Source organism: Chenopodium album, chromosome 2, assembly GCF_948465745.1.
Source record: "Chenopodium album chromosome 2, dcCheAlbu1.1, whole genome shotgun sequence".
In the NCBI taxonomy this organism is placed as follows: domain Eukaryota; kingdom Viridiplantae; phylum Streptophyta; class Magnoliopsida; order Caryophyllales; family Amaranthaceae; genus Chenopodium; species Chenopodium album.
The window spans coordinates 20,491,260-20,563,348 of record NC_137835.1 but is presented as its reverse complement, the minus strand read 5'-3'; the positions used below and the strand labels follow the sequence as shown (position 1 = coordinate 20,563,348).

The following is a 72,089-nucleotide window of genomic DNA, read 5'->3' as shown; positions in this document are numbered from 1 at the left end:
TATTGGACCCATATCATGGACCAACCAAACTGGATTGGCTGTTTTCTTAAAATAAATTTTTCAAAAACAGAGAGAAGAGAAAAAGAAATAAAACTTTCCGCAACACTAGACCTTTCCACACTTTCGTTTCATTCGATTATGATTCGACGTGAAAGACACTCATCACCGGGTTTGGTTTTGGGGAGACACAAATGGGTGTCTACAGTACGTTAATTAAGTTCTCTCCAAAAAGTTATAATGTGCTTCGAAATCATCTTGGTGGAGTAGTTTAGCAAGATGATGATCTAGAATATCCATAAGATTTCTTATGCAGATTTTGAATTGTACTAGGTACTATTTCCTCCGTTCTTTTTTACTTGACCCGCTTTGACTTTTACACTATTCACCACCCCTCCTTTGACCGTGTTTTGTGAATAATATGTAAGGAAAAACATATTTATGTTGGATCATTTTGAATTCGTCTCAATAAGTACTATCATAATATATAACTTTTATATTTTTTTAATTATGGAGAATTAAAGTCATTGGTCGTTAAAGTTTTTCATTGGCAAGCGTGATAAAAGAAACAGGTCAAGTAAAAAAAACAGAGGAAGTATGTATTTAGGATGGATGGACCATTGTAAAGCATGTAAAATGTACTAGGAGATAATTACAAAAGATGATTTGAGAGGGTGGAGATCCCTTACCCTCATCCCTCACTTTCAATGTGTCTAACCTTCAAATACAAGATAAAAAAATGAAAAAAATAAAAACTAAAGGGGGTTGAGGGCTAGTCTAGGTACTTCTCTTTTAACTCAAATAAAAAATTGAAGTAGTAATATAGAATTTGAGTTGTCAAAACTGACTAACTGATTACCTAACTTGAATTACTCGGCTCGAGACCTAATTCAAACCCAAAATAATGACCAAAAACCAAAAGTGACCTACACAGAAACGGATTCAGCTTGAAGTGGAGTATGTTGACCTGTTTTTGACCTAATACCTGAAGTGACCTGACCCAAAGGCTGAGTATTAGACAAATATTTTATAAATCAAAGACCATTCCTAAGCTTATAAACCCAAATTCTTCCGTATCCATGAATGAATTACACACTTATATTATATCAAATTCTACTAATGGACAATATTGAATCTTTAAAAATAAAGGTTCTTAAAAGTCTATTGAAAGTATAAACAAATACAAATATGAAGACACATGCTTTCAAACTCAAATGCCCGTGAGTCTTTTAATGCAGAATTTTATAACGTTATTGATTACTTCAAATCAAGCTATACTGGAAGGTATGTGTGCTCCGTACGATGAGAACTCGAACGCTGAGTCCTTTTTTATTGGATGTGCCGGCGAAATGGAAAAACCATGTGCCATCCTTGGTCATTAACAAGTCTTCATTTGGGATGTCATGTGTTTACGTAATGTCTTCCTAAGTTGGGTGCTCAGAAAGGAAATCCGACGACAACGCTCGTCCCTTAGTTGCCTTTTGAGGTATGAATTGTAAATCGAATTTGCCAAGTATGACTAGCGATCTTGTAGTCGACCATTCAAGGTGAGCTTGACAAATATAAATTTTTAAGGTTTGGGAGTTAACATGAACAATGTAAACTATTATGTAGTGTCTTAATTTTTGCGATACCCAAATTAAAGCGACACATGTCTTTTCTTTTTGTTTTTGTTTTTTTTTTTTTTGGTGAAAGATAGGGGCAACCCCCTAAACAAAACAAGCAAACTAGAAAATAAACAAACAGAAAACAAATAAACGAAAAAACAAAACAGCTAAAGAAAAGCTAACATGATGCCATAAGGGCACAGCTAGACATTATTTTGTTACGGCACCATACAACCCAAAGTCATCCCTTCTAAGTTCTCCAATAAAACGGTTTGAAGATCCCTCGGGACCACTTCAAAATGGATAAAGGATGGAGTTGCATTCACACCGTAATTCGCAAGCCAATCGGACGCCCGATTAGCCTCACGATAGCAATGTGAGATATCAACATCCTAATCTCTCTTGGACATCAGGGCCTTGCACCTGCGCAAGGTGTGAATGAATGGAGTGTTGGCAGGGACCTCATCTACCAACATACGAGTAATGACCTCAGAATCGACTGAAACCTAGATTTTGCGATGTCCAGCATCCCAGGCCACCTGTAATCCTTTCATAATAGCCATGAGTTCGACCTTTGTGTAGGAACAAATGCCACAGTTCAAGGCAAAACACTCATATAACTCACCACCGCAACCTCTGATTATTCCACTAGCCCTCGCTACTCCAAGATTACCTTTTGAAGCACCATCGGTGTTTAATTTTACCCATCCTACACTCGGAGTCATCCATCTAATATAGACCAATTCCCTTTTGCGCTTTCCTCCTTGTTGAGCCATATAAGTTCTACTCTCCATGGCTTGTTTAATTAAGCCAACTCTAGCAAAAATAAACAGAATTTGATCCAAGGGGATGTTCGGTTCCACATTGAAATAACTCTCGTTCCTCCATCGTCACAACCACCAGCAAGTCACCGCAAATACTCTTGGCCATTCTTCACCCTTAGTTGAGTCCCCACTCGCAATATTCTCTAGCAGCCAATTAGCAAAATGAAGCTCTTCATTGTTGCCACTGTCATGAGCCCCTAACTTCCACCAAATGTTTCTGGCTACAGGGCATACACGCAATATATACTCTGTATTTTCCTCTGTAGCTCCGCACGCAAGGCATCTAGGATCCTCAGTCAAGTTTTGAACAAACTTGTTTTTATTTGTCATTAATCTATCTTGTGTGGCCAACCACAAGAAGAAACGAATTCTTTGAGGGACTGGGAGTCTCCAGATTAATTTCCACCCTTTAAAATCATGCAAATCGACTTCCACCTCTTCTCGAATTATAGCTATAACAGATTTAATTGGAAAACCTCCCGACGGAGTGCCTTTGCAATAAATTTCATCAACAATATCCTCATCATCAATGACACAGTGAGGAGCAATCTCACCTAAGGTTTGCTCCGAGAAGTAATCAGCAAATTGTTCTAGTTTCCACCCTGTATTCGAGTCCCCATCTCTTTCACAGTCATATCTTGGACAGTTATGGGGGGTTCTTGGTTTGCCAACTCAAGAAGAGGTCGATTTGTCGCCCATATATGGTGCCAAAAGAAGGTTCGCAAACCATTTCCAACCGCCATATTCACTCCTTTTCTCACAAAATCAAAGATGCTCAAAATCCCTTTCTAAGTACTTGAGGAATTGGACTTCGATTGGAACATATTAAGGTCGCACCTGTTGTCACAATACTTCGCTCTCAAAATATGCAACCACAGAGCATTCGGTTCAGCCAGGATACGGCAGCCAAGCTTGGCTAAAAAAGCTTTGTTTGCATCCCTCATACAGTTAAAACCTAGGCCGCCCAAGTCCTTTGGTTTCGTGATGTTCTCCCATGATACAAGATGAACTTTTCTTTTACCATCTAACTCACCCCATAGAAAACTTCTATTTTTCCTATTAATCTCATCACAAGTTGATCAAGGGAGCTTCACGGATTGCATAGCATAGGACGGGATTGTGCTCAGAGTCGATTGCACTAAAGTGGCTCGGCCAACTATTGAAAGGGTTTTAGTCTTCCACCCTGCTAATTTGCCATTCACCTTATCGACAAGATATTGATACTCCCGTTTAGATGTCCTACCATTGACTGTTGGGACACCTAAATATTTTCCAAAGTCCTCCGTGGAATCCATACCGAGGCAATCATACACTTTATCCCTAATATTAAGATTAGTATTGTTTGAAAAATAAATTTTCGATTTATCAATACTCACCTTACTTCCAGATGCTTCGCAAAACTGATTGAGGCAATACTTCATAATTTAGCCTGTTCTTCCGAAGCTTCATAGAATAAAATTAAATCGTCAGCAAAAGTAAGGTTCGAGATAGCTGGCCCATTACGGCTTGCTTTCACAGGCTTTTAACTCCCTAATTTGACTTCCCTGTCAATTAAATGAGACGAACGCTCCATGAAAATCACATAAATATAGGGCGAAAGGGGATCTCCTTGCTGTATGCCACGAGTAGGAGAAAAGGCTTCCATTGGCTCTAGGGGTGAGCAAAAAATCAGGGTACCCTGAATAGGAACCGGAACCTGTTAGGAACCGCAGGTTCCGGAACCGGAACTTGTACAAGAGGTTCCGGTACCGGTTCCGGGTAGCAAATTGGAGAACCTGTTGCAACAGATTCAGGTTCGCAATTTTTAGGAACCGGAACCTGTAGGGTACCTGTAGGTAATATTTCAAGCATTACCCCAAACTTGAACCCCACTGTGATCATACACTAAAGTACGGTGGCGTCCAAAGGGAAAGAAGCTAGAGCAAAAGAGTCGCCAACAAGTTTTAGGAACTTGTAAACCGTTCACGAGGTGAAGGTTACACCCCTTAACGATCCAGGAGATCGTTAACTCCAATAGGTGTGGAACCATGACTGGTAGTTCGGGGATGAAGGTACAAATCCAACCTAAAAGAGATTGAACCTGCTCTAATAATAGACCTCTACTTTATTCTGATCGTATTCATGTGCGCTTTCTGACTAACATGCAATCATTAGGTTTAACCCTAAACCTGTTTATCTATGTTAGTTGAATATTAATGCACAAATAAATCTATTATTGGCGATCACTTGAATTATAATCATATTAACCCTAAACAAGATTATTAATTATCTTATTAAGCGTGATTACAAGTACCAATTCCCTTTAAACATGCGTAAAAGGTGTGATCAAGCAATAACAATAAATATAATCAAGCAACATATTAATAATAATCATAAATTATAATCATAATCATAATTATAATAATCATGTTAAAGCATAATATTAATAGCAAGATCCTAGGCATGATACTAACAAGATTAATAATAAACCCTAGCATGTCACTAAACATCAAAGATCAAAGTTTTAACCCTAACATGATACTAACATGAATATTAGGAAAGAAAATAGGAAGCATCATGGAAATCATAATTGATATTATATTCTTTACCCTAAACATGATACTAGGAATCATAAAACATTCTAACATGATACTAGGAATCAAAATAACAAACTAAACATGATTTCTATATCATAATATCAATAAATCAATTAAAGCACTTACTTGGATGCCTCGTATCTCTTTCTAATAACAAAATACACACGTTAGTAACTTCAAGGAAAATAATAATCAAACAATGAAATTAAATAATTGAAATAGAGATTTGGGACCAAACCCTCAGAAATTAAAATCTTTCACGTCTAGGGCGAAGGCAACTTCGAATTATGCTAGGTGTGTCTAGTGCTAATGTATGAGGAATTGTGTTTGTAAAAAGCTAGGCTTAGAAAGAGAGAGAGAATCAAGAAATTCTTGATGAGAGTTGGTGAGAATAAAGAATTAGAAAAATAAGAATTGGTGATTGTTGAGAATTGATGATTGAAAACAGAATTTTAAGAGGCTATTTATAGAGAAAATCAGTCGGATGGATAAAAAACGAATCAGAGCTTCGATGAGAATCAAACACGATTAGCGCCAGACGCTGGTCATTAGCGCCAAGCGCTGAAGGTTAGCGCCAGGCGCTAATGCTTGTCGTCAGGCGCTAATAATCAGTTTCACGCGTTTTTGTTTTTATCATATTTTTTGATCCAGAAGTCCAAATAAGGCATATAATATGTCGTTGGAAAGCTCTTGAAGTTTAATTTTTAACCCTATTGGAATAAGATTAAAATCTTTTGTATATAAAAAATATATGGCCGAAATAGTGGAAGGATGTCAGTTTTGGATAGAGTTTTGTATTCCATTCATATCTTTTTCGTTATAACTCGGATTTAATATTATAATATATCATTGGAAAGATAATTTCAAGAACTATCCAACTATATAAAATTTGGATAAAGATTATGAGGCACGAAAATAATATCTAACTGTCTTTGAACATCTTTAAATTCGAATAGAAATAGGATTTAAGAAAAAGGAAAGTTTTTATAAAAGGAAAGTTTTTATTTAACTCAAATTCTTTAATCTTATCTTTTCAAAAAGGATAATTAAGATCTTTTAGAAACTTATAGAAGCTTCTAATTAATCCTAATTAGTTTAGGAATAGGATTAAACCTTTGGACCCTCCACATGATCATTGGGTCGTAGGTAAAATCCGGTTTGGGCCTAGTTTAGTATTTTAGCCATAACTTCCTCATTATTCATTGGAATTGGGCTTATAATATATCGTTGGAAAGGTATTTTCAAGTCCCATCCAACTACACCATTATTGGACCCATATCATGGACCAAACTAAACTGAAATGCACGTTTTTCATAAATAAGGTAAGAAAAGAAATTTTTTCAAAAACAGAAAGAAGAGATATTTTAATAAAAACATCATCATCACTAGACTTTTCACACTTTCGCTTTATTCGATAATCAAATGACATGAAAGGTATTCATCACTGGGTTTGATTTTGGGGAGACACATTTGGGTGTCTACAGCACCTTGTACCTGATAAAAGTATCACTTAATTCAAATTATACACTAATTCTTACTCAATTTTTAAATAATAAATTTCAAAATTACAATTATAAAAATATATATGTTAAATTTGTTATACAACTACTATTAATTTGTCTTATTTGCAAGTTGCAAACATTATAAATTAGTGACCAATTAGTTATTTATTAAAAAATCTGCAAAAAAGTTAGTGAGTTTATTATAATACAGGGTACCCTAAATCGGAACTAGAACCTGTAGGTTCCGGTTCCGGTTCCCAATTTCCAGGAACCTGTTCAACAGGTTTCGATTCCGGTTCCCATTTTGAGGAACCTGTTGCAACATATTCCGGTTCCTAGAATTTTTACAAGGTACCCTGTTATGCTCACTCCTAATTGGCTCTCCATTCCACAATATTTTCAATTCAGCCGAAGTAATACAATGCATTGTGAGTTCCACCATAGCCTGAGGGAGACGGAGTTCCATAAGTGACTTTCTAATAAACTTCCAACGGAATCTATCATATGCTTTCTCAAAATCTATCTTCACTGCCATGTAGCCTATCTTGCCTTGCTTTCCTCTTATACTTTATAACATTTCTTGGACAATAATCACATTATATGTGATCTGACGTTTAGGAACAAAGCTACATTGCGTTGGGGATATGAGAGTTGGGAGAACCGGTTTAAGCCGATTAACAATCACCTTCGTCATAATTTTGTAGGTTATTTTACATAATCCAATAGGCCGAAATTTCTTGGCTTTTTCCGGGGTTTCAACTTTAGGAATTAACACTAGAAAAGCATCATTTAAACCCTTCGGAAAATTCCTTCCTTCTAGCACATCCTTCACCATTCGAATAAGACTCGGGCTAACAATCTCCCAAAATTTTTGGTAAAAGATAGGCTGGAAACCGTCGGGGCCAGGGGCTTTGTACGACTTCATACTCTTTAGATCCAACTGCACCTCGTCGCCACTAAAGGGGCGAGACAAAGTCTTTATGTCAGAGCTCGAAATTTCTGGAAAGTAGTCCCATAAAAGCTGAGTATTAACATGACCTTCGACTTCTTCTTGAAACAAATTTTTCCAGTAAGACAAAACCATCTGTTGAACCTGGTTTGAGTCAATCACCCACTCCCCTAATCCATCCTTGAGAGTCTCAATTCTATTCCTCCTTCTTCTAATTACTGTCGATAGGTGAAAGTATCTCGTATTACGATCACCATCACAAATAGCATCAACTCTCGATTTTTGAAACCAAAGAAGTTCTTCAGCATTCAACACATCTTCCATTTGTTTCTTAAGCTCTGCTTCAAGGGTAATAGGATGAGTTTGTCTACCCTTCGAAAAATCAATTTGAATCCATTCAAGCCTTGCCCACAATTCTGATTTTTTGCAGAAAATGTTGTAAAATACTTATTTATTCCACCTATCTAACTTTTCCGCAAACACCCCCAAGAAAGGAACAACTAGAACGTCATTCTACTAGTTATCATGCACAAAATCACTGAATTTTTGGTGAGTTAACCACGCGACCTAAAATCGAAAGGGCTTTAAGCTCTTTGGGATTGGGGCAAATCTCGAGGTGCTTATCAAGATTGGACAGTGATCCAAGGTCCCTTCAATAAATTTCGAACTGCACCCTCCTCAAACCTCAGTTGATCTCCACACATCATTGACAAGACCCCTATCAAGTCTCGCACTTTTAAAAGTATCTGGGTCAAGCCTCGAAACCATGTATGTGCTGGTCCAGAGCATCCAAGATCGATGAAATCATTGTTCTCCACCCAGTTCGCAAACTCTCGACACTTTCTTTGCATTTCAGAACCTCCTGAGTCGTTCCTTTCATCCATACTCATAGTCTCGTTGAAATCGCCCGCCAAAATCCAATGACTATTATACTCATCTTTGATTCTTTCCAATTCTCTCCACAAATCACCTCCCAAGTTACTTCCCGGACTCGTATAGATAGCCGAGAATAGCCAAGGGTCTTCACCAGCCTTCTTGAGTTCGACATTCAAGTGTTGGGTGTGTTCTCTATACACCGAAACTTCGATTTTATCCATCCTCCAAAATAGCTAAATTCCACAACTAAAGCCTTAGGCCTCTACTCGACGTAGACCAAAAAATCCAATCTTATTGCAAATTTGCTGAGCATTCTCACCACTCATGTGAGTTTCAACTAAAACTAGGATTGTCGGATCATTAATTCGCACAAGTTCCTTAATGACTGACAATTTATTTCCAACCCCCTGAACATTCCAACTTGTAGGGAATATTTCAAGCATTACCCCTAGCTTGAACTCAACTGTGATCATACACTTAAGCATGGTGGCGTCCAAAGGGAAGGAAGCTAGAGCAAAAGAGTCGCCAACAAGTTTTAGGAACTTGTAAACCGTTCACGAGGTGAAGGTTACACCCCTTAACGATCCAGGAGATCGTCAACTCCAATAGGTCTGGAACCATGACTGGTAGTTCGGGGATGAAGGTACAAATCCAACCTAAAAGAGATTGAACCTGCCCTAATAATAGGCCTCTACTTTATTCTAATCATATTCATGTGCGCTCTCTGACTAAAATGCAATCAATAGGATTAACCCTAAACCTGTTTATCTATGTTGGTTGAATATTAATGCACAAATAAAACTATTATTGGCGATCACTTGAATTATAATCAAATTAACCCTAACAAGATTATTAATTATCTTATTAAGCGTGATTACAAGTACAAATTCCCTTTAAACATGCATAAAGGGAGTGACCAAGCAATAACAATAAATATAAATATCAAGCAACATAATAATAAATTATATATAATCATAATTATAATAAAAATAATCATATTAAAGCATAATAATAGAAAGATCCTAGGCATGATACTAACAAGATTAATAACAAACCCTAGCATGTCACTAAGCATCAAAGATCAAATATTTAGCCCTAACATGATACTAACATGAATATTAGGAAAGACAATAGGAAGCATCGCAGGAATCATAATTGTCATATTTGATAATAGAAATTACCCTAAACATGATACTAGGAATCATAATAATAACCTAGACATGATTTCTAAATCATAATATCAATAAATCAATTAAAGTGCTTACTTGGATGCCTCGTACCTCTTTCTAATAACAAAATACACACGTTAGTAACTTCAAGGAAAATAATAAACTAACAATTAAATTAAATAATTGAAATAAAGATTTGGGACCAAACCCTCAGAAATATCAAACCTTTCACGTCTGGGGCGAAGGCAACTTCGAACTTGGCTAGGTGTGTCTAGTGCTAATGTATGAGGAATTGTGTTTGTAAAAAGCTAGGCTTAGAAAAGAGGGAGAATCAAGAAATTCTTGATGAGAAGAAAGATTTAGAAAGAATAAGAATTGATGAGAATTGATGATTGTTGAGAATTGATTATTGTTGAGAATTGATGATTAAAAACCGAATTTTGGAGGCTATTTATAGAGAAAATCAGTCGGATGGATAAAAAAACAAATTAGAGTTTCAACGAGAATAAAACTCGATTAGCGCCAGACGCTGGTCATTAGCGCCAGGCGCTGAAGGTTAGCGCCAGGCGCTAATGCTTGTCGTCAGACGCTAATAATCAGTTTCACACGTTTTTTTCTTTTTATCATATCTTTTGATCTGGAAGTCCAAATAAGGCATATAATATGTCGTTTGAAAGCTCTTGAAGTCTAATTTCCAAACCAATTAGAATCAGATTTAAATATTTTGTAGATAAAAAGATATGGCCGAAATAGTGGAAGGGTGTCAGTTTTGGATAGAGTTTCATATCTAATTCATATCTTTTTCGTTATAGCTCGGATTTAATATTATAATATATCATTGGAAAGATAATTTCAAGATCTATCCAACCATATAAAATTTGGATAAAGATTATAAGGCACGAAAATAAAATCTGAATATATTCCACTTCGTACAAAACAAGGATTCTAAAAAGGAGTAGTTTTATTCAATTTCAAACTCTTTGAAACATAATTATCAATCCTAACTCCATTAGGATTTAAAAGAACCTTCTAGAGTATTCTAGAAGACTATAATCAATCCTAATAGCTTTATAAATGATAATTAATAATAGGCCCTCCTCTAGATCATTGGGCCACATAAAAAAACCAAACCGGGCCCAGTTTAGTATTTTGGCCATAACTTCCTCATTATTCACTAGTGGAAAAAATCTCATTCGTAACAGGCTATTTGTAACGGGCAAAGCTATGCCCGTTACATTAAATATATTCGTAACGGGCAAAATAGTGTCCGTTACGAATACTTAGTTATTCGTAACGGGAAAAATAGTGCCCGTTACGAATACTTATTTAGTTGTAACCGTCACCATTTGCCCGTTACGGATATTATATTACATGTAACGGGCATATTAACCCGATACAACTGCTTGAGCGTGGCCCAAATGATGAGAGGAGCCCATTACTTGGCTTTGGCTTTTTATTAGGGTTTACCTAGCCGTCATTCACCTCTTTTCTCTCATTTCACACTCAGTCACTCTCTCTCTATCTATCTCTCTCTCTTCCTCCTCATAGATCTGCTTCTTCAATGGCGAATTTTCTTTTACTTCACTCTCCTTACCTCCATCTTCTCTCTCCTACAACCATTGTTGAAGCTCCCTTCATTTTCACCTCCAATTTCTGCTAACCCCTAAGTTTTTTGAAGTCGAATTGCCGCTCTCTTGTGTACAGTTCTACGCCGAACTCCACGAAATTTTCATTAGAGAGCTTCGCTAATGGTGCGTAGCCGTATTTGGTAATTTCCACTTTTTTCGATTTTTGATTTGATTTAGTTCTTTTTTATTTTTTGAGCTTTTGCGATTTCATTTTAATTTTTTTTTTAAAATTTTTTTTTTTATTGTTTGGAGTTGATTAAATCTTGTTGTGAGTATGCAATTTTGCCAACATCTGGCAAATTGATACCAGAAATTCAAAGAAGTGCTGTAAATTATTTTCTGGGTTTTTGCCAAATGTTGTGTTTTTATGGGTTTTAATTAATTTTTCTGGGTTCATAATTTTGAGTACCTTTGAAAATAAAAATTCATTTTTTAGCAAATTTTGAGGTTATTATTTTCTGGATCTGGGTTATTTATTGTTGAAGATTATTAATTGATTATTAATTCTGGGTTTTAATTGATTTGTATGCTTTTCAATTTTATAGATTAGTTTGCACGGGGGACAAGTTATGTCATGGAAAAATGAACATGGGGAAGAACTCTTATTTACCAGCAGTAAGGTAAATGTATAAAATTTGAATTATTTGATGCTTTGTCCTTCAGTATGATTTCTGTAAGTGTTTATTGCTGAGGGTTTTGGTGCAAACAATTCAATTTAAATCGTATAGTTATATAATCAATGACATTAATTTATGCATCTAATGTGTGATTGTGAATTTGTGATTTGAAACTGGTGGAATTGATTTACTTCACTATATAACCTAATCAAGCATTCCAGCATGAATTTGTCTGTAAATAAATTTTCTTTTATGTGAGTATATTCTCAAATTTGTTTTCTTTTATGTTTCTCGTTTCTTTCCAAATCAGTTTCTTTACCAGTCTATCTTTGTCATTATTTATAGTCTGACCAAAATACATACTAACATGGAGAAAGTGTCACCAAAAGGATTGCCCATAAGGTGGGGTATACGTATTAAATTTGTGCAACACATAATAGCCAGAGAGTTTTCAGTTTTTGCTAAAGCATAGATGATTTCTACAATGCCGACCTATGTTATCTTGACTCGAGTATTATGTATTGGTGTACGTGTCATAGTGTCAAACTTGTTGTTGTTGCTGACATAGCTAGAAGACCTTGCAATCTTGTTGCTGACAGACTAGCAAAAATGGGAAGAACTAGAGTGAAAAAGGGTGAGAAAGAAAACTATTTCTTCCCACCTCCTGAAGTCTTCGACATGTATGCTGCTGAAATCCCTGAATATCAAGCTATTGATCAGGGAATTGTTTAGTCTGCTCATTCTGCTTGTTCTTGTTGCTGACCCTCGCTGTAGGGAGCTGCCTGGAAGATCCTTTGACTATGTTTGTACTAGTTTCATGAACTATCTACTTTTTAATACTTTCCTAGATTCAAGTATGTTAAGTTTTATGTTTCTGCTAAACTCATGGTTGCTGAAAATGCACCAAACTATCCCTCTTTTGATCAAGTGGATGTTCCCACTATGATGTAATATAATGATCCACTTTTAAGTAAAAAAAAATAGTGTCAAACTTGGCTATTTTATGCCAATTTTATATTTTTTGTCCAAAAAAAAAAAAATTCAAATGTCCATATCCATGTATGAGAGTCATCAAGCTTGAATTTTTAATCTAGAATATACAGAAACGTTTTGGTTGATTAATGGCTCAAATTTTAAGCTATTTCTGTTTCAATATTTGGTCAATGGACCTTGATTACATAAAGCTATTTGTGAATGATATTTCTGCATGACAAAATCCTTGGAAGTGAAAGCTACCGTGTATTTACTGCCTGTGATCACAAACAATGTGGGCACTAATTGGCCCATTTTACATTCCATGTCATCCATATCTTTATCATCCTTGTCTATTTGGCCAATTTCACGGACTATAAATCCTATTCTAATTGTTCAAGCATTGTGATATGCATCTACTACCCTTCTGTTTTTACACTATTTGTTCTTTCACTCTGACCCTCTTGTATAGCTTTCCCACTAATTCTTTGGAGTTATTCCTATGGCTTGAATACTATGTATCTTCATGTTCTTCCTTTTTATTCCATCTTGCAACTGACCCAATTCTTTTTCCTCAACTAGTTAAGTTGATCAATGAAGCAATATTACATGGTTTAATGACATTAGTTCTGTTTCCTTAAAGCAGATAATGGAATCAAATCGTTCCAGCAAGCAGTCCTCACTTGTTCCATAATTGGAGCTTGGAGACGCAACATAATTGTCATCACAATCCACGCTAAACCCGGCTTGGAGAAGAAGTAGGCGTTGTTAGGCAGGGAAGAAGTAGAAGTATGCGGAGAAAGGCACATGGGAAACGAGGAAATTCTGATGGGAGGTACCAGTTTAAAGGTTCCCATGGAACTGAATCTAATGGTGCTTTTAATAAAGATAAGAAATATCAAAAGAATCAAGATTAATAAAAGGAAATGATTAAAAGGAGGCTGCTGAAATTAAGAGGGAGTTAAAAGAACGCCTCTGTGATTAGAAGGGGCTGCTGAAATTATTTGTAATTCTAATCTTCTTTTTTTTTTTTTTTTTTTTTTAAGTGGTGTCATAATAAATTTTTTGTAACTTCTTTTGAAACATATAGTTGGCTTTTGTATGTATAATGTTTTGTTATTTTCATCAGGGATGATAACCAATTTATAGTTAAAAATAAAAGGAAATAAGAAAAGAATTGGGGTATTTGTAACTAGTACCAAAGAGTGCCAGTTACAAATACCCCTAATTTTTAGCATGTTTTGAACATTATTCGTAACGGGCAACTTAAGTGTCCGTTACGAATAACCTATTATTCGTAACGGGCAACATAAAAGTCCGTTACGGGTTATTCATAACGGACATTTAAGTTGCCCGTTACGAATAACCTATTATTCGTAACGGGCAGTGCCCGTTACGAATAACAAAGGCCATCCGTAACGGCTGCATACGTAACGGCCGCTGCCCGTTACGGATATGCAGTTTTTGCCCGTTACGGATGGCCTTTTTTCCACTAGTGATTCATCGGAATTGGGCTTATAATATATCGTTGGAAAGGTCTTTTCATGCCCCATCCAACTACACCATTATTGGACCCTTTTCATGGACCAAACTAAACTAGAATGCACGTTTTTCATAAATAAGGTAAGAAAAGAAATATTTTCAAAAACAGAAAGAAGAGATATTTTAATAAAAACATCCTCATCACTAGACTTTTCACACTTTTGCTTTGTTCGATAATCAAATGACGTGAAAGGTATTCATCACTGGGTTTGGTTTTGGGGAGACACATTTGGGTGTCTACACTTAAAATTTTTATTGACGTATTAAATTGGGAAAGGTTCGGATATCTATCACATACATTCAAAGGAACGTCAGGCATTAAGCTAAGAAAAGCTTGTCGAAGGGCTTTCATCGGCCCCTCTGTCTCTATTGGCAAAGTGAAGTTCGCCATCATGCTTGGAGGATCGTGATCTGGTTGGATATATGTGTCCAATTGGATCGATGCCTTGTTTGCCAATGGGTGGACTACTATTAGGTACATGCCCTCTATCTGGTAATCCACAAACATCTCAAAGCTCGGGAGGATCTCAACTTCATTGTCACCGGTACATGTCTTGGGTTCATTGTGAGGGTTCCCTAGACAAGTAATGTTTCGATTCTCCTTTCCCTTACTGCCAATAAGTTTCGAGTAAGGGGAGGCTAACTCAGACTTTTTGAATGAAGTCTTAGAAGAAGTAAAAACTCTATTTTTATTGGTCAAAGGGACTCTATTATCTTTACCAATTTTTTTATTGATTAAATTTGGTAAGATAATATTTCCATGCTTATATTTGGCAACATCCCCTAAGATATTGTTATTATTCAATATATTATCATTTACCAAATCAACATGAGTATCTCTATTCAAAATATTTTCTTCCAAATCACCAAGAGTTATATCCTCAACAATAATACTTTCCTTATAAACTGCTTCCAAATTCAACTTAGAATTATCCCCTTCCATAAGATCCTCCTCTATTCGATTTGATTCCATAGCCATCACATCACTTTCTGTTTCATTCTCCATATCATCCGAACTAATTTCCTTGCCAATTGACACTTTCCTCCAGTAAGAGTTGTTACCCTCTTTAACCCCTACATCTTGATCAGTCCTTTCCTCTTTTGTACCCATGTCTTCTTCATTACCTAAGACACTGAATCTTGACCCTTCCACTACACCTTTCGAATTCTGTATCGGACTAGGCCCTGACTTTGTCTTAGGCTGATCCTTAGGCCTTGCTCACCTCGCTTGGTCTTATTATTCTCCTGAGCTTTCTTACTGCCTTCATCTTTACCCTTGTATGTAGACTTCCTAGCTGGTTTCTGGACTAACATCCAAGCACCATATTTATCCTTGAATTCCGGTTTGCTCCCCTGCACTTGGCTCTTATAAAAAATTCCTCTATCGATCCTACTCACTTCAGTATTATTTCCCTCTTGGACGTTAGCCCTGACAAACTTAGGACATTCCTCATCCTTGTGCCCAAGGCAGCCATATTTGAAATTATAGGGAATATTTCAAGCATTACCCCAAACTTGAACCCCATTGTGATCATACACTTAAGCGTGGTGGCGTCCAAAGGGAAGGAAGCTAGAGCAAAAGAGTCGCCAACAAGTTTTAGGAACTTGTAAACCGTTCACAGGGTGAAGGTTACACCCCTTAACGATCCAGGAGATTGTCAACTCCAATAGGTCTAAAACCATGACTGAAGTTCGGGGATGAAGGTACAAATCCAACCTAAAAGAGATTAAACCTGCCCTAATAATAGACCTCTTCTTATTATGATCATATTCATGTGCGCTTTCTGACTAACATGCAATCATTAGGTTTACCCTAAACCTGTTTAATCTATGTTGGTTGAACATTAATGCACAAACAAATCTTTTATTGGCGATCACTTGAATTATAATCAAATTAACCCTGAACAAGATTATTAATTATCTTATTAAGCGTGATTACAAGTACAAATTCCCTTTAAACATGCATAAAAGGTGTGGTCAAGCAATAACAATAAATATTATCAAGCAACATAATAATAATAAATAATATATAAGTTATCCGTCAATAATCATGATAATCACAATCATCAAAATAATAATCATGTTAAGGCATAATATTAATAGCAAGATCCTAGGCATGATACTAACAAGATTAATAACAAACCCTATCATGTCACTAAACAATAAAGATCAAAGCTTTAAACCTAACATGATACTAACATGAATATTAAGAAAGAGAATAAAAAGCATCATAGAAATCATAATAAGCATATTTGATATTATAACCTTTACCCTAAACATGATACTAGGAAGATCAAAACACCCTAACATGACACTAGGAATCATAACAACCTAGACATGATTTCTATATCATAATAACAATGCAAACAATTAAAACACTTACTTGGATGCCTCGTACCTCTTTCTAATAACAAAATACACGCGTTAGTAACTTCAAGGAAAATAATAAAAACAAATAAATTAAATAATTGAAATAGATATTAGGGACCAAACCCTTAGAAATTAAAACCTTTCACGTCTAGGGCGAAGGCAACGTCGAACTTGGCTAGGTGTGCCTAGATTTTGGGAATGCAGAATTTTGTGTGCAAAAGCTAGTTTAGAAAAGAGAGAGAGAGAGAATTAGAGAGAATTCCTAAGAATTGATGAGAATTGATGACTCAAAACGGAGGTTTTAGGAGGCTATTTATAGAGAAAATCAGCCGGATATGATAAAAAACGAATCAAAGTTTCGAAAAGAATAAAACACGACTGCAACACCAAACACGCGCCTGTCGCCAGGCGACAGAACTGTCGTATGGCGCTGTAAACAATTTTCGACGCGTTTTCTTATTTTGATAAAATTTAAGCATACGAGAGGGTAAAACTGTATTTTCCTTAAAAACACTTCTTTTATTCTATATAAAACTCTAAAAAGTAAATTAAAGTCAATTTATCAATGCTAATTAAATTAGGATTCAAAAGAACCTTCTAGAAGATTCTAGAAGACTATACTCAATCCTAATTGCATTAGGAATGATAAATCATAATAGGCCCTCCTCTAGATCATTGGGCTGCACATAACAATCAAACCAAGCCCAGTTTAGTAATTTGGCCATAACTTCCTCATTATTCATCAGAATTGGGCTTATAATATGTCGTTGGAAAGATCTTTTCGAACCCAACCCAACTACAATATTATTGGACCCTTTCCATGGACCAAACCAAATTGGATTGGCTGTTTTCTTAAAATAGGTTTTCAAAAACAGAGAGAAAGAAAAGAATAAAAAAAACTAACTGTAACACTAGACTTTCCACACTTTCACTTCATTCGATTATGATTCGACGTGAAAGGTACTCATCACTGGGTTTGGTTTTAGGGAGACACAAATGGGTGTCTACAGAAGCCCCCACTTTGACTGAGTTTGGAGAAACGCAAGTTTCGAAAACAAAAGTCAAAGTATCGATAGGGACGGAGAATGATTCAGAACGTTCTACGATCCTAAATCATTCTTGTAACACCGATACCTACAAAACTAGCGTTAGTTAAAACATATAAGAGAGTTAAAGAAACGCGTATCTTGCACCGTCGAGCACACGTCTCTGAAGGTAACCGATTTGTTGCATTGCTGTTGTGACAACCTTCCACAAGCTAGGGAACGCCATCCTGTTGTTTTGATGTTCACTCGTCTCTGAACAATAGAGCTTTTTCCTTGAATCATAGTGACAACCTTCCTAATCATAGCAAAAGTCGTCGAAGACCGCCTCATCACGAACCGCTCTTCTCAAATTTCGGTGACAACCTCCATAATCTTAGCGAATGCCGTCGAAGACCGCCCATCTCGTGCTATCTTCTCAAATCTTCATGACAACCTCCACAATCTTAGCGAATGCTGTCGAAGACTGCCCATCTCGTGTTGTCTTCTCAAATCTTTGGTGACAACTCCCACAAACTTAGCGAACGTTGTCGAAGACCGCCCATCTCGTGCTATCTTCTCAAATCGAGTGATAAATTCCACAATCATAGCGGAAGCTATCAAAGACTGCTTCATCTTGAATCGTTCTTTCCTCAAATCAAATAATAACCTCCTCAATCATAGTGAAAGCTATCGAAGGTCGCTTCATCTCAAACTGTCCTTCTCAAATCTAAGTGAGAGATTTTAAATCTTAAAGCCCCCCTATTAAAAGCTTCGTCATCTTAAATCTTCAAATCAACCCTTCCATCTTTGGAAAATATTTTTCAAGAACCATATATACGATTCTTAAAGGCTTCAAATCGATTTGTGAAAATCTTCCATCCTAGGAATTCTTTGTGAACCATTATGTCGGTGCTTTTGAATTGTGAACCTGTATGTCGGTGCTTCTATTGCTTTATGAACCAATATGTTGGTGCCTTTGAGATGAACCAATGTTAAGGCGCTTTAAGCCAAGTGAGACGATCTTTCGTCAGGTCAATCACTTGTTTGCGATTGTAATCAAATCGACTACTTAATCATGTCGAATTGCTTATAGGGGCTAACTGGCGTACCAAGGAACCCGAAATTGCTGTAAGAGGTCCGCATAATCCAATATGGGGGCCGCGCATTGTGTCGCCGCACCAGCGCCTACTAGAAGACTCTGGTGCCGCACTTTGATTTTGTCGCCGGACGACAGATGTTGTCGCTAGGAGACAACCTTGTCATCTGGCGCTGGAGTCGGGTCTTCCCTATTTTGCTCTTGCTGCTGCTGTTGCTCGGTTTTGCTCCGAACTTTGAACTTGGTCGCTTCCTTTCAACCAAATCCGCTCAAATCTTTTGTAAATTAAAGCTCTTCATCTCCAATTTACTAATCCATGTAATGTTGCTCAAACTCCTTTCATCTTGTAAGTCTCATGTGGCGTATTCGCGGTTTTTCGAAAAAATCCGAGAACGTTCTTGCTTGCTAGGATGTTCCTGCATTTATATTTTTGACTATAGGACTTTGCTTATCTCTCTAATTATCTTAGGGTTGACCTAAGGCTTAGTGCTGCTTGACTCATTGACTTGACACGACATCTCTCCACGAATTTGTACTTGTAATCACGCTTAATTGGAGAATTTGTACTTGTTACTCAACGCTTATGATTATGATTAATAAGAGAATTTGTACTTGTAACTCAACGCTTAATAGGAGAATTTGTACTTGTAATCACGCTTATGATTAATAGGAGAATTTGTACTTGTACTCATTGACCCCAGTGCAATTTCTCCTTTCAAATTCCATTTTAATCTTAGCCTTTTAACAAAGAAATTCATAACTCAACCTTCTATAAAAAAGTTTGATTATGATGGTATCTCTCCACGGACGGCGCAACCGCATTTTATCCTCCTTTGTTAAATAAATGACTGGACAATCCTCATCCTCTGAGTCACAATCCAGGGGCACATCATCATTTGAGGCCGGATCCTCCTCATGAATGATTTCTTCGAACAAAGGGTTCACATTCCTATCGAAACCTCTGGTCATCTGACTATAGGAACTTGGTTTTTGGTTTCGACCCCCAGTTCCTATTGTCTCTTCCACGAATGAAAGATCTTCCATTGTTGCATCCCCTTCATGATGAAATTCATTAGGGTTGCCATTTTGTTCCAAATTAGATTGTGTTCGTTTGAGCTTTTTATTTGATCTCTGGAGGAGATCATTTTCCTTGCTCGTGAGACTCTTTCCTCTCTCGCCCTCGCTTTCTCTTCCCATTTTCCTCTAACGAGACATGTTTTTTCTAAGTGTGAGTACCACGTTTCATATTATATACGTAGTAGAATTCTTACTAATATAATGGATGGCATACGCTTGTCTTATTTCTCATATTACACTACTAGCGGTCTTATTTATAGTAATGTGCAAGTAAAAATCAAATAAATAGAACATATGATACAATACATCTTTATTCGAACTTAAATTTTTCGAAAACAGGCAAACAAAATAGGCCCTAAATAACTCGTGCACGGTCAAAGCAAACCATAGCCTAAAACCAAGAATCATCACAAGGGGAAAACCGGAAAAAGAGAAAAAGCCAATAAAGAGGGTTTTCTTTGGCCCAACAAACCACAAGCATTTTCACAGTTGCCTTTGCCACCCCCAAATCCAATCTACCCCCATTTTTGAAGGTTGCGAAGAGAGAGAAAGTACGAAAAAAATGAGTGGAGTTGGGAAGAAGATTGCTGATGTCACTTTCAAGGCATCCAAGAACATCGATTGGGATGGCATGTCTAAGCTCATTGTCTCTGAAGCTGCTCGCAAGGAGTTCTTCACTCTTCGTCGTACCTTCGATGAAGTCAACACTCAGCTTCAAACCAAGTTTAGCCAGGTCCGATCTTCGATCTTATACATTATAAACCCTAATTTATTGTTTACCCATTTCTGGTTTTTGTTGATTTATTGTTATTATTGCGGTTAAGGGAATTTTTTCCGATGTTTTGGTTAATTGATTGTGATTTTTTTTGAAATGCGATCTGGGTTTGTTGTTGCTGTGAAACCCTAATTTTTTTAATTTGCGATTGTTCCTGATTTGAGCCCAGAAATGATTTGATTGCATGATTTTCTGAATAGGTTTGATGGGATTCTTTTTGTATTGCTGAATAACAATGTATTGAGTAATAATAGAGAAGATTGTGAATTGATTGGATGGTTTTTTGGGGAAAGCTCGAACATTTTTGAGTACTTGGATAATTTTCGGGGGAAGCTCGAATATTACGGTAACCCATAATCCTAGTCTTTTGCTCTTAAGAACAAATTCGAACCCCATTGGGTTAGAACCATCAAATTTGTTTAGTTGGGGAGGGGGGGGGGGGGGGTGGTACCAGGTTTAGTTTACTTCTCACCTGTGTTACTTGAACATGATTACGTGTAAAAGTACCCTGTTGTTTGGTGTAAAATTTTCATGGTACTGTCCCGGAATGAGCGTTGAAGTGTCCATAACCATCTCAGAGTGTAAAGGATAGGATCCGACACCAGTACACGATATCAAATGGACTCTGACTCTCTGAGTAACATGGCTTCTCACTTCCGTACATAGTCTGGCTGCATGCTTTCAATTGCTTCTTCCGTTGAACCTCAGTCTGCATTAGGGTTATTGCAAATAAACTGTAGACGTTACCGTGTGAGTGAGTGTGGCACATTTGTTATTGTAAATCATGGAATAGCAGTAATAGATTGTGATTAATTTTGTATGGGTACTCAAGGGTTGACATGCAGATACGATGATAATATAGCTTTGCTTATGCAGGAACCTGAGCCCATAGACTGGGAGTATTACAGAAAAGGAATTGACAACAAATTGGTTGATATGTACAAGGAAGCTTATGATGGTATATTTCTGCAATCCTATAATTAATTTTTTTTCTATCAAGATATATATTTGTTACCTGAAATTCATGTTAGTTCTACATTATAACATGATATTAAAAGATTAACATGATATTGCAGGATTAGTCATAAGACAGCTTAGGGATAGTTTATATCATGCTCTTTTTATGTTTAATAGACACTTGTGTCTAATGTAGGGTAGGAGAGTGGCTATGTTGTGCTCTAGTCATTATATCTTTATTGAAGAACCTTTAAAACTGGGGAAAAAAAAATAACTTTGTGAGAGCATCATTGATCGCAGTACAACAATAGTCTTTAATATTTTCAACTTTTCTTGTCTTTTCTACCTAATATCATGCTACACCGAATAATCAAATTTGGTTCATGTAGCCGACCCCACTTATGGGATTAAGACTTTGATTGATTGTCTTTTCTACCTAGTATCATGCTAGATGTAAGGATAGTCTGATTTCCTTACTTTGTCTTCAGCATTTGTAAAGTTTAAGGAGAGGGTACAAGGTCACAAGCATGAGGACATGACTTGTGTCAAAATGAGTAGATAATGTTATTATTTCTTTTCCATTTGGAATCTTCCATTTGAAAATAGAAAAACTTTGAGCATGAGTATTCATAGATTTATACATCATCTGCTGCTGCTCTGTATCACTTGCTACATAGCACCTTGTCACATATTTAAAGTTGAGATTTGATGGTGTATAATGGCAAATTAAACAAAATAATTGTAACACAAGCATGATACTAGGTTGACTCTCAAATTTATTTTGAGTGTTTACACCCTCAAATATCTTCCTCTCAATGTGTGCCTAGAGGGCATGTTGAGCAGAGGAATTATAAGAAAATCATACTCTGGTTGACTACTTGACTCTGCTCGGGTTTTGATAATAGTTACTGGATTGGATGTTAATAGAATGATTGGAAGCAGTTTTTAAGAGGAAGAGAAGAGAAGAGAAATTGTTGTGATCGAGAATAATAAGAGTTCGTGGAGGAAAAATGGGGAAATAGTTTCTTACGATAAATTTTTTTAAGAAGGCAACGAGGAATATTTTTTATCGGGATACCAAGTATAGTATTATGGATACTATTTTTGGACAGAGGGACTATATGCATTGGCTTGAAGCTTCCTATTCCCTTTTTCTGTCTAGTTTTTCTTAGTCGTGAGCTGATTTACATGAATCTCTTTTTAAGATCTATGTTTGGTGTCTTGTAGTGAAGTGATGGTTTTCATAATCTGGCATTCGGGCAATTTTGGAGATTTGCTTGTTAGAATGTTGGCTGTGTTTTGGGGACAAAAGATTTTTTTTTTTCTTTCCTTTCCCTTGCCAAAGATGGGAAAGGTTGTTCTGAAATAAATCTGAGAATTATTATAGTATAAAACTTGTGTCTGGCATTTTCTTTGCAACATTCTTGATGTATGGTTTGATGTTTAATTTTAACTTTTCATTTTTTTTGTTCCTGCATTATGCTTAAACTTGCTAAGATTTTACCCTAATGTAATATATTTTTTTCTCTCTAGGCATTGAGATTCCAAAGTACGTGGACAAAGTTACACCAGAGTACAAGCCTAAAATTGATGCCCTGGTGAGTGCATTGATCATTCTAGAGTGCATTGATTATTAGGTGTAGTCAGGCAGTGACATACTCATCTTCATTCAAAGGGACAAAAATGCATAATAACTAAATAACTCTCTTCTGACCCAGCCTAAAACGTGGAAGAAAAAGAACCTCGTATCAAGAGATACTACAGGGTTTTTATTCTCTGCTTTTAGCCATTATAATTCTAATGAGTAATGATGCTCTGATTAGTAAACTTGGTGTGTCAAAAGTTGACTTGTGCTCATATGCTGTGATTTCCTGAGAATAATTTATATTCATGTGCTTTGAAAGGGCCAAATTAGATCTTTATGGTTTTTGTTCTTTTCACCTTGAATTAGTAATTATTTCATACAAGGGTTACATGAATCTAGTCAGAGGTTTGAATGGTGGATAAAATTATCTTGCAATGGTGATATGGTCATGATCCTATTGGGGTCTCTAGTAAATATTTGCTTCATCAAATCAATTTTATCCATATTTGTCAGAGAAAGCATATTCCAGTAAATAATTGCTGCTACAAGAATGAGTAATGCTTAAGATTGTGCTGACCTGTTGTCATGTGTTGTACTGCAGTTGGTGGAGCTGAAAGAAGCAGAACAACAATCTTTGAAAGAGTCTGAAAGATTGGAAAAAGAAATAGCAGATGTGCAGGAGTTGAAGGTAAGGCTATTTCTTTGCAGCTTTGTATTTGCTGAGTGCTATCCTTTGAGCCTCTAGAGCTAGTTGTTTTAGGTCTTCTTTTCTCTCCGTGGACTAAATTATGTTTATTCTCTTTAGAAAAAATTGAGCACCATGACTGCGGATGAGTATTTTGAGAAGCATCCAGAGCTGAGGCAGAAGTTTGATGATGAGATTCGTAATGACTACTGGGGTTATTAATTATGTGACGATTCTGCAATTCCCTTAGGGTGAACATGTTGAGATCATGGTGATTGATCGATATATTAGCATAATAAAATAACTAATTCTGCTTTTTTGGCGATATGTTTCGTCCTTGTGAAGGATTTTTTCATTTTTCTCTTATGCTCTTGTAATTAGATTGTGAGGTGCTTGCAAGATAAGAGGCCTTGGTATGAAAGAGCGAGCACATTTGTTTGTCTGATGAGCTAAATACCATGTTGGAATTAATTTTTGAGAATTCATCTTCGTGTTGTGCCTGTTTTTGAAGTTGTGTTGATTTCAATCCTTGTGTGCGTTTGTTTCAGTATTAGGCAAGGTCAATCCAGAATTTATCTTAAGAATATGAAGTAAATAATTACGATTTTTAATAAAAATCCTGGGGGTTGATATGATTTCATAATCACTTGCTACAAATAGTTAAGATTGTAACATTAAGATAAACTACTCATTACATTATAATTATTTAAGAAATTATCATATTGAATATTTTCTATGTACAATTAGCTATACTACTTCCTTTCTAAATTATTTGCAATGATTTGATATAAAGTATGAGTAAAAAATGTCTAATAGTTGTAAATAATTTGAAATAGAGGTACTTGTAGTATATAAAGTGTGGTACAATAATACCTACTCTATCTCTTGGTTCTTGTGCAAACCCTCCAAGATTTCAACTTTAAATTCACATGTCAAAAATATTTATGATGTGCGGTTTGATAAGCAAATGAATTAACATTATTATTTTCTTGTGAAAGGGTTGTGATCATTAAATTTGTTAATGGAAGAGTAAGAGGAAGATTGAATTTAAAATTCAAGTTTCAAAAGTTAGGAAAGAAGCAAAATTAAATACTTTACATATTGATAAATTTGTTCTTGAGGGAAAAAATAAAATAAAAGCAACTTAGTTATAAGGATGTCTCGGTAAAGAAAATGAATCAACTAGCATATAATCACATAAGGCATAACGATGTGTCAATTCAATTTTCTGGGTTGAGTTCGGTAAAGTCGGGTTTAGTCGAATCTAATAATTCGAGTCATGTTAAATTATTGTGTCCATATAAAATGAATTTGGTTTTTTCTAATCCGTTTTAGATCGGATTGTTTGGGTCAACAACTCAACATTTGATATCTTAGACACATGTAAAATTGTCAACTGAACATGCATGGCCTTAATACGGTTAGACCTACCTACAGCCTACCCCTTTCTCTAAATTTACCTAGACAGTCATATTAGCCAAGACAGCCGCCATGGCCCATTTTTTTCACTTTCTCCATCCAAAACAAAAAGGAAAAGTATTCTTGATTCTCATTTGTCTCATCTGAATCCCAAGATCTACTGCACCCATTTCTGTAATCACTCCATGAAAAACATTCTTCCTCACCATTCTATTCGCCAAAAAAATGTCAACTTCTCTTCTATCCTCCTTTAATCTTACCCTTAACACCCAATTTAACACCCTTAAATCTTCATCCCTGCAAAACCCTTGCTGCATTACTCATAAATTCATCCCCTCTAAGATTATAAAGCACCCATTTTTCTCCAATTCAACTGTAAAGATACCACCTTTTAAATCTAGTTTCAACAATGCTGCTCATTCTTCTGTAACTTCTTTTGTTACAGATGAAGCAGATGATTTAAAACTTGATCAAAGTGTTATAAAACAGGAGAAAAAGAGTTTTTGGGGTGCTGTTAGTCTGATAATTGGGACTGCTGTGGGTCCTGGAATGTTAGGTTTACCATCTGCAACAATAAAATCAGGGCCATTACCATCTACTATTGCCATTTTATTTTCATGGGTTTATGTCATTTCTTCCATAATTTTAGTTGCTGAGCTTAGTTTTGCTACAATGGAGGAAGATGGGGTCAAAGAAGTGAGCTTTACTGGGTTAGCAATTAAGGCCTTTGGTACCCATTTTGGTGCATTTGTTTCAGTTGTTTATGCTAGCCTTAGTTTTGCTCTTCTTGTTGCTTGTGTTTCTGGTATTGGTTCTATTGTTTCTCAATGGTTTCCTAGCTTAAACAATGTAGTATTACATGGGATTTTCCCTTTGTTTCTTGGGAGTATCATTTGGTTCTTCCCGTTCCAAATAATCGATTCGACTAATCGATTTCTGTGCTTTATGATGCTTGTTTCTATCATTACTTTGGTGGGTATTGGTGTTTCAGTTGCTAGAGTTAATATTGTAAGTTCATTGTCCTGTTCATCTTGGCATGTTTTCACTATTTTACCTGCCATTCCTGTCACTGTCCTTACCTTAGGGTTTCATGTTATTACACCTTTTATATGTAAAGTTGCTGGAGATAGTATTGATGAGGCTCGAAAGGCAATTCTTATTGGTGGGACTGTTCCATTGATTATGGTTTTGGCATGGAATCTTATTGTATTAGGACTTGCTGGAACTGGAAAAGCTCAATCATCATGTATACAAGGAGACCCTATCAAATTGCTGTTGTCTGTAAAATCTTCTTCTTTGTTTGCTGTTCAAGGATTTGCATTTTCTGCTTTGGCTACTAGCTTCATTGGCTATGCTGTTAGTTTTCCCAAGCAGTTGATTGACACCTTGGAGTTGATTTTTCGTTTTAGTAAATCGGAAAATGAGTTGGGTTCTATAGAGTCTTCAGGGGAAACTAGGATTGTAGATGTTAGTGATGAATCAATCTTGAAGGGAAATGGTTTTAGGAAATTCGAGAGGCTTGTATCTGTTGCTCTAATTCTTGTTCCAGTTCTTGTTGCTTCCTTCTATCCCTCGACATTCTCAAGGGCGCTCGACTTTGCTGGGGTTTATGCAAATTGTTTTCTGTTTGGCATTCTTCCCCCAGCCATGGCATATATTTATAAATCCCAGAGAAAATACAGGTATTATCAGTATATTCACTCTTATTTCAAGATATTACTAGCTGTTCTCTGTAAATTTAGAAGGAAAAGCTATTAAAAGGAAAATATGTAAGAAAAATACAGTGGAACTTCAATCTGCTTGATGATGAGTTGTTTTTAGAGTCTCAATCAGAATTCTGATGAGTTGAGAATTAAGACAATGTTATAATTTGCTTGCTGGCTTTGATCTTGGTATAATGGGGTGATAGGATTCCTTGCAACTAGCGATTAGGTGTTTTATGTGTCTTGGAGGTTTGAGCCTATTGTATCCTTGTTTGGTTGTTTACATAGTGAAATTAAAGATATCCTTTATATTGCTAATTGATATGGATTATAATGAACAATTCTTAGTTAGACATAGACTGTTCTTGGGAATTCACATGATTTGGAGTCTCAGTAAATAAGAAAAATGAAGTTAGTGATTATGCTGAAATCAAAGGCAAATGAAAGATAATCCTGACTTGATAAAGTATTGCTTCTACCGGAACCACTTTGTCTGTGGCACTTTTGTTTGGTGTGAGAGTGGAGGTGGTGTGTGTTAAGGGTTCATATCATCTTATGTAATTGCGTTTAAGAATTAGGTTTCCGTTTAAAACGAAGTTGATAGATTTCAAGCTTTCAAGATTAATTTTTGGTTAAAGTTTTCTAGATTGGTTAATGTTTTTAAGGCTCTGAAACTGTTCTGTTTGAATCACAGGTCTTCTTTGCCTGGAGGAAATATGGTGCTTTTCCTCCTCTTTAGCATCGCTGTCATACTGAGCATCTGGCATTAGATGGCCATGATCAAGACTTCGAAGCTCAGATGTATTTTTGTCGCTGATCATAACTCCACCAATTTTTATGGAACTAATTTTAGTTATACATTGCTAATGATGTTCGAGGCTGATCTTGTCTATATCTCAGCAAGGTAACATGACAAATAGTTTTTAGATCTCTTGTAATTGTTCAATTGGAGTGGTAAATTTCCCTAACATCCAATAGTTAATGTAATGGTTGCTTGTGGAATCAGAAATCCTTTGTATCCTGCCATTACATCTAGCATGTTAGTCAGTTGTAGCTCATTAAGTCATAATCCTTGCGACGTTGAGCATCATACCCTTATTACTTGAAATCACTGACTATAAAATAAATATATATATTCATCCCTGCACTTCATCCCTAGAATTATTATGATAAAAAAAAAAAAGGAAACTTGATAGAAAAATGATATTATTCATTTCTTGATGCATTTTTGTCATGCATTAAAATATCTGTACACTGGCTTGATCTAGGATACCATTTGTTAAAGCCTTAAAGGCGATACACAAACACATAGGGTGTGAATCAAGTTATATGATGCCATGTCTGTCCTTAGTCCTCAATGTTTGAAGGAGGAGAAGAGCTAGATCCATATTTAAAAGCTACATAAACTCCAATTGCGACGACTGCTGCTACTGCAACTCCTAAACCCACGTTCACCTTCTTATGCACTTGCAATCTTCCCACGGAGCTTCCAAGCCCAAACATGTTATCAACCTTTGCCTGATCATAACTAGTGCTTGTTCCTGCTTTACCATTCTCCGAACTTGGAGCCTTTGGCTTTTCATCTTTAGGAGCTTGGACTTCTGATGTCGGCTTTTGAGTAACATCTGGTTTTGGAGCACCTGATGATGTTGTTTCTGGCTTCATCTGCTGCTGCTCAATCTGGGGAGAGGCTTTTTTCGGCATGGTAACATGAAGGTGGCCACCACTGAACTTTGCTCGAATGTCATTTATGTTGCAGCCTTGTGGTATCTTTGTTTCCTTCACAAAACGGTTTCTTTTGGTTCCATCTGCAGTTGCCACCTTCTCTCCGCTTACTTTGAGAACTCCAAGATTATTGACTTGAACCCTTAGTTGATCTTTCTTGAAATCTATACGAATAGAGATATAATGAAATGATATTCATTCAAAATCAGATTTTAGTTAATTTTCTCTCTAGAAAAAAAGGCAAAAAAAATTACAAAAAAGAAGAAAGTAGTGAGAATAGAGACATACCGGGAAGATGGAAGTCTAAAGTTTCAACTCCTTCCTCTTTCTTCCATTCACAATAGGGTTCAAAATCGATGTAAGTAGGCAATGTAATAGTTGCAGTCTTGGTTTTGTTTGCCATTGGCTTTGGTTGTTTGTAGCTTTCGTATATACAAGAACGTGTTGCGAAGATATAGCTAATTGTTAGGATATTCTGTTAGAAGAACGACCCGTATCCCTTTTATAGGTATGGTTTAGTAAGGGCATCTCTTTGGTTTTCCATTAAGATTTCCTCTGAAAGGAATTATTCTTGTTTGCTTTCTTGAGTATTAAGTTGCTTTATATCTTTTGCTGTGATTAGCTGACTTTCTTCTGAATAGGCATACAATATTCCTTTTGCATACTAACTTTCTAGGTTTCTTTGCATATAGAATTTTCTGGTTAATCACACGTTTCCTGTTGCAAACCCATGGACCGCGGTTGCTTCTGATTTTATATTTGGTTGATGATAATAGGCAGTGACAGTTTTGGAGTTGTAGAGAAGTTATGCATTAAACAAATACATAATCACATTATGATTATTAATCTAGGGGAATCGAATAGCTTTTTTCCAACGTTCACAAAATAATGTTTTGTGACTATTATTGATTTTGTATACTCAAATTACTAAGCTCTTCAAGAGTTTAGCAATGTGTGCCTAATACTAAGCTCTATTGAGTAAAGAAGGTATTGATCCATTGCTCATTGGAGGTGTGTGACTTTTAACATTTTTGGGATAACTTATAGGATTTTGGATGATTGTTAATGTCATTGGGATAACAATTTTGGTCGATCCATCTTTGGTTTAATCTCATAAACGTAAACAATTCGGCCTTGTTTGGTGATTAGCTGGTAGCTGGTTGATATAATTGATTGTATTAGCTGGTTTGACTAATTTGTTGCATTAGATGCTTTGACTAACTATTCAAATCACCTACTTTACCAATCACCAAAGTAGCTTATTGCAACAATTGCTCTAAAACCTCTTACAAGTTGCTTGATTGAATAGAATTTTCAAGTTAGCTTATTGAATAATGCTCTCTTTAAATCATCTATTTCCAAACACCAAATTAACTGATTTTATTTGTGGTCAAACCATCTAATTGCTCTAAAAAAACTAAAATCTCATCAATCATCTCTTTACCAAAGAAGACCAAAACAAGGAAAGACAAAAAACAAGGACCTAATATTAGAGGATTGTATTATGTGTTTAATATGCTGCACATTACCATTTAGTCTGTCAATTTGAACAACTTACATATTAGCATATTATCTAACACGAACATTTTTTTGATCCCAACCAAAGAGATACAACTATACTCCTGGCTGATCTTAGCTAGTCTAGTTTAATGATAGTTGAATGTGTAGTGCCAAGTTATTGAGCGTGGTTGTACTTGTACTTGGAAACACAGTACAGGACAATAGTTAAGCTAATGCTCAGACGGCACAATGGTGCCATATAAGATACATAATTGATAGATCCAATTGGAGATCTCCTGTAACTTTTCAAAGGACTTTCATTAGAAATTCTATATTAAAGTACAAGATGTGGTTTAAAGTCATGGTGCAATTTGGTTTTGACGAACATAGATATTTACCTGAAAACCAAGACAAAGGCAGAATATTGCTGTACAACTATAGTGAAGGGGGCATGCCTTATTTATGACCCTGAATTGCTTTTTATCTTGAGGGTGTTTCGAGTTATTTGGATACTTATAGACAGATATATCAGGGAGCTCAGGGATTAATACAGGGCGGTACTTAGGGTAGTGAAACGCAGAATTTGCTTGCATTGAAACATGTATGAATCTGGAATTTGTCGTTACTAGACTTCCATAAACTACAGAAAATGCAAATGCAAATGCAGTTTAGAATTTGGATCTATATGTTATTTAAAGGAACACAATCTTTAGAATTTTCATCAATTTATGTACCAAAGTTTACATTTATTCATGCCTGGAAATCTATCTATACATTTGTCCAAGCTCATATGTGAATTCTCCCAACCCAATGTAGAAGAGAATAGTATACAACATTTGGAGTTTATATAAGTCCTGAATCATCCATATACAAGGATGGAGAAGAGATGCTATTAGACCCATATTTAGAAGCCACGAAAGCTCCGATTGCTATCATTGTCACAGCTGCAATTCCGAATCCCAAAGCACACTTCTTACTTCTTCGCAGCCTTTGCATTATGCTTCCATCCTCAAACATTTGATCAGCCTTTGGCTGTGCATAAGTACTTGTCCCGGCCTTTGCACCATGTTCTGTACTTGTTGTACCCTTTGCCTTTTGGTAATCATCTGATACCGTGGCTGCCTCAGCTTTCGGCTTTTTATCAGTAGCCTCTGGTTGAGGAGGAGCTGATTGTCTTGATGATGCAGGCTGCTGTTTGGTGCCTTGAGGAGTTTCAGGTGTAACTTTTTTCTTAGCCATCGTGATGTGAAGGCTTCCATCACTGAACTTGGCTCGAACATCATTCATATCACAACCCTCTGGTAATTTTTCTTCCTTGAGAAAACGACTCTTCTTTGTTCCATCAGCAGTTAATGGTCTTTCGCCGCTTATTTTGAGGACTCCTTCTTTACTAACTTGCACCCTGAGTTGATTTTTCTTGAAGTCTAGATGCACATATAAAAGAAATGAGTATGTATGCTCTTGCTAAAAATGATTCATTATATGATATATGTCATATAATGAATAAAAAATTGGTCAAACTGAAATAATTTTTAAAACTGATGACAGATAGTGAAAACATTGTTTTCTTGTTTCTTTATTGGGTTTTTGTTTTCAAATAATTAGAAAACTGAAAACAATAAACAATGCCAAACAAACCCATGTATGTGTTTCCGAAACAAAATATAAAAACAGAACAAAGAAGTAGAGAAATTTGACTATACCAGGAAGATGGATGATCAAAGTTTCAAGACCTTCCTCTTTCTGCCATTCGATAGCAGGATTATACTCGACGTAAGAAGGTGAAGTCTTGGTTTTGTTTGCCGCCATTGTTTTCAATTCGTTAAATTGCTTGTACTATATGTTACTACTATGTATGTTAGAAATGTTGAGAGAAGGATGATTGTGTGGATATTCAAGGAAGAATGCCATAATGTTGTTTATATAGGTGATGATATGAAAGGCATCTTATTAAGTTTATATTTTTAGATTAGGATTTCCTGCAGAGTGATTATACCTCTTTGCTTTCTTGACTTTAAAGTTGCTTTATGAATTTGCCTATGTTGTATTATGTAGCAAGTAGCATGTTGCCTTGTTAAAGAAATATATGTAAAACACTAAACACACATATTCATATAATCAAATAATTAATTAAGTACATTAAGCTAGCTAATAGGGGAAGTTTATTTCCCTTTTATTTTTTTAACAAATGCTGCTTGTCATCTAGCCAATATCTATTTTTTGTCGATCAAAAATCGATATTTGTTTCTTTTTTGGATGCCATAGTATGAGGATGCAATAGCATAGGATTGCTGCTGGGGATTTAAATCTGGGGTTCAAATTGGACAAGTTACGCGTAGTGCTTATTGAGTTTCGGTAAAAACTGGTATACAGGTTTTGGTTAAGAACTGGTGGTAAAGGTCTAATTGTAATACAAAGTATGTAACTAGGAATTTTGGTCAATTATAAGGAAAAAGCTTTTTTTTTTTTTTTTTTTTTTTTTTTTTTTTTTTTTGTTATAGACAGTTCCTATCGGGCTGATGTTTTACTTTTAGTTGGGCCCTAGAAAGTTTTTCGTAAAATCTGTGGTCTTACTTCCTTATAAGTTCCTTTTTTATGTGCCGGTTTAAAATCAGCCCAGATTCTGATTAAGTACTTAAGTCAAATAGTTGGTCGGAAGAATTGGGTTAATATCCACTTTTAAGTACTTTAGTTGAATACCAGGTTGGGTTAAAATCTGATAGTTAACTTTTTTAGTTATCACATTCGACTAAAGTACTTACAAGAAGACAGAATTGTGTCCCTCATGATGCAAGTTAGCCGTGTCAAATCGAGTAATTGAATGGAGTTTGGGTTGAACCATGACGGGTCGAGTCAATTCGAATCAAGTTAATTTCGGATCGTGTTAATTTTAGGTCAAGAATTGTTGGGTCTGGGTCGTGTTTGAGTTGGACTTAATTCATATCAGTTCATTTTTAGTTTTGATAAACTTGTATCAAATTCAATATGGGTTTTGACTGAGCTAATTACGGGTTGAATGACTGGTTGGGTTGATTTCGATTCGGTTAAGTTCGATTCAACCTGTAGGCGTCGTTCGAAGTGCGCCTACGTTAGAGCATGTGTGAATATGCTTGGCACTCATAGGAAGTGGGAATTGACATATACGATTAGGGACAAGGAAAGTAGGGAGCCGCCAACAAGTTTTTTAAAGGAACTTGTAAACCGTTCACGGATCATTTAAGACAACCACGAATAAAGGGACAACGATAGGCAACAACGATTGACTCGTGAAGGTTACAACCCATTCATAATCCATGAGATTACTAACTCCATATGGTTCGGAACCACGAAAGGAGGATCGGGGATGATGGTACGAAGTGAGTCATGGAGTCACATTCGCCCGTATTGGCCTCTACTCGATTCTTATAGTGAAAAGTGATTCATGCGATCTCAAAGGCATACAAACAAAATATTCAATTTGTTCCAAACTATTATTAAGCTAAATTAGTTTAATATTAATGCAACATATAATTCTAAAATATCGTGATCACTTGATTAAACAATAAGATTAAAAAGGATCCTAAACAGGTTGTCCAAATTATCTTATTAGGCGTGATTTTCAATTACATATTCCCTTTAAACATGCAAAATGGTGATCATAAAAAATATAATAGAATAAACATCAGAAAACAATTTAATAATAATAGCGTTAGTCAAATCAAATATAAAATAACCCTAATCATGATACTAGAAATATTAAAATAAAATAAGAGTAATTAAATTAATTAATTACTCACATTCTGCACGTTCCTTTAAATTGCTACATCATGAATAAACTGTTAGTAACTTCAATAAATGAAAATTATATTAAACTAAATAAAAAGTAGAGTTGATTTGGTCCAAACCCTCAGTTATTTGTACCTTTCACGCCTTGGTTTAAGGACAGAACCTCGGGTCAAGTATGGACTCCTTGGAGCGCTTAGGGGAATTATTATGGAAGAATAAGGAGGCTAGAAATTAGGTTAAAGAGGGAGAAGAGAATGATTTTTGGTGTAAGGTGAGAGAGAATGATTATTGGTGCCCCGAACTGCAGAAAGGGGGGTCCTATTTATAGGGAAAATGAGCAGAGGGAACACGCGGAACCCTAAAAAGATAAAAACCCTAAAAAATAACACTGTGTCACGGCAAAGAGCACCGTGACACGGTGCCAGGCACCGTCAGACGGGGGAAGATCCCGTGACACGGGGGAAAACTGAGTGACGCGGGAAATAATTAGGTTACGGGAAGTGAAAACGCATTTAGGGATTACGCGGAGAAAACACGGAGCAATCCCGTGTCACGAGAAGTGCACCGTGACACGGGAAGACATGTCGTGACACGGCATTGTCCACCATGGTACAGTGCAGTATGCCGTGTCACGGTGTAAAAAGTACGCTACACGGAATATCCCTGTGTCACGGAATGGGCACCGTGACACGGGAAATTGCACCGTGACACGGTGGATTAAATGTGCAGATTTACACAAAAGGGCACCGTGTCACGGGAATAAGCCCCGTGACACCTCAGCATTTGCCGCGTCGCGGTATTTTAGCTGCTGCGCGGTAATTTCAGTTTTTTACCCATTTTTAAAATAATCATAACTTTTGATCCGTAACTCGGAATAAGGCATATAATATATCATTGGGAAGCTTATCAAGTATACTTTCCAAACCAATTAGAATCTGGTCAAAATGATTTGTAAATTTTAAGATATGTCCGTTTTAGTGGAAGGGTGTCGGTTTTAGGCCGAGTTTAGTGTTTTGCTCATATCTTTTTCGTTATAGCTCGAAATTGAGCTTATGATATATGGTTGGAAAGCTTATATAAAGGCCTATCCAAAAAAATAATAATTGGATGAGAATTTTATAGCCATAAAATCACTTTCTCTCGGTTTTGCGATGTGGACACGAAAAGTGGAAAATAGGTTATGGTTTAGGGAAATGAGCTAGAAATTGGATTGGTTCATGAAATATATTGGATAGAACATGGATTTAAGCACTCCAAATATTAAATACTCAACCCGACCAATAATGGCGGTGAAAGGTGTTCATCATCGGGTTTGGTTTTGGGGAGACATACAACCGTTCAATTTTATTAGGATAAGCTAAGGTTGAATCAATGTTGGGTTGATTCTGATTCAGGTCCTTCACAAATTTAGCTATATTTGGATCGGATTGACAAATTAAATATTCAAATAAGGACATTTTTAAACCAAAGTAATTGTTAAGTTATTACCTTGTTATTGGGTCACTATTAGTTCATTCAGGTGACATCTTTCATATCGTGCCCTTGCACTTATCTGTTTTCTCATTAAATTAGTTCTTGTATCAGAAGTTTCTTTAAGCCAAATAAAAGTCAAATTATAGATGACATCTCATAGCTATATAAGTGAGACGATAAGTAATGAACTAACGACAAATTGATAGATGATATCCATAAATAATAGAGTTATATTTAGTTAAAAATAGAAAGTTCTTAGTGATAAATGAAACAAACAATTACATGAATTGAAATAGTTATGATTAAGTAAAAAAGGAAGGTCAATAATAGGTTGGGTTTAAAATTAGGTTTAGTTAGAGTATGTCTAGTTAAAAATCAGGTCATGCAGGTTAATATCAGGTTGGGTCAATATAGATCAGATTGAATCTGGTATTTATTTGGCCGATTCAGATCAGGTGGAGTTCAAGTCGGGTTAACCTGGTGTCGATTTGAATTCAAGTTAGGGTTAAATCAGTGTTAGGCTAGGTTCATGTTAAGTCGAATTGGTGTTGGATTAAGTTCATATATACGGGACCAAATATGAATTCAAGTTGAGTTTCGGTCGGTTACAAATCAAGTTTGGGGTTCTTAGTTTCTCGAGTCAAATCAGGTTGGTTCAGCTTAAAATGGGTTTATTTATTTATTTATTTATTTATTTTATTTATAAGTTGGGTTGATTTTGACACCTTTAATAATCCACACATCAATCAACCATGTTGCAAAAGTGTTCTAGAAAGAGCAATAGATAATATAAATATAATTGACTAATTGTACAACCTTTTGTTGTAATATAAGAAGTATTTTCAAGGCTATATTCTAAAATAAGAAGATCGAAAAGATGATCTTGAGACAATGAAAGAGTATGGTGTGTCGTGATGCAAATCACTGACTTGAAAACGAAATTCCGGCGCAACCGGGGTGCACTATTGTATTCGCCGTCATGTTCCCTAAGGTTAACACACCACTTCCACACAAAGACACTTTTGGGTGGAAGGTTGGAGTCAAGTAACTTATGCCCAATATAGAGAATGTGTTTAAACAAGCTTGTGTTTGATATATATTTTTTGTGTATATCAAAATCAGAAAACATCCTTCAATTTATAAAGATGAATGAAGAAGATGAAAGATCATGGTGGAGTCTTCTATGAACAAAGAAGAGAAATCAGAAATATTATGGTGATTAAAAACACCATAATCAACCTCTTAAATGGGGAGTTACAAGAAATCAAACAAGAAGAGGAATCCAAGGGAACCGTTGGAGTCCAATGGACAAACACACGCTCGATCGGTCGGAGCTCGCCCGATCGGGCGGACACTCCCTTTTTTCCAGACGTCTTCTCGCGCTCGGTCGGGCGGCGAAACTCCAGAATTTTACGACTCTTCTCGCGCCCGGTTGGGCGGGTCTTGCTCGATCGGGCGCCCATATCTGACCCTTTAAATTTTCTTTCTTTATTTCCAACACCGTGTCCCATCCTTTGGATTTAAAATACTTGAGATCATAATTGAAAGTGTTTGATACGAGTAATATTTTCCTCGATTATTGACATTCATCAATCGTCAATATATACAGAGTATATGCCTCAACAGAAGGCTTGATAATAGGCTAACTATAAGGTTTACGTTGACTACAAAAGATATGCACAATATATATCCTATATTTAATAATAATCAAAATTAAAATTTAAGAAATTTCATCAATTTATCCACCATCCTTTTATTCTAGCTATAAATCATTATGTATAGAGTTGTCAGTTTCTGACCCGAACCGTTAAACCCGACTGTTTCGAACCGATCCGAAAAGGAACTGAACTGTTTAAAACCCGTTTTTTGGAAACCGAAAACTGACCCGACCCAATTTTTTCCAAACCGAAACTGAACTAAACCGAATTTGTGCAAACCGTTACCAACCCGACCCGTTATCAAGCCAAACCATTACAACCCGAAACTGAAAGCAACCCAAACCGATTACGTTTAAACCCGATAGTAACCCGACCCGTTTTAAACCGAAAACCATTAAAACCCGATAAAAATCCGATAAACCTAAATCGTTCCAACCCGTAACCCGTTGTGACCGAACCGGTTATAATCCGTAACCCGTTGTGACCGAACCGTTTACGACCCGTAGCCCGTTATGACCAAACCGTTTAAAACCCGTAACCCGTTATGACTGAGTCATTTACAACCTATTACCCAATATGTTTATGATCTAATCTGTTTCAACCCACTACTCGATAAACCCAACTTATTTATGACTTGACTTGATTATAAAATGACTCGTTCCTACCCATTATCTGACTAATTCGACTCGATAATCATCCGACTCAATTTTAACCCGATATGATTTTGATTAGAAACCCGTTTCAAATTAGGTAAACTCGTTTTCAAACCAACCAAGTTCAATCTAAACCGATTATAACCGAAACAATAATGGTTGGACCCGATTTCACCCGATCTATTTTGAACTGAAACCCATTTTCGAACCGACCCAGTTAAACCCAAACTGATTATGACCCGAACCAATTACGACCCGTCCTGATTAAGACCCGAACTGTTTTTAACCGAAACCCACATTAAATGGGCTAAACCCGTTTTCAAACCGACCCAGTTCAACCCAAATTGATTATGACCCGAACCGACTAGAACCCGACCCGATAAGGACCCGATCCGAATAGAAACTGCAATTAAAAAAACCAAACCGAACTGACTCGATAATTTTCAAAACCGACCCAAACCGACCCGCTTATTATGTCAATCCGTTATAAACCGACCCGTTATAACCCGAAACTGATAAACCCAACCCAAACCCGAACTGTTTAACCGAATTGACACCCCTAATTATGTACACTTAGTTAACATTACATACAGTTTATATAGAAGAATCAGGATTAGTTAGTTTGCATTAATCCTTACTCCTTACTAAACAAAGAAGGAGAAGAACTGCTATCAGACCCAAATTTAGAAGCCACAATAGCTCCAATAGCTACCAGTGACACAACCGCGATTCCGAAACCTAAGGCCACCTTGTTACTTCTTCCTTGTAGCTTTTGTTTGACGCCTCCATTCTCACCATTTGGCTTATCATCATAACCACTACTTGTCTCGGCCATTTTACCATTTTTAGTACTTGTAGTTGTACCCTTTGGCGTTTGATCCTTGGAAATCGAGGCCGCCTCAGCTTTCGGCTTTCGATGATCATTAGTAACCTCAGCCTTCGGCTTTTGATCTTGGACGACTTGAGGAGTTGGTGGTGTAGTAACTACTTTCTTTGGCATTGTGATATTAAGGCGGCCGTTAATGAACTTGGCTCGAATCTCGTTTACATCACAGCCCTCTGGAACTTTAGTTTCCTTTACAAAACGGTTCCTCTTTGTTCCATTTCCATTTGTTGGTCTTTCTCCATTTATTTTGAGGACTCCATCTTTGTTAACTTGCACCCTCAATTGTTCTTTTTTAAAGTCTGTACATTCGTGCAAATTCATACAAAAAAAGAAAAAAAGTTAGTAAATTAAATATGACTACCTTATTATTTTAATGATAAACAATATGAGAGATTAATTTTTTCACACTATAAATTAGACACAATTAGTATTCTAATTTCTACAATGCAAATATAATTTTTGAAAATTTTAATCCAACATAAAATAAATATTTTTCGAGAAACTATAAAATAAGTGTAAAAATTACATAAATAAAACTAAAAATTTGACAAAAATAAAAAAAATGCTAATAATAATATTTTATAGCAAAATAGATTAATATATATAATTACTTGGATAAAAATACGTTAATTATGAACTATATAATCATTAAAATATTATGGTAGTCATATTTCAAACGATCACTATAAAATTTTCAAGGAATATTATCATTACAATTTTTTTTTTCTTAAGTTGGGTCACATGCACGCCCACCTTTTTATTATGGGACAGAGAGAGTATATTAACGTACAATGTGAGAGCAATAACCTTTTATAATTGCTTCTTAATTAAGATGGCACCCTATTATTCCAAATCAAAAGCTAGAAAATTTAAAAAGCATTGCAAATATTAGAAAGGTATGACAATACCAGGAAGATGGATGATCAAAGTTTCAATTCCTTCCTCTTTAACCAAATCACAAGCAGGTTCGAAATCGACGTAAGAAGGAGGTGCAGGGGTTGAGGTCTTGGTTTTGATTGCCATCTATTTTCTTAAGTTATATTAAGAGAAGGATGGTTGTTTGGAAACTAAGGGAAATCCCTCCTCTTTATATAGGTGTTGATATGAAGGGCATCTTTAGTTCTTTAATTTGAGATATCCTGTTTATAAATTATTCTTCTTTGCTTTCTTGAGTTGTAAGTTGCTTTATGTCGTCTATACCTATGCTATGTATAAGTTCCTATTGTGAAGATAAGACATAAATAAATACTTATCTTTGTAATTTGATTTCTGTTTTGTACTTTTGTGTACTTAATTAATGAATAAGTTTTAATTTCTGTGAATTTTAAAAGATTCTTTGATCTTTCATGTTAAAGTCTCATTGGTGGTATATGGTATATCACTTGGATTAGAAAGAGGAAAAAGAAAATTAAAACTTTTGTAATGACATTAGTATCAGTAAAATACAATCTTTTATATATGTGTGCTGGCTAGACAGTGTGGCCGGAGTTACTTGAAAGGGGTTACTCGTTTATTGAAATTTTTTATAATCAATTATTATTAGAATTTTAGATCTACATATCAAACATAATAATTTCTTCACTAATTTGCACAAAACACGTTTAATCTCTTATCTTATTTTTGAACCCTATTTTCGAATTGAATAAAACATACTGATCCATGAAGGAATTGGATTAATGAAATTGATAATCGACATAGTAGTGAACGAATTGATGATCAATTTGGTGAAAAAAATTATAGAAGAGATTGATCATGGCGGTTATTAAGATCCAAGGATGAGAAACATTGAATAGCAAACTTTTAATTTTATATTTTAATAATATAAAAGTGTGAAAATTAAGATTTTTTTTTTTAACTTTTACCACAAAAAAAAAAAATCATTTTTTTTTACCACCAAACTTCTAAAAATTTTATTTTACCACAAAAAAGTGTTTTTTTACCATCTACCATCTAGAAAACCGTTAAATCTAACGGTTTGAAAAAAAAATATCTTTGATTTTTATGCGCAAACACATGTTCCTCACAGGTTTTTGGGGGATTTTGGCACTTCAACTCCAATTTGAGGTCAGAATTGATAAATATGATCGAAAATGTCTTGTTTTGCGTGTTTCACGCTGTAGGGAATAATTTCAAGCATTTCACACTTGAACTCCACTGTGATCATACACTTAAGTATGGTGGCGTCCAAAGGGAAGGAAGCTAGAACAAAAGAGTCGCCAACAAGTTTTAGGAACTTGTAAACCGTTCACAGGGTGAAGGTTACACCCTTTCACGATCCATATCTGAGATCGCTAACTCCATTGTGTTCTGGAACCATGACTGGATATTCGGGGATGAAGGTACAAATCCAACCTAAAAGAGATGGAACGTGCCCTAAAAATAGGCCTCTACTTTATTCTTCTCATATTCATGTGCGCTTTCTGACTAACATACAATCAATATATTAATCATAGACCTGTTTAATATATGTTGGTTGAATATTAATGCACAAACAAATCTATTATTGGCGATAAATTGAATTAAAATCATATTAGCCTAACTAAAATTATTAATTATCTTATTAAGCGTAATTACAAGTACAAATTCCCTTTAATTTTGCAAGAGAGGGCGTGATCAAGCAATAATAATATGTCAAGCAACATAACAACAACAATAATCATCATAATAACAACCTCAATCTCATCAAAGCATAATAATATTATTAGCAACATCTTAGGTATAATACTAACAAGATTAATAACAAATCCTAGCATGTCACTAAACATTAAAGATCAAAGCTTTATCCCTAACATGATAGAAAAAAATAGGAAGCTACCTAAACATGATACTAGAAAGCAATAAATAACATCCTAATATGATACTAGGAAGCAATAAAAGCATCCTAACATGATACTAAGAGTTAAAATAACATAAACATGCTTTCTAAATATATAGAGCAATAAAACAACTTACTTTGTTACCTCGTATCTCTTTCTATCAAAACAATATACACTTTAGTAACTTCAAGGAAAATATTAAATCAAACAATTAATTTAAATAATTGAAATAGGGATTTGGACCAAACCCTCAGAAATTATCAACCTTTCACGTTTAGGGCGAAGGAAACTTCGAGCTTGGCTAGGTGTGTCTAGAACTCGTGAAGGAGGAATGTTGTATTTGAAAAGGCAAGGCTATAAAGCATAAGAAAGAATAAGCTTTTAACTAAAGAGAGAGAAGAGAATTAGAATTGTTGATGATTTAAAAACGGAGAATATCGACCCTATTTTTAGAGAAAATAGTCCGAAAACGATAGAAAGAGTTAGAATTTGAATCGGAATAAAATTGGTTTTGTCGCAGAGCGATAGGGTCCAGCACGGCGCGACAGGGCTGTCGCGGCGCGCTGGGACAGTTTTTTGCAGATTTTGTTTTTATCATATCTTTTGACACAGAAGTCAAATAAGTCATATAGTATGTCGTTGGAAATCTATTGAAGTCAATTTCCAACCCAATTGTAATCAGATTATAATCCTTTGTAGAATAAAATATATGGCCGAAATAGTGGAAGGGTGTCAGTTTTGGATAAAGTTTCGTATTTCTTTCATATCTTCTTTGTTATAGCTCGAAATTAATATTATAATATATCATTGGAAAGATAATTTTAAGATCTATCCAACCATCTAAGGTTTGGATAAAAAATATGATGTACGAAAATAATATCTGATCATCTTTGAACGACATTCATTTCGAATAGAATTAGGACTTAAAAAAGGAAAGTTTTGTCCAATTTCAAACTCTTTGATCTTATCTTTTTAAAAAGGATAATTAAGATCACTTAGAAACTAATAAAAAATTCTAATAAATCCTAATTAATTTAGGAATGGGATTAAACCTTTGGACCCTCCACATGATCATTGGGCGTAGGTAAAATCCGGTTTGAGCCTAGTTTAATATTTTGGCCATAGCTTCCTCATTATTCATCGGAGTTAGGCTTATATTATATTGTTGGAAAAAAAATTTCAAGCCCCATCCAATTACACAATTATCGGACCTATATTATGGACCAAACTAAAGTGGATTGGACATTTTTCATAAATAGGATACGAAAATAAGTATTTTCGAGAACAAAAGAAGTATTTTTATTAAAACGACCGCATCACAAGACTTTTCACACTTTCACTTCGTTCGATAAGAAATGACGTGAAAGATATTCATCATTGGGTTTGGTTTTGGGGAGACACAATTAGGTGTCTACACACGCAAATCGAGGTATTTTCTAGTAGGAAAAACTAGCCATTTACGATCATTTTTTTTGTAAATTATGACCTCAATCAATTGGATCCTTATTGACAAAATGCCCCCAAAACCCCTAAACACCATGTGTTTGGCAAAAAAATCGAAACATTTTAAAAATTGCGTTAAGTTTACCGGTTTTTTTTATGGTAGGTGGGTAAAAATAATTTTTGATTTTTTTTCGTGGTAAAATAAAACTTTTAGAAGTTTTGGTGGTAAGAAAACAATTTATTGATTTTTTTGGTGGTAAAAGAAAAAAAAACCGAAAATTAGGTATGAAATAAAAACATTGTTTTTAAAAAATAGATTTTCAAAATTAATAATAGAATTTAAAAATTAAAATAAAATTATTTTTTATTATTTTATTATTAACAAATAAAAAAGAAATGTCATGTCATAAAATTAGGCCAATAAAAACGCGTCACACATGCATGTTATTTTAGTCATTTTAAGAATAACTATCTACCATAGAATTTTTATACAACGTTTGTTTGTTTTTTTATTGTTTCACTTGACCCACTTTGAGTTTTACATTATTTACGAGCTCATCCCTTAACCGTCTTTTGTGAATTATTGTTGGGGATTTTGTGTTTACAGAGGTCACAAATAAAATTGCAAATGAAATTAACGAAATAAACTTCGAGGCGTGAACGAGATCACTTTCCCAAAAGCATAATTTTGACCCTATACTACAACCGGGCATAACGAAAATTTACTCAGGAGATACAACGAAGAACAATTGCAATCATAAGTAGGATGGTTACAATACAATGTAAATAAGCTTTAGTAATTTGTGATAATTTAATGAACAATAACTGATTTCTACAAGTTCTCTTTTATTAATATGAACTATCATATTTATATCAAGAGCAATAAACCAATCAAAACTGAAGAATAATCGTCAAAATTTCCCTGCGCGCCCTGCCAGGCGATAGAAACCAAGCAACCCAGAAAAATTTGGGTGTTCTCGCGCCCTGCTAGGCGGTGACATCGTTTAATTTTTCTTCGCTCTCGCTCTCGCGCCCTACCGGGCGCGCCACTGGGCGGACTACAGGGCGAAGGAACACTTCTCTATTTTTTTTTACACAAAGGAACACTCCTCTAAATCGAGATACAACTTGATCTTGTACTTGTTTAATTGAATTGCAACACCTTAGCCTAAGCAATTTAATCAAACACACGAATATATGTCACTAATTCTCTAAATAATTCAACAATCCTCCCCCATTTAGAGTATTGAATTTGACTCATTGTAAAACATCATCATCACAAAAACAATCTCATACATAAATGAAAGTATACAAAGACTTGAACTCCCACTTAGTGCAAAATACAATTCAAGAATCCGTATCCATTTGGTATCGTAAAACGTTTGAACGAAAAGCAACACATATTGAATACTTGAACATATTACACACACAAGATTAATTACTTATATACATATTTACTTGACACTTAACTCATGTGTCCATATCTATTCATAAGTACATCAAAGCTATGCCCCTAATAGCTTCTTGAAGCGACTAAACCTCGTACTTATATAGGTAGAATCCCAAACATGCTCCTATGACAAACACAATATTAGTAATTCTAATATGTTAAACAACCTCTTATAGATCACAGTAAATCCGGAACTTTACCTTGGATGAATAAACAAGTTCCCCAATTAGAAAATGAGAAAGGTAATCTTATTGAACTTAAGACCCAACGTCTTATTGGGCGTTAAATTAAGACTCTCTCATTAGTAATTATTTAGGACTCCAATCCTAAACCAATCGCCATCCTGTTATTGTTAACATCTCTTGCCAATGCTTTTGTAAAACAATCAACGAGATTAAGATTTGTTCGAACATAATCAATAGTGATCAACTATCCTTGATAAGCCCATAGATGTAATTATGCCGTACTCCAATGTGCCTTGACTTACCATTATAAACTTAGATCTAAGCTCTTTCCAGGGTAGCATTGTAATCACAATGCATCACTATTGGTGATATCGGTTTTGGCAACAAAGGAATCTCAAACATGAGATCCTTCAACCATTTGGCTTCTTTACCAGCCGAATGCAAAGCAATGAACTCCGATGTCATTGTGGAGTCCGCAATGCAAGTTTGCTTCTTAGAAGCCCATGAAATGGCACCTCCCCCATATAGAAAAATCCATCCACTTGTGGAGGAATGATCTTTGTTAGAGATCCAACTTGCATCCGAATACCCTTCTACAACCAAAGGATATCCACTATAATACAAACAAAACTCCTTGGATTTCTTCAAGTAGTTCAACAAGTGTCGAACTGCTTGTCAATGTAGCATAATAGGCTTCACTACTAGAAATAGGCCTATTTTTGACGGACTGGTTCCGACGGACACGTAAATTTGTCGGAAACATAGGAATATCCGACAGAAAAAAAACCCGTCGGAAAAATTCAGAAGGATTTTGAAAATCCGTCGAAAATTTCTGACGAAATATAAATCCCTCGGAATATATGGGAATCCGTAGGAATATTTTTTTTAAATACACCGAAACCCTAACATCTAACCCTCTTTTATTTCATTCATCCGCAACTCCTTCCCTTCTTAATTCAGTTTTCTCGATCTTCCCCTTCTCTCTCCTCTCTTCTTCACTTCCCCTTTTCTCTCCTCTTCTTCAGTTTCTCAATCTTCCCCTATATTCTCTTTCTTTCTCATATCCTCCTTCCTCCTCCCTTCTCTGTCTTTCTCGGTCTCCTTCTCCCTCCACTTTCTCTTGTCTCACGGTCTCCTCTCTCCCCTTATCTTTTCTATTTTCTCCTCCTCTTCTTTCCTCATTCTCATTCTCTTTCTCAATTCGAACTGAACTAATTTCTCAAGATAATGGTTATCACGGTCGCCAATGGTTCTCTTTCTATTTCATTCATAGTTTATACGGTCAAATTCAACCATGAAATCTCTAGATCTAAAGGTTTTAGGGTCAAATTTAGCCGTATTAAACCAAATTTGGGTTGAAATTCGAAGCTTCGGTTGTTAAGTTATGTTTTCTTGTTTTAAATTTTCTTTCCTTTTTGTTTTGTTTTTGGTTGTGATTCTGGTTTTTGGCGGTGGTGGTGGTGGTTTTTGGTTGGGTAGTACGACCAGATTTGGTAGTGTTAGGGTTGTAGATCTGGGTTTGTTTTGGTGGTAGATATTGATTTGGGTGGGTTAGGGTGGTGAAAATGGTCGTTTAGGGTTAGGGGGTGGGTCTGGTTCGGGTTAGTGGGTGGGTGTAGGCTTCGTTCGAAGTGCGCCTACGTCAAAAGCATGTTGTGAATATGCTTGGAACTCATAGGAAGTGGGAATTGACATATACGATTAGGGACAACGATTAGGGATAAAGCAAAGTAGGGAGCCGCCAACAAGTTTTTAAGGAACTTGTAAACCGTTCACGGATCATAAAAAGCAACCACGATTAAGGGACAACGAAAGGCAACAACGATTGACCCGTGAAGGTTACACCCCATTCATAATCCATGAGATTACTAACTCCATATGGTTTGGAACCACGAAAGGAGGATCGGGGATGATGGTACGAAGTGAGTCATGGAGTCACATTTGCATCTATTGGCCTCTACTCAATTCTTATATTGAAAAGTGATTCCTGCGATCTCAAAGGCATGCAAACAAAATATTCAATTTTCCCCAAACTATTATTATGCTAAATTGGTTGAATATTAATGCAACATATAATTCTAAAATATCGTGACCACTTTAATTAATAACAAGATTAAAAAGGAACCTAAACCGGTTGTCCAAATTATCTTATTAGGCGTGATTTTCAATTACATATTCCCTTTAAACATGCAATATGGTGATCAATAAATAATAGAATCAACATTAATATTGGAAGCAATTTAACAATAATAACGTTAGTCAAATCAAATAATAAATTAACCTAATCATGATACTAGCAATATAAAATAATAAGAGTAATTAAGTGATTAATTACTCTGTTAGTAACTTCAATAAAAATATAAAATAAATAGAAATTAAATTAAATAAATGTAGATTTGATTTGGTCCAAACCCTCAGTTATTTATACCTTTCACACCTTGGTTTAAGGATGGAACCTCGAGTTATTAAGTATGGACTCCTTGGAGTGCTTAAAAAAGGAATGATGTAGTTAGGAATGGAAAGACTAGTGTTTAGGCTAAAGAGGGAGAAGAGAATGAATTTGTGATAAAGCTTGTTTATGATTGAAAAAAGGGAGATATGACCTCTATTTATAAGGAAAAAAGAGGGGTCGAAGAATCAAGATAAGATCCGAATTAAATCGGAATAAAACTCGATAAACTGTTGTTTTTGCGGTTTTTGTTTTTATCATATCTTTTGATCCAAAAATTTGAATAATATAAATGAGATATAGTTGGAAATATCTTGAATTATACTTTCTAACCCAATTAAAATCGATTTAAAATATTTTGTAGAATAAAAGATATGGCCAAAATAGTGGGACAGTGTCAGTTTTGAATAGAGTTTGATATTTTATTCATATCTTTTTCGTTATAGTTCGGAATTGATATTATAATATATCATTGAAAAGATAATTTCAAATGATATCCAACCATTTAATATTTGGATAAAAATATAAGGCACGAAAATAATATCTGTCTATCTTTGAACGTCTTTCAATTCAAATCGAATTATTAGAGGAGTTTTATTCCAATTCAAACTCTTTAATCTTATCTTTTCAAAAATGATAATTAAGATCTTTTAGAATTTTATAGAAGCTTCTAATTAATCCTAATTGGTTTAAGAATGAGATTAAATAATTTGGACACTCCACATGATCATTGGGTCGTAGGTAAGGTGAGCTTAGGTTCGGTTTGGGCTAGTTTAATATTTTAGTCATAACTTATTCGTATAACTTGGATTTGGGATTATAATATATCGTTGGAAAGCTATTTTCAATCCCCATACAACTATTTAATCATTGGACCCAGATTATGGACCAAAATAAAATGGGAAAAACATTTTTATAAAAAGGACACGAAATGATTGATTTTAAAGGACACGAAATGAATTATTTTGGGTTTGAAGGCACGAAAAGAGGAAAATAAGTTATGGTTTGGTAAATTGGGATAGGAATTGGGTTGTTTATGAAATGGAAATATGGATTTAAGCACTCCAAGAAAAAATCCTCAACCTGACCAATAACGGCGGTGAAAGGTTGTTCATCATCGGGTTTGGTTTTGGGGAGGCATTTTTAGGTGTCTACAGTGGGTCTAGTCCGGGTTATGGTGAGTGGTTCTAGTTTGGGTTAGTGGGTGGGTCTGGTTTGGGTTAGTGAGTGGGTCTGTGCTTAGGGTTAGGGTTAGAGGCTGGTTGGGGCTGATGTGGGGGGGTAGTGGCGGTGATGGTCTTCTGTTGAGGTTAGGGTGGTGACACGCCGTTCCCTTGGTGGTGTGGCGTGTTTTTTTTAATTAATTGAAATATTTTCCGTCGGAAAGTTGCGACGGATTTTTCCGGAGCCAGAAAATTTGTTCAGACAACATAATTCCGTCGGAAAAAGTTTTCGACGTAAATACCGTCGGAACATACCGCTTTTCCTACAAAAGGTTTTCCAACAACCAGTTCTGACAGAATTCCGTGTGAAAGGGCTTTTCCGACGGAATTCAGGATGTTTCTAACGGAAAAATTCCATCGAAAATGGCGTATTTTCTAGTAGTGCTTATTAGTGTACCTACTTAGTTGACCAACTACATAAGCAATATCCAGTCTAGTAAACGTGTCATGGCATACATCAAAGAACCTATTACTTTAGCATATTCAAGTTGTGAAACTGCATTACCTTCCAATACTACGAAAAGCGTGTTTTTTTTTACGCTTCTAAGCCTTATTTTCGACACAGGAAAGCGCCGCAAAAATATCTCTCGTCGCTTTTTAAAAGCGTTAAAAATAAGCGAGTCGAAAATTTTGTTGGATAACAAAAAGCGTTGAGAATCTCGACGCCTTTTTGTGTCTAAAATAATATACGAAGCGTCGAAATTTGCAGTAGTTGGCGCACTTTCTCGACTTTATCGACGCTTTTTAGTGTCTAAGACCATTAAATTGGTGACACTTTTTAATGCCTAGAGTTTCAAATATTTGATGTTCAATATTTTGGGACGCTTTTTTCTGTCTATATTTTCTATGTCGGGGACGCTTTTTCTTGTCTATATTCTTAAAAAAAAAAATATATATCTTAAATATATTTACCAAAAAACATGCATCTTAATAAAAAAAAATTTACCAAAAAACATATTTCATACCAAAAAAGTATTACTAGTATAGCCAAAATATGTATATATACTAAAAAAATTGGGGCAAACTTCTTTTTATTTCATATAGGCATATTATAGTATATGTACAATATCTCATAGTAATGAGTTTTCTATTACAACAGATATTATTTCAACTTATACTTAATTCGTGACTAGTTGTTGTAACACCCCCAAATCTCCCTCTACGGAAATACTAGTATAATACATATTATACCGTAGAGAAAGACTTGGGCGTATTACCGCCACGTGATTACGCAAGGCTACTCAAAACATACTAAACAAAACCAAAACTTTGGAGCGGAAAACTTCAATACTCTTCTTTTATTAATAATGAACCATTATTTATGGTCATGAGTACTCAAAAATAAAGACAAGACCAACATTCTTGAACTAAGTGAAGCAAATCCCGGGACTCCCATATGCTCATTCATGACTCCACCTGAAAATAGTCAACACTACTTACCATTACGGTAAATAGGGCGAATTAAAACAAGTAAGAAGTATGAATTAGAAAATTATGCTAAGTACGATAAGTGCAAGATAGTGTAAACTCAATTTGTTTGCAAACATGCTTTTAAAATCAATTCCAATAATTAATCCAATAAATTCAAAACTCATTATTCCAAAACCGATTCTAATGATTCATATTCAAAATATTAGTTAATAAAACCAATTCCTTTATAAAGAACCAATTCCTTTTAATCCAATTCCTCACCCAAGTGTGCACACCCCCCCCCCCCAAGATAGTCTCCTTATATTATAAGGCTATTCTTGAGGAAAGACCCGGTCATACAAAGTCCAAGGCCTTATCAATAAACCAAATCCGCATAGTGGGATTACTAACATGCTTATAAAGCATTAATAATAATAATAATTTAATGGTTCAATAAATCCTTTTAATATCCAATAGTTCCAATATAATTAAAAATCCTTTTTAATTAATTTCACATTGTCTCTGTAGGGAATATTTCAAGCATTACCCCAAACTTGAACCCCACTGTGATCATACACTTAAGCATGGTGGCGTCCAAAGGGAAGGAAACTAGAGCAAAAGAATCTCCAACAAGTTTTAGGAACTTGTAAACCGTTCACGAGGTGGAGGTTACACCCCTTAATGATCCAGGAGATCGTCAACTCCAATAGGTCTGGAACCATGACTGGTAGTTCGGGGATGAATGTACAAATCCAACCTAAAAGAGATTGAATCTGCCCTAATAATAGGCCTATACTTTATTCTGATTGTATTCATGTGCGCTTCTTACTAACATGCAAGCAATAGGTTTACCCTAAATCTGTTTAATCTATGTTGGTTGAATATTAATGCACAAATAAACTATTATTGGCGATCACTTCAATTATAATCAAATTAACCTAAATAAGATTATTAATTATCTTATTAAGCGTGATTACAAGTACAAATTCCCTTTAAACATGCATAACAGGTGTGATCAAGAAATAAAAATATAATATAATCAACATAATAATCATCATAACAATTATAATAATCATAATAATAATAATAATTAAAACAATCATTTTAAGGAATAATAATAGCAAGATCCTAGGCATGATACTAATAAGATTAATAACAAGCCCTAGCATGTCAATAAGCAATTAAAATCAAAGTTTTAACCCTAACATGATAATAACATGATATTAGGAAGAGAATAAGAAGCATCCCAGGAATCACAATTGTCATATTTGATATTAGAAATTATAGTTGTTACCCTAACCATGATACTAGGAAGATCAAAACGCCCTAACATGACACTAGGAATCATAATAATAACCTAGCATGATTTCTATATCATAATATCAATAAAATCAATTAAAGCACTACTTGGTGACAGGCTAAAGTCGTATCACCTAATCAAAAGTAATTCCTAAACCACTAACTAAAATAGATAAGGAAGTAGGGTCGAATCCACAGGGAAACGAGTCTTTTTAATCCTAATTAATTAATATAATCTAGATTATAGAGTAACAAATTATTATTATCGAAGGAAAACTAAACTACTAAGAGTAAAAGTGGGAAAGAATAAAAGTAGGAGGAGAAACAATGAATAAAAGACCTAGGGCATAGGTTTACCAATAAATAATTTTCAAGGGTAAAACATAATAATTAATCATCAATGTATAAATTAATCAGATCATAAAGGGCTTTCGCTACGTATTACAATAACATAATTAATCTACCGGTATTAAATCTCATCTCTCGAATCTCGACTTAACCATTTATAAATTAACCTGCCTAATTAAACTAGGCCTAAATATCAATTCTCATCTCTCGAATCTCGAACCAATATTGCTAAACTCATACATAAAAGACCTGTGCAAATCTAGTTGTATAGCATTAAATCAATCAATAGGAAATAATCTAACATTGACAATCAACAACAATAAATTACCCCTTCATATTATTTATGGATCCCCACAATCCTAGAAAGAAAACTACTCGCACATAATTAAATCTAAACTAAACAAAACAATTAAAGGAGACATGATCAAAGAAAGAGAATAAATTACTGAAATTAAATCAAGAGTTGTAGAGAGAGAAATAAGAGAGAAAGTAAGACTAAGAGTTTAATTAAAAGGATAGAGAGAGAAAGAAAAGTTAGAGAGAGAAAGAGAAAAGAAAACTAAACTAAAGCTAATAACAAATTAATAAAACTAAACTAATACTAATGAAAAAAAAACCAAATAAATCTAACTAAACTTGCCTAACCAACCTACGTAACTACTCCCTCCTTTTATAAGAAAAGAAAGGAAAAAGGAGTTTGATTTCTAGTAAACTTCTAATCCCACTCAAAAGCTGCGTGAGAATATTGAGAATTAGGAGCCTACTAAATTCATAAACCCTCTTACAGAAAAATTGGAGTAAAGCCCAAGTCAGCAACAACGGCACATAGCAGCAGCCTAATCAAACGCGCTCCCGCTTTGGTAATGGGATGCCTGTTTAGGGCCTTCAGTTTCACGCCTAACAACATCTCTTGTATGCTTGGTCTGTAATTATTTGGCCCAATCTCCTTCTTCTAGATATCCAATTATTAGACTTGTAACAAAATAATACCTTGAGCCCTTAATCACCAGACCAAATACCTTTAATTCGATCTTGGGCTTAAAATATAAGGTCATGAAAATACGCTCCGACTCTAATATCTTCGTAGTGGCTCAATAAGCTCAGGAATTATTATAAATCTGCAAATTCCTACAAAATAATACCAACTCTACAAAAATACTAGAAAACGTATATTAGTAATAAAAATAGCTCCGCAGAGCTCAAATAAGCACAAATATGACCGTGGGACGGGGAATAAAATATATATAAAATAGACTCATCACTTGGATGCCTCGTATCTCTTTCTAATAACAAAATACACGCGTTAGTAACTTCAAGGAAAATAATAAAATCAAACAACTAAATTAAATAATTGAAACATAAATTTGGGACCAAACCCTCAGAAATTGAAACCTTTCACGTCTAGGGCGAAGGCAACTTCGAACTTGGCTAGGTGTTTCTAGATCTTGTGAATGCGGAAATTTGTATGCAAAAGGCTAGTTTAGAAAAGAGAGAGAGAGAGAGAAATCAAGAGATTCTTGAAGAGAGTTGGTGATTTTTGATGATATTTGATGATTGAAAACGGAGGTTTTAGGAGGCTATTTATAAAAAAAATCAGCCGGATGTGGTAAAAAACGAATCAGAGTTTCAAAAAGAATAAAACAACGTGGCGCAAAACGCTGGACTTTAGCGCCAGGCGCCAGGTCTAGCGCCAGACGCCAGGCGCTGGAAACAAATTTCCACACGTTTTCTTAATTTGATAAAATTTAGCCCTACGAGAGGGCAAAATCGTATTTTCCTTAAAAACACTTCTTTTATTCTGATTAAAACTCTAAAAAGTCAACAAAAGTCAATTTATCAATGCTAATTAAATTAGGAATGAAAAGAACCTTCTAGAAGAATCTATATTAGGCCCTCCACTAGATCATTGGGCCGCATATAAATATCAAACCGGGCCCAGTTTAGTAATTTGGCCATAACTTCCTCATTATTCATCGGAATTGGGCTTATAATATATCGATGGAAAACTCTTTTCGAACCCGACCCAACTACACTATTATTGGACCCTTGCCATGGACCAAACCAAACTGGATTGGCTGTTTTCTTAAAATTGGTTTTCAAAAACAAAGAGAAAGAAAAGAAATAAAAACTATCGGCAACACTAGACTTTCCACACTTTCACTTCATTCGATTATAATTTGACGTGAAAGGTACTCATCACTGGGTTTAGTTTTGGGGAGACACAAATGGGTGTCTACAGAAGCCCCCACTTTGACTGAGTTTGGAGAAACGCAAGTTTCGAAAACAAAAGTCAAATTATCGATAGGGACAAAGAATGATTCAGAACGTTCTGCGATACTAAATCATTCTTGTAACGCCGATACCTGCAAAATAGCGTTAGTTAAAAGAGTTAAGAAACGCGTATCTTGCACCGTCGAGCACACGTCTCTGAAGGTAACCGATTTGTTGCATTTGTCGTTGTTTGTGACAACCTTCCGCAAGCTAGGGAATGCTATCTTGCTGTTTGTTTTGACGATCTTCAGCAAGCTAGAGAATACCGCCTGAAGACTGCTACGCCTGTAATAACCTCCAATTCCGCCGTGATAGACTTCTACAAGCTAGAGAACCCCATCGAAGATTGCTTCGCCTGAAACGACCTTCTAGCGCTTTGTGATCATCTTACGCAAGCCAAGGAACACGATCGAAGATTGCTTCACTTGAAACTATCATCATTTGTTGCGACAATACCCTAAAGAGTATCACCGAAGACCAACGCCTGTCGATCCTTTGCTTTTTCTATGCCAGTATGTCGGCGCTTTTGCTACTTGTGAATTATGTCGGTGTGTAGACACCATTTGTGTCTCCCCAAAACCAAACCCAGTGATGAGTACCTTTCACGTCGAATCATAATCGAATGAAGTGAAAGTGTGGAAAGTCTAGTGTTGCGGAAAGTTTTATTTCTTTTCTCTTCTCTTTGTTTTTGAAAACTTATTTTTAAGAAAACAGCCAATCCAGTTTGGTTGGTCCATGATGTGGGTCCAATAGTAGTGTAGTTGGATGAGGATTGCAAAGACCTTTCCAACGATATATTATAAGCCCAATTCCGATGAGTATTGAGGAAGTTATGGCCAATTTACTAAACTGGGCCCGGTTTGAGCTTTATATACGGCCCAATGATCTGGGGGAGGGCCTAATATGATTTATCATTCCTAATGCAATTAAGAATGGTTTTAGTCTTCTAGAATCTTCTAGAAGGTTCTTTTCATTCATAATTCAATTAGCATTGATAAATTGACTTTTGACTTTTCAGAGTTTTAATTAAAATCAAATAGCATTTTCGAGGAAGTTATATGATTTTATCCTCCAGTACGGTAAATTTATCTGATTTTCGAAAACGCGTTAAAATCAGGCTTGGCGCCTAACCCCAGGCCTGGCGCCCGGCGCTAGCCATTGACGCCTGGCGCTAGTGTTGGTGCCTGGCGCTAGTTAGCCAGGGTTGGCGCTAGCTCTGTTTTTTGTGCGTCTGACTCTGTTTTGTTTATTTTATCTTTTTGGCTGATTTTCTCTATAAATATCGTATTAAAAACTCCGTTTTCATTCATCATCTACATCCATCATTCACCTACAATCAGTTTTAATTAGCATTCTCTTAATTCTTTCTTCTTAAATTGCTTTTTACATACAAAATTCCGCATTCACAAGATCTAGAAACACCTAGCCATATTCGAAGTTGCCTTCGCCCTAGACGTGAAAGGTTTTAATTTCTGAGGGTTTGGTCCCAAATCTCTCTTTCAATTATTTAATTTAATTGTTTGATTTAATTGTTTTCCTTGAAGTTACTAACGTGTGTATTTTGTTATTAGAAAGAGATACGAGGCATCAAAGTAAGTGCTTTAATTGTCTTTATTGATATTATGATGTAGAAATCATGTTTACATTGTTATTATGATATTCCTAGTATCATGTCTAGGGTAATTTTAATATCAAATATGATTGTTGTGATGCTTGCTATGTTCTTCCTAATATTTATTCATGTTAGTATCATGTTAGGGATAAAGATTTGATTTTTATTGCTTAGTGACATGCTAGGGTTTGTTATTAATCTTGTTAGTATCATGCCTAGGATCTTGCTATTATTATGCTTTAATGTTGATATGATTATTTTAATTACGATTTATGATTATGATTTCATGATTATAATTGTTATGATTTATGTTGATTATGAATGTTATTATGATTATTATTTTGATGATTATAATTTTATTGTCATGATATTTATTGTTATTATGTTGTTTGATATATATTTATTATTTATTGGTTGATCACGCCTTTTATGCATGTTTAAAGGGAATTTAATACTTGTAATCACGCTTAATAAGATAATTAATAATCTTGTTAGGGTTAATTCTGTTTATAATTCAAGTGATCGCCAATAATAGTTTATTTGTGCATTTAATTCAACCAACATAGATAAACAGGTTTAGGGTTAATCCTATTGATTGCATGTTAATTAAAAAGCGCACATGAATACGATTAGAATAAAGTAGAGGCCTATCATTAGGGCAGGTTCAATCTCTTTTAGGTTGGATTTGTACCTTCATCCCTGAACCCTTATTTGGTTCTAGACCTTATGGAGTTGACGATCTCTTGGATCGTTAAGGGGTGTAACCTTCACCTCGTGAACGGTTTACAAGTTCCTAAAACTTGTTGGCGACTCTTTTGCTCTATCTTATTCCCTTTTGGACGCCACCGTACTTTAGTGTATGATCACAGTGGGGTTCAAGCTAGTGGGATTTAAAGCTTGAAAATATTCCCCATAGTTTTTGGCGACTCCACTGGGGAGGATTTCTATTTTAATTCCTGAATTTGTTTCGGCAATGATTTAGATTGAGTGGATGAGACTCGAAAAGTTCTAAGTATTTCATGTGCGTAATTTTGATTAACATTATTGTCATATGCATAAAAAAGATCTCATTGGAAAGACCATCCTTAATGAGTTAAAACATAGGATTTTACACGTAGGAAATTTGCGAAATGTCTTTCACAACTAGGACTGAAATAACACCGCGCGAAATTGGAAAATTTTATCGAGCACAGAAAGCTGCTGAGGCATGTGGGAAGTAGCGTCAGGGGCCAGAGCTTGGCGCCAGTTTTTTAGTTGTAGCGCCAGACGCCAGTATTGGCGCCATGCGCTACAGTTAAAATCTGGCACCAGTCTCTGATTGCTGGCGCTAATTTCCCCCAATACCGAGCCAGAAATATGCGTTCTAATTTCGACCGGTTTTTCGTATTGTTTGCTCGATCCTACTTCCTGATTGAATTTTTTCTCACTTTTCTGAAACCCATATGTGTTCTACATATGGACATAAACCTCTGGGAATTCATGCTCCATCTACCCGATTGAACGCTCCGTGCAACAAAGGGTACATCCGAGATGTTCAATTCACCAAACCATGGAAGCGAGTTTTTTCTAAATTCGCGGTGTCCCATCCACTCGCGCCAACCCTTCACGGTTAGGCTTCCGCGCGGTGCATCCGGACAATTAACCATGGACCCTCTTTGACTAAACCATATCCCGAACTTTAGAGAACTAGAGCCATGGTTAGGTTGCAAACGCATTGCATCATATTGTGCCTACTTGACTAATTGTGCATTATTGGTTGTGCATATATATTCTATGTTTCTCTTAACCGTTTGTTGACTTGTGTTGAGACTAAATAAATAATGACTTAAAAAACTTTGCCTAATTAATTAATTAATTAATTAATTTGAGTCAATAAAGTCTAATATTTTAATCGGAATTGACCTAGTACGACTTTAGGCATACCCTAGTTGACTAATAACACCGAAAACAGTCCCAGACCGAAGCTCCAATATTGGCGCCAAGGTCTGAGCTGTAGCGCCACATTATGGAGTGTAGCGCCTGACGACAGTTCTGTCGCCTGGCGCCAAGCTCCACAGTGTGACGCCAGCCCTGTCGCTTGGCCGACAGTTAGGATTATTGGTCGAGTCATCACCTAGGGTCTAACTAATCAGTCTTCTGTTTAATTCGGTTAATTTTGCTGTCAATAATATTTAATTGAATCAATGATCGAGTTTAGGCACTAAGTCCCATAGTCTTACACAAGAGTCCAAGCATGTCACTTACACTCAACGCACACACCAATGCACATACTTTGACCATGATTAAGAGAGTCTTGTGTGCGCGTTTTTTCCGTCATTTTTTTAGGGGGGTAAGTCGGATATTAATCCTCCAATAAAAAATAATAATACTTAGTTCCCTAAAAATATGTACATTATTTTTGCCAAAAATATCTTTCTTTTTTCCTTAAAATAAACCGTAAAGTCAAAATGATTCGAGTCAAGTAATTAAAATGCAAAATGGTTTAATTTACAGCGCGTGGTCAAGAAAGGAAGGGCGGTTAATCAAAGATAACCTCTTCGTACAAGTCCAACTTTTCGACAAACCCATAGCTCGCAAGAGAAAAGCTAAGACTATAATGGCAACTCAAGAAGAAGTCAATGATCTTAAGAACCAACTGGCTACTGTGACTGAGACACTGAAGCTTCTCGCACTTAGGATCGATGATCCCGTGAAGCAACAACAAATGGACCTCATGCAAGAGAGTTTAAGCAAATTGTCTAGCGACTACAAGTTTCAAGAGCTTACATCACAAGGGGTCTCGGTGGACAAAGATCTTCTTCCGCAGAAGTTCAACGCCAACGACATCCCAAAATTCAGAGCAATTGACAACCCTTACTTTCATTTAAGAGCATTTGAAACAATAATGAGTATCAAGGGTATCGATAAAAAGGTTTTCCCTTCTCTGTTTTCACTATCTCTCGAGACCGTTTGCCAATAATGGTTCTTTTCTCTCGAGAAAGAGAAGACCTCTACTTGGGAATCAATAGCAAACGCTTTCGTTGATAGGTACAAGTGCAACATTCAAGTCGAGACTGACCATAGAGAACTTGAAATCCTCAAACAAAAAGAGAATGAAGGCTTTACCTCTTTCTTTAACAAGTGGAGAGAAACCTCAGCTAAGATGATTGAGGTGCCAAGTGAAAAAGAGTCTGTGAGACTATTCATTAAAAATCTCCAAGAAAAATATTCTAAGCATCTCAAATATCAAAATAATCTCCATACTTTCAAGGCCGTTTATGACATTGGGATCAATATTGAAGATGACTTGGCTAAGTCAAAAGCTGCCAACAATAACTCCAACAGTGGCTGGAAAGGAAAGAAGAACGACAATCCTTCTTCTTCCAAAACCACCCACTCAAATAATGTTAGCACCTTTAATTTAGGAGAAGTTCTTGCCATGAACAACCAAGGACAAAAGAAACCATTTAGGAGGAACTTCACTTCTATTGGCATGAGTTATGACACCGCATTTGATCGATTAAATGCAAAAGGTCTTATAACTTCTATTGGACCATTTGGGGACCCACCAGTTGAGAAGAGGTCGGTTAACTGGAACCCCAATGCACACTGCAAGTATCACCAAGGTAGGGGCCATCTCACTGAAAGCTGTTGGAAGCTTAAGGGAGCTATCCAAGACCTAATCGACAATAACAAACTACCGTTGCCCCCTGCTAGTAAGAAGCCAAGTATTGACAATGCACCTCTAGCTCATACCCTGGCTATCTACGATGAGGAAAACGAGGTTGACCCCTCCTCTCTCATTAAACCTGTCAAAGAAATCAGTGCCATAGAAAAAGAAGAGGAGACCTTTTTCGATGTCAAGGATAGCCTTCTAGAACTGGCAAATAAAGATGATATACAATTGCTCACACTATCTATGAAGGAGGTATCACAATTACTACGTGAAGCTCTCAAAGTTATGAACGAACTCCATAAGAAATATGATGAGCTTCCACTTCCGAAAGAAGAACCTAAAAAAGAATTCACACCAGTGAGAACGACTTATGAGGCAAAGCACTTTCCCTTACAAGTCATTGAAAAACCCAAGAAGAGCAATAAAATCTACACTCCGATTGGGATCCCATATGCGCAAATGTTTGAAATGCTCTCCGAGAGTGGCGAGGTCAAACCTCTCGAACCGAGACCATTCGAGTCATTGAAAAGGACAGATAGATATTACTGTCAGTATCATCAATCAGGGGGTCACACTATAGAAAACTGTTTCAAATTCAAGGATTTGGTATAGAAAATGATTGATGAAAAGAAACTGGTCCAAGTTCAACAAGAAGAGGATACAACCATTAATGGAGTTTGGGACAGTGATGAAGAAGATGTCTATCTAAAGGACATAGTAGGACCTTCACCTTCTGTGTCATACACCACATATGACATTTGGGCTGAAGAAGATTCATCGATAACTGTCCTCACAAGATCTGGGAGAATGCAACCTCCCGTTTCAACACAACCTATGCCAACCATACAACAAGAATGCAACCTCCCGTTTCAACACAACCTTTTCTGACAAAGATTTACCTCCAGAAGGTGACAAACATTACAAGGCATTAAACCTCACGGTAGTTTGCAAAAGGATGAATGTTCCTATGACTCTTGTAGACAATGGATCAGCCATCAACGTTTTTCCACTTAGAACTGCGAGGATGCTCGGCATAAGGGATGAATACTTAACTCCGTCCACACAAGGAATAAGAGCCTACGATAATACTCGTCGTCAAGCTCTTGGCAAAATTACCCTAAATGTAACGGCAGGAGCAATAGAACATGATAATACTTTCCAAGTAGTGGACATCAAAGCTTCATTCAACTTATTGTTGGGACGCCCTTGGCTTCATGATCTAAAGGCCGTCTCTTCATCTCTCCACCAACAAGTAAAAGCTATAGTTGGGGGAATTCTAATCACTATAGATGCTTCGCCTATGAGAATCAAATCCATAGAGAATCCAATCATTAATGTAGAGCACGACGAAGATGATGAAGATTTATGGGGCTTTAACGAAGAAGTCTCCTTAATACAGGAGGATGAAGGGACCCCTCTTTGCCATGACCCCCATTCCAACATGATTGTCAATACCATGCTGAAGAAACAAGGACACTTTCCTGGGATGATCCTAGGGAAGAAGAAAGGAATGGAAAAACCGCTGGAGTTACCTGACCTCCCTAAGTTAGACACTTTCGGACTTGGTTTCGAACTAACTCAGAAGGATCTCAAGCGAGCCCAGGAAAAGTTGAAAGCACGTAGGGACGCTCGCATTCAAAAGAAAGAAATTCCAATGGATCAGTACCCCCTTACGCTTAATGGTCAGTTCATAAAAGAAGGAGAGGACTATCCATGTCATGAATTTCCCGAGCCATTCGTTGTAAACGGAATAAGACAACCGGGATTCGAGATTTTCTTGGATTGCTACTTCACTGATGAAATCCCAACTCCTGTCCATAAGGAGAAAGCACCCCCATGCTTTGACTTTAACGTCATGGGATTACTGTTTGGGCGAGAAAAGAATGAACCAACTTATGAAGAAGATAACTCCTCGCTCATTCAAACAGTCCTACAAAGTGAAAGCTTCGACCCCTCAAAGCTAATTACTCCAGCTGAAGGATCACTACAAGGGTGGCGCAAGACTATCAAAGTGACTACTCCAAGTGGAAGGAAGATATCAATCGGACTAACATTGAATAAACAAGAAAGAACCGATTTAATTAACTTACTTAAAGAATTTATCGATGTATTTGCTTGGTCATATGAAGACATGCCAGGCATTAATAGAGAAATAGCTCAACACACTATGCCACTAATTCCAGGAATGAAACCTGTAAAACAAAAGTTACGTCGAATGAAACCCGACGTAGCATTTAAAATAAAAGAAGAAGTTCAAAAACAAATAATTGCAGGTTTCATCAAGGTATCCAAATACCCCGAATGGGTCGCCAACGTCGTCCCAGTTCCGAAGAAGGACGGAAGGGTAAGGATGTGTGTCGACTATCGAGATCTAAATAAGGCAAGTCCAAAGGACGACTTCCCTTTGCCACACATCGATATTCTGGTAGATAACACGACAAATCACGCACTTCTCTCGTTCATGGATGGGTATGCGGGTTACAACCAGATTCTCATGGCAGAAGAAGACATGGAGAAAACAACCATTATAACACCATGGGGCACTTACTGCTACACGGTAATGCCATTCGGGTTGAAAAACTCGGGTGCTACTTACCAACGTGCAACAACTGCCTTACTCCATGACATGATGCACAAAGAAGTCGAGGTATATGTTGACGACATGATTGTAAAATCAAAAGACCGTCCAGGTCATCAAGTAGCCTTAAGGAAATTTTTTCGAAAGGCTAAGAAAATATAACATGAGGTTGAATCCATCAAAATGTGCTTTTGGAGTCACCTTAGGCAAGCTCTTGGGTTACGTCATAAGCTCTATAGGAATAGAGGTAGACCTAACCAAGATTAAAGCAATCATGTCAATGCCACCGCCCAAGACTGAGAAACAAATTTGAGGATTTATTGGCCGGTTGCAATACATAAGTAGGTTCATATCAAAACTGACGACAATATGTGAACCAATCTTCAAGAAGCTAAAAAAGAATGTACCAGTAATATGTGATGACGAGTGTCAAAAAGCCTTTGAAAAGATCAAAGCCTATCTCGCAAATCCTCCCGTATTAGCGCCAGCACTTCCCGGAATACCTCTTAGGTTATATTTGACGGTTACCAAAGAGACAATGGGAGGCATGCTAGCACAAGAGGTAGAAGACAAAGAGAACGCAATCTATTACCTAAGTAAAAAGATTCTCGAATACGAAACACGCTATACACCTCTCGAGAAATTGTGCCTCGCCTTAGTGTGGGCCACAACTAAGTTAAGACATTACATGTTGGTGCATACCGTTTTCGTAGTCTCCCGATTAGATCCACTCAAGTATCTGTTCGAGAAATCTACACTCAATGGACGCATATCAAGATGGATAGTCAATCTAGCCCAGTTCGATGTAAGGTTTATGCCACAAAAAGCTATCAAAGGATCCGTGGTGTCAGACTTTCTAGCAGAATTTCCAATAGAAGACTCAACGCCAATACAAGACAATGAATTTCCAGATGAAGACCTAATGGTTACCGAAGATGATACTTGGACCTTGTATTTAGATGGAGCCTCAAACCAAAAGGGGTGTGGCGTCGGAGTACTACTAGTATCACCTAAAGAAGAGCACGTTCCAATCTCAATAAAGCTTGATTTCGACGTTACCGACAATGCTGCTGAATATGAAGCATGCGTGGTAGGCCTTGAAACAGCTTTGGCATTGGGAGTAAAGAAGTTAAGGATATTCGGAGACTCTTCTTTGATCATCAATCAGATATCTAAAAGGTGGAAAGTAAGGAGCGAAAGTCTAGCCCCTTATCAAACCTATCTGGAAACTCTTACCGATCAGTTAGAAAAGGTAGAATATACATATCTACCTAGAGAGGAAAACTGATTTGCCGATGCCTTGGCAAGATTAGCCTCAATGGTTAGGATTCCCACGGAAATCGAGCAAATGCCTCTAACTATAGAGAAAAGGCACAAACCAGCATACATCCAGGCCATAGAAGACGACAAAGTAGTCCAAGGCGAAGAAGAAGAAGAAGAAGAAGAAGAACCATGGTACACGGACATACTCAATTATGTCACCAATGGAGAATACCCTCCTCACGCTGACAAAAGAGCAAAGCGAGCATTAAGACTTTTGGCTTCTCAATACGTACTCATAGACAAAGAGCTACATAAGAGGATACCTAAAGGTCGAGCTCTCCTATGCGTAGGAAAGAAGGATGCACAAAGAGCAATGCGAATAATCCACGACGGAATCTGTGGGACACATATAAATGGCAAAATGTTAGTCCAGAAAATAATGCGAGAAGGATATTATTGGACTACAATGAATAGGGATTGCCATCAATACGTAAAAAGATGCCCTAAGTGCCAAATTTATGCCAATTTACAACATGTCCCTCCATCTTTGCTCTACACCTACACATCGCCATGGCCATTCTCTACATGGGGAATTGACATCATTGGAAAAATCACTCCCCCAGGAACAGGAGGCCACGAATTTATCCTAGTAGCAATCGATTACTTTACAAAGTGGGTCGAAGCGCAATCGTACGCTAAACTCACTGCAAAACATGTAGCACTCTTTACCGAAAGAAATATTATTTGTCGATATGGAGTCCTACATGAAATGATAAGTGACTGGAACTCACTTTCAAGCCGAATGTGAAGAATTGCTACAAAAATATGGCATTCAACATCATCATTCTTTCCCTTATAGACCTCAAGCAAACGGAGCAGTTGAGGCAGCCAATAAAAATTTAAAGACTATCATCGAGAAAATGACGGAAAATTATAAGGATTGGCCTGACAAGCTTCACTTCGCATTGTGGGGTTACCGCACGTCAATCCGTACATCAACAGGAAATACGCCATTTTCCTTGGTATATGGAATGGATGCCGTACAACCTGTCGAATTATAAATACCATCTCTACGCATTGCGCTAGAGAGTAAACTCGATGAAGTTGAATGGACTAGGGCAAGATATGAAGAATTGATTCTACTCGACGAAAAACGACTAGAAGCTCTACATCACACTCAGTGTTACCAGACTCGTATGGCTAGGCATTTTAATAAGAAGGTCAAGACGAGAAATATCAAAGTAGGAGATTTGGTATTAAAAGCACTAAGGAAAAATGTTTTAGACCCAAGGGGAAAATTTAGACCTAATTGGTCTGGACCCTACATTTTTAAAACAATCCTGTCAGGAGGTGCAGCGAAACTAACTGATATGGATGGCAATGAATTCTCAAACATGACAAATCTTGACCAAATTAAGAAATACTACCCATAATTACTTGAGTAGGATACTCAAGAGAGCTATGTTCGGCCTGATTCCATAAGAAAGGATACGTAGGCAACCCTTTACGGATGCGGCCACTTTATTTTTCGACATCTCTGTGTTCCAGAATTAATTAGAAATTCAACAGAAAATCGGCGAATTATTGGCGTCGCAGAAAAGAACCTGGCGCTAGCCAGAAGTCATCAGCGCCAGCCGATGGAATTGGCGCCTGACGCCAGACTTTAATGGCAGGCGCCAAATGCCAATAACTGGCGCCAATTCGGAAATAAACTCTGGGCGAATTTCGGTGTTTTTCGGAAAATTTTCGACTTCCGTACTCGAAGAATTTCTGGAAAAATAATTTTTCGGTTTTCATTGCTTTAATAAAATAAATTTAAAGTAAATAATTTAATTGAAAGCTGAAATTTCATTAATAAAATAAAATTACATTATTGACGGAATTTAAATAAAGCTGAAATAAATTAACTTTAAATAAAAATAACAATCTAAGTCTAATAAATTTAAAGCTAAGCAATGCTCTTAATCTTTCATTTCCTTTCTAGCTCTTTTCCAATTTTTGTCTGCTTCCTCCTCTTCATCCATAACTTTAGCTAGTAGGCATCCTTTAGAGGACCTACATTCAATTTTGGAGTAGATAGTTTCCCCTTCAGCTAACACTCCATGCTTCTTTTCCACCCAAGCCTTTTTATCTGTGGTGTTAGCTTTCCTTTTCCCTTTATCTTTGGTAGTATTTTTCTTCCTAGGCATTGTAGGTGTTTTAAATTCAATTCTTGCACCTAGGCGTTCCTTGGCAGGAATCAACCTGTCACCTAGACGATTCTTCACATCGGTTCTACCCTGATCAATCGAAGATTTTTTCAGCAACCACTTCTTTACATCATTGGGCAAAGAAGGAGGAACCTTTTGGGTAATCACTTCCCATAAAGGTCTAGCGCTCCAGTAAGCATCAAATCTATCTACTTCTTGAGATACAGGGTACTCATAGGGAGGACGAAGATCCCCGGAAGGAATATTCTGAAGCAAGTCGTATTGTCTTTATACCCTGCAGGGATAATAATAAGTTACACGAGACAAGCTTGGAAGACGACAGAAAGGTTGCTTGTTAACACCAACCATCCTTTCTATTTTTCACCATGGGACGACCCACTTGATAGAAAAATCACGTGATTCGAAGACTTTTCTCCACCCATGGCGCCCAATTTTAGGAATACGCTTCTTCCTTCTCACGAAGCAATTGGGAGTATACTTTTCAATATCATACGGAGGGCTAATTAATCCTAGCCTCTCCATTAGCCACATCTGTGAAAAAATTGCAATGCAAATAAATTATTATTACAATACAAAAATATATTTTTTGATTTCTGTAATTAAAAATATTATTTTTCTATCTGTAATAAAATTGGAGAGCCGCAAAAAGGCGCTTTTGGGTCCCTTTTCAATTCATCCAGACTAATCATAGTCTCTCATACTATCAATGGCATTGGATTTCTCCCTGATTCAATTTGTTCTAAAACAACGAATAATTGATTGGCCCTCATTATTTTTACCAGTACTAAGGAAAAATTGATTAAGCATGCAAAACAGGAACGCCCTTCTTCTATATATATGAAAAGATTCAGAAAGAGGTTTATCAAAATAATGGCGTGCAAATTCTTTCAAATTAACTATGTTGCCATCTACTATTTTTGATAAATCCCTTTCTTTCAAATTAAAGAAGCGCTCAAAATCCTTTTAATAATATGAATCTACTCTAGGGATTGCTATAAGGTCTATTGCAGGGAAGCCTAAAATAGCACCAAATTCCTCCGACAAAGGGCTAATCTCATCATACCCTATTCGGAAACAATGAGTATCAACATTCCAAAATTCTAAAGCGGTATGTATGAAGTCTAGGTCAAGATCTACCCCTTTGATGCCATAAATTCCCCCCAGGTGAAATAAATCTAATTCTTTTCTCTCCCTCGCATTAAGAGATCGACACCATTCATGAGTGTATTGGGTGAAGGTTTTGGTGACTAAAGACATTATTATTGTTTTTCTAAAGAAGAGAATTATTTATTCGCTGGAATTATGAGAAGAATCGACTGGGCAGGGGGATATTTATACACAAATCGCGAAGAATTTTAATCAGAATGAAATACGGAATCAGCGTCAATTGGCGTCAAGACCCGGTGATTGGCGCCAACCGCCAGCGCTTGGCGCCATACGCCAAGTGTAGCGCCTGGCGCAACACGCCATAATGTGGCGCCAGCTGGCGCCAAGTTGCCAGATCAGCCGCGCGTGCTCAACTTGCGTTTTTAATATTAAACTCGAGTCGGTTAATGACTTTATGGCTCCGTTTAATTTTCCTAAACATCCTTTTTTTTTTATCCTTTTTCTTCATTAATTAAATATAACTTTTATTTTTAATTTATATTATTCTTTTTGGACTTTATTTTAAATTCCAACAACCGACATTCCATGTGACCTTTTTTCCTTTTTTATTTTTTCTTTTTGGGGGAGAGAGTCGGATACCCTCCATCAATAATAAAAATGACGGAATTTTTGCGCAAAATTGTTTGTCACACTTTTCTTGCACACACTAACATACACATAATAATAACAATCAAATAAACTCATAATAACATAAATATACAAAATGTATAATGAGTTTAAGGCAAAGTTCTAGGAAAAGTCAAAATAAATTTACACAGGAACAAACTACGGCGCCGGAGGACGTAGGCCCATCATATCATAAAAATGCGCCGTACGAGCAGTCACCTCTCCACCAGCTCCAGCTCCAGCTCCAGTCTCCGTAGAAGGAGGAAGACTCAATATAGGACCACTCCAGCCAGGATCAACTTGAGGCTGAGGCCGCGGAGGCTGCTGCGATGACGAGCCTATCTCGTACATCCCACCACCTCTGAAAGCTGAGGTAGCCTTTCCTGCCGGTGCAGCATGAGCACCCTCAGAAGAAGATCCCGAGCCCTCAGCAACGTCAGCTCGAGCAGCCTCAGAGCGACCGCCTCTACCCCCTGACGAAGTGCGACGACGTCTCGAGCTAGACCTCGCTGGATCCCTCTGCCCCTCTGGTCTCGTACGGGTGTGAGAAGCAATAGACTGACCCTGCAAAAAAGAATTAAATCAGAAACAAGATAAAATTGAAGAAGAAATGCAAAAATAATGAGTAAAGAAAGGCTACCTCTCGGATGACGTCATCCCGACGGCAAGTGGCCGCATTCCTCATCCGGACGAGCTGGCTCCGGAAGGCATCTATGCATCGTGCCATCGCCGAAACCACCTTGCGTGAAAACTGTCAGAAAAATAAGTCAATAAATATACATGATATATGAACACAAAAATTCTGAAAAAAACTAGGCTTACTCGAGTCTGGTGGCGAGGAATTGACCGCGGTACGAAGCGCTCACCCTCGGGAGCTGGAGAAATCATCTCCTCAATCGGCCCGTACATCCCCTGATAGTGGATGGACATACGGGGTGGCACGAACTCAGCAGCACCGTCCTGATAAGACAAAAAGGTCAGTAAAACATTACTTGGGGGCTACTTCGTGGAAAATAAAGAACTGAAAATCTTACCCTCACATCCTCAGCCGGTACGGGGGCTGGAGCTAATTAAGGTAGTAGCTCCTCAACATAACACCGCCTGAGGATCACATAGGACCGCCAAAGGGTACCAGCTCCCTAAGACATGCTCGAAAACCGCGCCTTGTCGAACATATGACGTGGTGGAGCAACAGGAACGACGAAGACATCAGAAGAATGCTGTCTAGCGACCCTCTCTCCTAAGTACGCGACCTCTCCATAAGTCCCCAAGAAATGGCGACGCTCAGCAGAATACTGTGCGGCTAACCCAGGGACTGTCCAATCGCCCACGGCCGGTATACCACCTCAGGCCCCTATAAAAAGCATCAATCAGGCAAGAATATATCTAAAGCACCGCGGAAAAGCAAAATAAATAATAAAAGTCGTACCGCGATGATCCGGTTCCGGAAATGTGTAGTAGACATATCCACATGATGACCGCCCCAAGAGGCGCTCACTGGAAATCTCCGCGGCGATGGTCTCGCCGGCGCAGCAGAAGGAAAGTACTCGTAGAACCAGATCTACAAAGAGCTAAAAGTGTGAGTAAATGCTAAACTAATATGCAGAGCTAAACTTTATAGGGAATAAATGTTTACCTCTATGACCTTCCAAAAGGCAGACAAAGCAACGTTCGTCCCAAAGGACCGGTGTCGACACGAGTCCCTCAGCGCACGAACAAAGTCAGCATAGGCCAAGCTGGCCCAGTCATAAGTCCCGATCCGATGGAGATCACGGACAGCAGGGAGGTAGTAAAGCAATGCCCTACTACCCTTGTCAGGGGAGAATGTCCCTGACAACAACATCAGCACAAAGATGCGCACCCGCTGCTCTCGGGTGGTCGCATCGTCATCAAGAGCCGCTGCCAGCGTCGAGCGGCGAATTCCTCTAGCACTAAACTGAGTCGTCTCGACCTCAGCTTGGGCCCGAATAGCGATCGGGCCCAACAACTCCTCGGCCTCCGAAGAGAAGACATCGATTCCGCTGTCAAACGGCAGTGGCACAGAAGTAAACTCCAGTCCTGTGATGAGACTGAAGTCTGTAGGGGTGACCATCATCTCGCCCCAGGGGAAATGGAAGGTGTTGGTAGTGTCCCAGAAGAACTCCACCAAAGCGCGCACTACATGATGACCCCCGCTGGAGGCGACCATAGCCTCAGAGGTCTCAAACAGAGTAGCTAGCCCGCAAGACTCCATAGGAGTCTCGTCTCAAGATCCCTGGCGATGTACATCCTGTACAAATCGCCCAAACCATCACAGCCAGAGCTGTGATGCCGTGTCCTCCCGGGCGCGATGCCCTGTCTCACCCTCTCAGAAATGTGGTGGATAGGGGCGAAGAACAGGGTCTGCTCATCCCACTTCGGAAGCCGGCCAAGTGAAGTGGAAGACGTGATGTCATCCTCCACAGGCTCATGCTCCCGTCTAGTGTTTCGGGACCGTGAACCCGAGCCTTGTTGTCTAGCCATGCTATATTGTGCAGAATCATCATAAATTAAGGTTCTATAGTATCTAAAGTTCGCCTAGCCGCATGATACTATGTTCGCAAAAACAGAGTACGTAGTACTAAAACCGAGCACAAATTCAAATTAAGCATAACAACATTTTTTCAAGCAATCAAACAATTTCTTACAATACTATAGTGATTATTGTGACGAATTGAACAAAAATTGCTAGCAAAAATATCAAGAACGAGCCACATTGTTCTTCACGACCTTAAGAGGTCTAACAATGGCAAATTGCTCATTTCTTCACCAAATTGAGTCAAACAAGTCTCAAATTACTCCCAAGGCAATATATAAACATAATCAAGCAATTTCATGGAATAAAACTTGACAAACAAAGCAAATTGAGCATTATAAGTTTCGAATTTTCATGAAATTCGTGAATAAACATGCCAAGATTTCATAAAAACTTATGTGAGTTTGAAGAAAACTTACATAGATCGGGAAAATAGATGAAAAGAGCTTTGATTTGCAACAAATTTGAGCAAATTTGGTTGAAAAACGAGCAAGCACCGAGCAATTGAAGTTTTCGGACTTTCTTTCGAGCAAAATCGCGACGAGCAACAGCAAAATGAAGAGAAAAGGGGTATTTAAGGAAATCCCCGTGTTGGCGCCAAGCCCTATGCATTGGCGTCACAAATTAGGCTTGGCGCCTGGCGCCAATATCAGCGCCTGGCGCTAATTCTAATAAGGTGGCGCTGATGGTTTTTTAGCGGCGCCAAAGCACCCTGCCACCTGATGAGGTTGAGCTAGCCTTCTGCAACATATTTTTGGGTTCCTTGGTACGCCAATTAGCCCCTCTAAGCAATTTGACATGATTTAGTAATCGGCTTGATTACATGAAGTTATCGACCTGATAAGAGATCGTCTCACTTAGCTTAAAGCGCTTAAGCATTGGCTCAAAAGCAAAAAGCACCGACATATAGGTTCAGAAGCAAAAGGCGCCGACAAACAGGTTCAAAGCAACAGAAGCACCGACGTACAGGCATAGCGGGAGCAAAGTTCTGGCGAACTTTTTAAGATCGATAGGCGTGGATCTTCGGTAATTTCCTTTGGAAAATTTTCGCATCAAATGAGGGTGACTTCAAGAGAAGATATCTTCGACGGCATTTCCTAGCTTGCGGAGAGTCGTCACAAACAACTGGAGGTAATTTTGGGCGAAGTTGTCTTCGATCACATTCCCTCAGGCATGGAAGATGGTCATAATGCAGATGAGGATTATTTCAAGAGAAATAATCTTCGATGGTGTTCCCTAGGATGTGGAATATTATCAATACGGATGAGGATTGTTTCAAGAGAAATAATCTTCGATAGTATTCCCTTGGACGCGGAATATTTTCATTGCGGGGGAGGATCGTTTCAGGCGAAGCAACCTTCTATATTGGAAGCAGTTACGGGCGTAGCGGTTTTCAAGCGGGATGGCATTCTCTAGCTTGCAGGAGGTCATCAAACAATCGGTTACTGTCAGAGACGTGTGCCCGACGGTGCAAGATATGCGTTTCTTAACTCTTTTATGTGTTTAAATAACGCTAGTTTTGCAGGTATCGGCGTTACAAGATTGATTTAGGATCGCAGAACGTTCTGAATCATTCTCCGTCCCTATCGCTACTTTGACTTTTGTTTTCGAAACTTGCGTTTCTCCAAACTCAGTCAAAGTGGGGGCTTCTGTAGACACCCATTTGTGTCTCCCCAAAACAAAACCCAGTGATGAGTACCTTTCACGTCGAATCATAATCGAATGAAGTGAAAGTGTGGAAAGTCTAGTGTTGCGGAAAGTTTTATTTCTTTTCTCTTCTCTCTGTTTTTGAAAACTTATTTTTAAGAAAACAGCCAATCCAGTTTGGTTGGTCCATGATGTGGGTCCAATAGTAGTGTAGTTGGATGGGGCTTGCAAAGACCTTTCCAACGATATATTATAAGCCCAATTTCGATGAGTATTGAGGAAGTTATGGCCAATTTACTAAACTAGGCCCGGTTTGGGCTTTATATACGGCCCAATGATCTAGGGGAGGGCCTAATATGATTTATCATTCCTAATGAAATTAGGAATGGTTTTAGTCCTCTAGAATCTTCTAGAAGGTTCTTTTCATTCCTAATTCAATTAGCATTGATAAATTGACTTTTGACTTTTCAGAGTTTTAATTAAAATCAAATAGCATTTTCGAGGAAATTATATGATTTTATCCTCCAGTACGGTAAATTTATCTGATTTTCGAAAACGCGTTAAAATCAGGCTTGGCGCCTAACCCCAGGCCTTGGCGCCTGGAACTAGGCCTGGCGCCTGGCGCTAGTGTTGGTGCCTGACGCCAGTTAGCCTGGGTTGGCGCTAGCTCTGCTTTTTGTGCGTCTGACTCAGTTTTGTTTATTTTATCTTTTTGGCTGATTTTCTCTATAAATATCGTATTAAAAACTCCGTTTTCATTCATCATCTACATCCATCATTCACCTACAATTAGTTTTAATTAGCATTCTCTTAATTCTTTCTTCTGAAATTGCTTTTTACATACAAAATTCCGCATTCACAAGATCTAGAAACACCTAGCCATATTCGAAGTTGCCTTCGCCCTAGACGTGAAAGGTTTTAATTTATGAGGGTTTGGTCCCAAATCTCTCTTTCAATTATTTAATTTAATTGTTTGATTTAATTTTTTTCCTTGAAGTTACTAACGTGTGTATTTTGTTATTAGAAAGAGATACGAGGTATCAAAGTAAGTGCTTTAATTGTCTTTATTGATATTATGATGTAGAAATCATGTTTACATTGTTATTATGATATTCCTAGTATCATGTCTAGGGTAATTTTAATATTAAATATGATTGTTGTGATGCTTCCTATGTTCTTCCTAATATTTATTCATGTTAGTATCATGTTAGGGATAAAGATTTGATTTTTATTGCTTAGTGACATGCTAGGGTTTGTTATTAATCTTGTTAGTATCATGCCTAAGATCTTGC

The 72,089-nt window shown here is 36.7% G+C and overlaps 5 protein-coding genes across 5 annotated transcripts; 2 read left to right on the top strand and 3 right to left on the bottom strand.

The window, feature by feature from the left end:
• The first annotated feature begins 20,244 nt into the window (after nt 1–20,244).
• LOC145597221 (ATP synthase subunit d, mitochondrial-like) lies at nt 20,245–24,318 on the top strand. The gene is made up of 5 exons (XM_081653374.1): nt 20,245–20,560; nt 21,479–21,560; nt 23,093–23,157; nt 23,746–23,832; nt 23,950–24,318. Exons 1-5 carry the CDS (start codon nt 20,390–20,392, stop codon nt 24,049–24,051), a joined length of 507 nt encoding a protein of 168 aa, XP_081509500.1. The 5' UTR covers nt 20,245–20,389; the 3' UTR covers nt 24,052–24,318.
• Nucleotides 24,319–25,302: 984 nt separating this feature from the next.
• On the top strand, nt 25,303–28,125 carry LOC145584286 (uncharacterized). Its single transcript, XM_081641161.1, has 2 exons — nt 25,303–26,930; nt 27,646–28,125. The coding sequence occupies exons 1-2, from the start codon at nt 25,474–25,476 to the stop codon at nt 27,719–27,721; spliced, it is 1,533 nt and encodes a 510-aa protein (XP_081497287.1). The 5' UTR covers nt 25,303–25,473; the 3' UTR covers nt 27,722–28,125.
• Nucleotides 28,126–28,140: 15 nt separating this feature from the next.
• LOC145584294 (uncharacterized) lies at nt 28,141–29,133 on the bottom strand. The gene is made up of 2 exons (XM_081641168.1): nt 28,965–29,133; nt 28,141–28,840 (listed from the first exon to the last, which is right to left on the bottom strand). Exons 1-2 carry the CDS (start codon nt 29,077–29,079, stop codon nt 28,299–28,301), a joined length of 657 nt encoding a protein of 218 aa, XP_081497294.1. The 5' UTR covers nt 29,080–29,133; the 3' UTR covers nt 28,141–28,298.
• A 1,715-nt stretch (nt 29,134–30,848) lies between these two features.
• LOC145584281 (uncharacterized) lies at nt 30,849–32,062 on the bottom strand. Its single transcript, XM_081641157.1, has 2 exons — nt 31,880–32,062; nt 30,849–31,600 (listed from the first exon to the last, which is right to left on the bottom strand). The coding sequence occupies exons 1-2, from the start codon at nt 31,983–31,985 to the stop codon at nt 31,020–31,022; spliced, it is 687 nt and encodes a 228-aa protein (XP_081497283.1). The 5' UTR covers nt 31,986–32,062; the 3' UTR covers nt 30,849–31,019.
• Nucleotides 32,063–38,271: 6,209 nt separating this feature from the next.
• LOC145584270 (uncharacterized) lies at nt 38,272–39,657 on the bottom strand. Its single transcript, XM_081641151.1, has 2 exons — nt 39,520–39,657; nt 38,272–38,910 (listed from the first exon to the last, which is right to left on the bottom strand). Exons 1-2 carry the CDS (start codon nt 39,632–39,634, stop codon nt 38,360–38,362), a joined length of 666 nt encoding a protein of 221 aa, XP_081497277.1. The 5' UTR covers nt 39,635–39,657; the 3' UTR covers nt 38,272–38,359.
• Between the last annotated feature and the right edge of the window lie 32,432 nt (nt 39,658–72,089).

Coding starts and splice junctions, on each gene's coding strand:
- LOC145584286 (XM_081641161.1), top strand. CDS start 25,474: ATGTCAACTTCTCTTCTATCCTCCTTTAATCTTACCCTTAACACCCAA. Junction 26,931..27,645: donor AAATCCCAGAGAAAATACAG/GTATTATCAGTA, acceptor TTTGAATCACAG/GTCTTCTTTGCCTGGAGGAA.
- LOC145597221 (XM_081653374.1), top strand. CDS start 20,390: ATGAGTGGAGTTGGGAAGAAGATTGCTGATGTCACTTTCAAGGCATCC. Junction 20,561..21,478: donor TTCAAACCAAGTTTAGCCAG/GTCCGATCTTCG, acceptor TTGCTTATGCAG/GAACCTGAGCCCATAGACTG. Junction 21,561..23,092: donor GTACAAGGAAGCTTATGATG/GTATATTTCTGC, acceptor TTTTCTCTCTAG/GCATTGAGATTCCAAAGTAC.
- LOC145584270 (XM_081641151.1), bottom strand. CDS start 39,634: ATGGCAATCAAAACCAAGACCTCAACCCCTGCACCTCCTTCTTACGTC. Junction 38,911..39,519: donor TTTGATCATCCATCTTCCTG/GTATTGTCATAC, acceptor ACGAATGTACAG/ACTTTAAAAAAGAACAATTG.
- LOC145584294 (XM_081641168.1), bottom strand. CDS start 29,079: ATGGCAAACAAAACCAAGACTGCAACTATTACATTGCCTACTTACATC. Junction 28,841..28,964: donor TTTAGACTTCCATCTTCCCG/GTATGTCTCTAT, acceptor CTATTCGTATAG/ATTTCAAGAAAGATCAACTA.
- LOC145584281 (XM_081641157.1), bottom strand. CDS start 31,985: ATGGCGGCAAACAAAACCAAGACTTCACCTTCTTACGTCGAGTATAAT. Junction 31,601..31,879: donor TTTGATCATCCATCTTCCTG/GTATAGTCAAAT, acceptor ATGTGCATCTAG/ACTTCAAGAAAAATCAACTC.